This window comes from Paramacrobiotus metropolitanus, unplaced genomic scaffold, assembly GCF_019649055.1.
Source record: "Paramacrobiotus metropolitanus isolate TYO unplaced genomic scaffold, Prichtersi_v1.0 Parri_scaffold0000024, whole genome shotgun sequence".
NCBI lineage: Eukaryota > Metazoa > Tardigrada > Eutardigrada > Parachela > Macrobiotidae > Paramacrobiotus > Paramacrobiotus metropolitanus.
The window spans coordinates 195934-266643 of NW_026570244.1; the positions used below are offsets into that span (position 1 = coordinate 195934).

Below are 70710 nucleotides of genomic sequence, written 5' to 3' on the forward strand. Positions count from 1 at the left end.
TATTACATAAAAACAAATTTTATTACAGTACGGAAACGTGCCGTTAAAAAATTCCGAAGCTGATACCAGTCATGACACCACAGTGATGGGGCACTGGCGGGCAGGATCCATATATATACATACCTACATAATGAACTCATCGCAAAAGGGCAGTACATTTTTACTAAGCACTCGTACTGCACTGTACGCTTGTTGCCTACGTATTCGTACGACAGCGCTATTCCAATTCCAGTTCCTCCAATATTCCATACCCTCCTGCGGTTTTCGAAACTCTACTTCTCCTACAGTTTTAATCGTACATTTTTTTCTGAATGCATTACTGGATTCGCCGTAAAATTCTGAACCGACCGATCGATTGATACATGATACCGACTGCTCCCAGGAGAACGTTTGCCGTCGTTAATCCGTGAAAGGTCTATGGTATATGGTATATTAATACGCTTCGTCCAGTCTCCTACGGATAAAGCTCTTCCTGGACATAAGCAGCATTATCCCGCATCACAGGGCAACTGATTCTTTGGCCGGTGTCGCGTTGAACGATACTCAAAGCGACACCGGCCTTTTCTGGGTATCACGGTTAACGCCTTAACTAAATTATTTCCACGAACTTTCGCCAGCCATTTATTGATAAGGGTAATGGCGGAAAGAGCGCCTGAATACGCGGCGAACGGATGCAAGCGGTATTATGCATTAAGTAGTATGTATTATGTGTTATGTAGTATGTATTATTTATTATGTAGTAGTAGTATTATTATGTATTATGTATTATGTAGTTGAAAGAGCGCGCTGGAGATCAGATAATACGCGCATACAGTATACTTGCCTTTGTACGAAGAATCACGCAATTACGCGATTACGCGGCCAGACAGCAGCTTCCTTTTTGGCCATGCTCAAAGGTGACCTTTATCTCACCGGGCGCCCGGTTGTTGCGCGCGGCCGAAAATATAAAAAATTGCCTTCTTTGTTCCTTTTTTTGGCATAATGGTTGTCAAGCTTCTAAAACCGACTCAGGAGACGAGTATCTGCATTCTGCTATGGCGTCGTAATCACTGAAAATATGCGTTGTGGTGCTGCGGTGAAAGACTAATTTTATTGGTGAAAATAATTGAATTTCTGCGTCTTACGTGACGCTTAATTACCTCGGATCACAAAAGTCACGTTCGATGCGGACATGCTAATGTGCGCAGTGCCTACAGATGCAGTACATGTTTTATCTTAAACTGCACAAATCTTTGCCCTTCAACGACAAATTCATCGTCAGTACATGAAAAAATGTTAGCGCCAAGAAAGACACTTTGCGTGTCGGAAATAAGCGGTTCACAAACTTAGAATGTAAATAGTGCAGTTATGGGTTAAATCTTGCGGTAAACCTTAATTATCATATATAAATCACAGCTAAAATTCTGTTGTATTACAATTTACAACCAGCAGTAAAAATGCTCTCGATATGGATTGCCGTTAGGCGGTCCTCGAAAGTCAAAAACCAACACGCCCGTTCACCAGTGCAATTAAGGACAGGTCAGCATAGCAGTTACGCGCAATGCCAGTGGGCTCACAATTCATTTATTAATTTCGCACACACAATAACACAATTAATTAAATGTCCTTTTGTAAACGATTTTGGGAAAATCTAGACTTTTGTGAACCGAAATGAACATTGACTCGGCAGCCAGAACACATAAATATGCCTGGTAACACAGAAATTATTAACAAGGTTTGCGGATGCTTTACCGAGAACTGTAGTTTTACAAGGTAAAAAACGCTCCAAGGTCCGGGCCGGGCCGCGCGCACGGGTAATCAGCCCCTTGGAGATGGAAGTACAACGATCCGTGTTGCGCCGGCCACGTCTTCATCATGTTTCTTACACTGGTGGAGATAACACTAGGCACTTACTGACAGTGACAGGCTGCTGCTGTTAAATACATCGCATAACACTAGGCACTTACGGCTTACATCTGTTAAATACAAAGCATGAAAAAACTTCTGTTGACCTCAGACCTTGTGTGCGAGTTTTAGTCGCTCTAACCTCTGTTTACTTGTTTCCTTTCTGTTTGCTTTAAAAACGGCCGGTTTTCCAGCAAGAATGGAGCCGAAAGGTCTATCCGTGAAAGACAATAAGAGGCCGGATGTGATCACACTTGTACCGTGGGAACGGGGAAAACCGCTAGCAGTGGATGTGACGTGCGTCGATACACTCGCAGCTTCGTATATTGAGCGCACCTTCGCTAACGTTGGTGACCGCAGCCGAGCAAGCGGAAAGGAGGAAACTGGCAAAACACGTCTGGATGCAATCGAGATTTAATTTCACCGCTGCAGCGTTCGACATTTATGGCCCTTGGAGTGACGGGACTAAGCACCTAGTGCAAAAGGTTGGAAACGGTATCGCCACAGCCACAGGCCAGAAACGGGCGAACGAGTTTTTTAGACAGCGGTTATCTATTCAAATGCAACGGGGAAACGCGATATGTATTATGGTTACAAACTACAATCCCCGAGCAGGATAGCATCGAAGTGTTTTTGTTATAAAACTCATCTTTCTTAGTACTCAGTTTGTACTTACATGACTGATGACGATACTTATTAAAGGCTGTTACAAACTTGTTTCCTCTTATTGTTCACACAGAATTCAACTCCATACACTGGAAAACAGAAAATACTTGGTATTTTTTAAACAGATTTTCTAGAAATTTTCTTCATCAGTGTGCCCTTGGCTTCGCGAGATGGGAACAGTCAGCGAACTACTCAGGTGTAGTATGGATGCTGATGTAATAATCTTAAGATGCCGGATTACGTCTAATATACCGGATTCCGACCACCCTGTGTGGAAGGTGTTGATCATCCATTTTTTTTCGAAAGAAGGAAACTACGCAATCATTGCAACGCAATCCGCTCTCCCCCTATTGATGATTCTCGCCGGGATGGTACCCTGTGGCGGTTGGCAGCCGTGCGCCTAAGGTGCGCCGGGAAGTCGTCGTAGGACCATAACAACAAGTGCTGAGCCCGGCACTTTTTAAATACCTCGCGTTTGCAAACTATGCTGTTTGGTAATTGGGCAGATACATGAAAATTCACAGAAAACCATCCTCTGCAAACGAGGAAAAAACGCGTGATAAAAATGTTTACAGTATTCTTAAATCAAGCGCTAGTGCTATGGCCACGGTATTGCACGACCGCCTCGAAAACAACATCCGGTGGCAACGAGTCTGCACTTTGAGCAACACTAACACAGAACTGAGGCTGGGAATTTATATTTTAAAATGATTGTTTGCGTTCTCCTTATTGGAATTTTAAGGATTATTATACCCTCATTCTTCCCGAAATTTTAGTGTACGATATTATTGTAGTTGTTTCAAACGATCTCAATCTCTCGGCTGCCAGGTCTGCGAAAAAACTAATTACTTCGTGTCGCTCATCATCGCATTTGTTCTCTGGATTACAAATTATCATGCGTTGATCCCCGTAGCGCATTCCCGCCGTATCTGACAGTTTTTCCGTGAGGAATCTCCGTCCGTCAGCCAACGTCAGTGGACCGTTACCCGTTCTCTACCTGTTACATTTGGCGTAGGAGTCGACGATTCACGAAATTGATCGATCGTGTAGATGGGCCAAATGTAAACAAGCCGTTTAGTTTTGATCTGCACGCTGGCCTGCTGTGGTTTGACCGCGATTGTAGCGTCAATCTTTGCAAGAATCATTTGTCTCCTTTCTCCCTGATAATTCTACCAGCATACGTGTTTGACGGCGTTTCCGTTGATGAATGACAGGGGTGAGTGTGTGTGGAGGTATCATTAATTTTCTGCCTTGTTGCACAGTATTACGCGCTGCAGATGGCTTAAAATAATGTGGCGATGTCAGAATTTAATCCAAGTTTTTTCAACATTGCGTGTAACGACGATGAAGCGGGAAAGCAAGGAAACAGTGTGAGTGACAGGTGTGGTGTTGGCGTTGGCAGGTGGTTGTCGCTGACTTTCTTGGTGGGATGAGTATGAGCACGGAGAGTTCCGTCGTTGTCAGCAGCTGTAGCAACCGTCGGGCGGCCCTCCGCTCCAGCTTCGAGCCTCCCTTGGCCAGGACCCCCTCCAGCATGAGCGCGGCCGTCTCCAGCGTTTAATGCAGTCGAAACTTAACGTGGAGGAAGTTGTCAAAGATCGGACTTTAAAGGTAAAAGAGAGCGATTAATAGCACGGCCAGAAGCTGAAATTATGAGCGAAATTGCTGCGTGAATTGTTTTACAGTGTACAGTAACATTGAGTTTTCATGAATGGATTTTGTAGCAGGTGTTCCACGATTGCTGCAAACTGCATTACCATTCTTCCTCTCCTTGGCAGCCGCGACCAACAGGTGCGTTTATTAATTATTCTCGATGTTCTCCTGAAGCTGTTATTAACAAAAGAAAAAATCATCGACCGCTTTGTTTTTTTTCGATTTTAAAAATAAGCGAAAAAACGATTGCACAGTAACAGCGGAAGGCTCATTGTAAACTGCTTTGCTTTTTAATTTCTGTCTTTTTCAGCACTAAAAAAATAACATCAACAGAGCTGCGGGTGAGAAATAAGTATAAACTAAGAAGAATTGGTGCTGGGTCGTTTAGCGGTATCTATCTGAGTACGTACTATGTAATGTGTACTTGGCGCTATTTCTCTGCTTTACACTTTTATTAATTTCTACCGTTTTACGGATACAGAAATTACAGTGTGGCTTGTAAAATGCGTTCTATCGTTAGAATAACATGGCTTTTTTTGCAACAGGCATGCGGAATTCCTGCTAAATTGTGTTGTGTTGTCTTGCGACGTCTTGTGTTAGTGCTTGTTGGGTCGCTGGAGCTGCTGCTATGGCTAAATTTATTGAAATGTTACCATCCTCGCGAATTCAAACATTTCGGCCCACTCTAGATCAGTTTAAAGACTTCCCTGGCTACATTCATTATATGGAGTTGAACGGCGCGCACTTGGGCGGCATAGCAAAAGTACCACGCTCCTGACCCTATACATTTTTTTCGGAAATTGCAAGTTTATTGGTTTTATACTACAGATCGTTCCGCCAGCAGGATGGAATTCTCCGAGGGCAGATTTTTCGGACCTTCAGAACAGGAAAATTAAGCCTTTGTATCAAACAAGAGGCAGTTTTGTGAGGGTTGAAGATCCCAATGGTTGTTTGGAAGCGCGAGTTGCAGGATATGAGCTCACTAACACAGAAGAACCTGATATTACGCCTGAGGAGTTCCGACGATTAGCTGCGGACAGAAAGCTGGTTAGAATTCTGAAATCGGTTACACGGTCTATAGTTCTTTCTGTATGTACTCGGTGGCGAGCAATGTGAAACGATTTACTCATCTCTTGTGCAGACAGCTGAGTTCTCGGTCCTAAAAAATCGGGAGTTAGTAACTCAATGCCGCGGTTGGCTTCTTTGGGTGCCATCCGGAATCCCTTGTCTGCCATAATCGAATCACCGCTTTCCAGCAGGTCTAGTAACTGACTGTCAGATAGAATAGCTTCGTCGGATTTTGAGCCCATAAAACCTTCCGACAGAAAACTTGCTCTGGCTGATGGTGTGATACCGATCAGATATTTCACGGTCGTATGGTGCTTGTAACTGGAGTAAGCATACGAGTGGGTGCCCGGATGACTCGGTTTCTCAATGAATAGTTCAAAACAGTCAATAAGGACCCGTACATCAGCAAATCCGGAAGCCAAAAATTCAGGCGGCGCGTCTGCAAGAACCATTTGTCTGGATGGGAAAAAATTGATTCGTCTGATTACGGTCGCCATTGTACAAATCCACATTTCAAAAATCTTGGACGCGGTAGAACAGTGAATTTTAAATAATACTCCCAAAAACTCGAACGATAAGTCCATGCGCAGCTTGAACAAAATCAACAGAAACTGGTCTTCAACTGACAGTTTCCGACGTTCTGGGTGGGGAGCGCCTTTCTGGGATTCTTTGTAGCTGGCTGAAGATATTGCAACGCGAAAAATTTCGGCCAAATCGTTAAAAATTTCGGTGCTTACAACTCCGGTAAATCTCCGAAATAAATGGTCGCTTAAATTCTTGAGTTTATTTGTGCTAATCAAAGGTTCCTCAATGTCCTTATGAAGGAGGTTTTCCAATTCCATGATGCGCACGTCCCGTACTTGAACCTCTGTTTCCAGCTCTTGAATCCGTGCGCTCGCTAAACCCAGCTGTAACTCCAGTTCCGCAATCTTGTTTTCCAGTTTTTTTGAGTTTCTTCCGACACTTTCTGAAAACAGTAAACTAGTTAACAGAAGCCTGAGTCATAATTGATCTCTTCAATACCTGCACTATCGATCTCCAATAAAGAAAAGCTTTTGTTCAAATCGTCAGGATTTTCAGGGCATGTTCGCTTCTTTTCTGGTGACACAGTCGTGGAACCAGAACCTGCAAACAATTGCTAATAAATATTCGAATACAAGAACGGCAACCCATAACTTCAGGTAGCGTACCTGAGCCATAGGTTCTTGCTGGTTTTTAGCTAACAGTGAGATAGGCAACACATATTTAGCTTAGCTTTCTCTTTTAGCTTTGGTATTAACTTTTAATATGGTTTTTATATAACTTACTTTCGATTTTGCGTTTTACGGCACCTCCAAAAACGGTTGGAACACTGTCTTCTTTCAGAGACCTGCCTTTCCCATGATTCCTGTAGCAGGTGCTTTCAAAATGGTCCGAACAAACAACGGATCTTTTTCCAGGTGTGAAATCTTTTCTGTTGATTTTGTGTATCCAGAGTGCCCGGAGTGGATTTTCCGCTGGAAACCGATGAAACGAATGGGGTCCTGGAGTACTACAGTTTTTTCTATCGCTGTTATTATTACATCCAAAAGCGCAGCAGCGCACCATTTTGAGATTCAAAAAGACGCAAAAGCAACAAATGTGAAATCGGAGAGATTAAAAGAACTATAAGAAACCAGATTAAAAGAACTACAATTTAGAAAGCACTAATAATAAGGTGGTCGTTGTAAATCATTACGCAACCTGCATAGCATAAAACAAAATTTTAGCACACGAACAGAAACAGAGCGAATGCATGATTCTCCTGTTGGCGCACTGTAATATCCCTGTTTGTTAGTGACGTCAAAATGACACACTGCCAGTCGGCAGTCTCGGCGAGAATCACGAATTCAACCGGAGAAAATGTATGCACTACGGATCTATCTTATGTTACCCAGTAGCACGTTCAACCGATCCAAATTCTTACAGTAGTCCGTTTCTCCTCTTTGCGAACACACCAAAATGTGGGGAAAATGTATTTCTATAATAACCAGATGATGGCGTACTGGATTTTAAATTTAAAAGCTTGGTGCAAAAGTTCGCCATAAGCTTTCTCCTGTTGATTCTCCTGGTGATAACTACTTCTGGATTTTATGCTACGGATTATATTTGGTTCAAGCAGTTTACCCGGTAAGCGCTGTTAAAAGTTCACTGTAAAGTTACGAATTTCAGCTCCGCCCCAGTCTTTTAAATGCAGCAGCCATAAATGGCGGACTTGGAACGCTAAAACTGGGACATGGATTTGTCTACATTTGAAGGTCTTGGATTTCTCATATGTTTTCTTAGGTTTCTGTTGACATTTTTTTGTTTTCCTGATCTTCGACATCGTTATTTCTAAGGCTGCTGCTAATCAGATCGCTCCTTTAGCGGAAATATATGTGGAACCAGATGGCGTATGGGCTAAATCGTCTAATTATTTTCGAATTTTTCTGCAGGAGCCGTTAATAATGGCATCTGCTAACGGTTTAGTCAGTCTCAATTCCCCGGAATTTAGGCAAAAATTGAAATTAAGTAATACAAAACACACAATTCTAAAACGATATAATTTTAATTTTATCATAGGATTTTTACAGGTTTATTCAATACAGGACTTAGTTCATTCAATACAGTTTCAGGAGAACGGGATAATAAACGATTATTTTGAAATGATAAATAAAACAAAAAAGTTCACAAAAATAAAACGCTTAAAAAATCATAAAAATTAAAAAAAAATAACACTGAAGAATTAACTGATAAGAATTTATGAGCTGGCAGAATCGGTACTGTTTATGAATTATGCGTATGTGCAAGACTGCAAGTCCATTAAACAGGGTTTAGAGTTCTTCAAAGGGGTTAAAAACACATTCGTCCGTTGCGACTGCTTTATTTAGCTAGTTCCTTCGAAATAATATCAAGACCTAACTAAACACCTAGAAAACGACCTGGAGAATATTACGACCTACATCCGGTTCATTTCTTTTATTGACAATAGCCAGCCAATTACCGAAAAATGCATGGGCTGGTGCACTACTTACCAAAAAATGCATGCGCTAAAAATGCATTACCAAAAAATGCATGCGCTGGTGCACTACTTGTAGTTCGGGTTTATTTTAACAACATTCTCGACAGCAGAGACAGACACACGCTGAATCGCTGAAGTTTATTATTCCGCGTCAAATACCGTAATTATCGAATTTGTAGCGCCCCGGGCAATAAGGTCACCCCAAGTACTAAGCGCACCTACCCCTTTAAATCTGAGAAATCAAAAATTTCAATAGAAATGTTTGCAGCGTTCAGTTTCGATAGAACGCAATGAGCTCTTGTTTCCAAAAATAATGGCCCCTTCCGAAATTTATTGTCTGAAAAATAATGGTGACCAAAATTAGGATTCTTAGTTTTCTTTGGTTTTGGTGGCCAAAATGATTGGTGGCCGAAATGAATGGTGGCCGAAGTGAATGGAGACCAAAATGATAGAGCGCACCAGCAGCGAACGTTCGAACTTTTTGCCGCGCAGTGCCACAAATTCGATAATTACGGTACTTTGGGTCGTAACGAAATTCTTTTCCGATGCCTTCGCTTGTTATTAATAATCAATGCACAAATCAGGTGGAAGAAAAATAAACAGAGCACATTAATCACAACAGCAAAACTTCATTTAAACTATCCACTCGGTCCATCGTGCCAAGGATAGATGCTGCATTTCCGCGCTGAATTTGCAGCGATAGGCGTTGACGCAGAAATTCATGTGATCGACTCTCTCCCGTATGCTGCTGCAGTCTTTTGCCCAACTCTTTCACAATGGCGATAGCCGACGGGCCCCAGGGACCCATCGTCTCAAAGGCGATCGGAGAAAAAATATAGCGACCTTGCAGATAAGCATACAGTCGGGACTTCTTTTCTTCTGCTTGTACTGCAGCAGCACCTGCCGTACCCGACGTGGACTGATGATGGGAAAGGGCCATTGTGTCGACGCACGTCACATCCCAGGCCAGGCGCATCCTTCTCTTCCCGGCAAACGTTGTACGTTTCCGATCACTTTGGCGAGCTTCTTGACTGGTGCTCGCTACCTGCCGAATATTTCTGACAAACTCGGAAACCAAGGAACACAATCCCACCGTCCATGGCACACTTTTCCAATTCCACAAATCCAGTACTACTCGTATTTTCCAGTGGTACTGAAGCTCGCGCTCGTGCAGTGATGTGGTTAACAAGTGCAGTACGTACGTAGCGCTGACAAAAACATCCCGGTCCTGTACCAAGCGTCGTAGTCTAACAAGATTCAGAAATAAAATTAGATAATGATTTCTGCAGTCTACTGCAAGGGTAAGATGAGCTGACTGACGCCCGAATACTTGAAGAACTGAATGGTTTCTCAACCCGGACGCACCTGCAGTCCTATTGATGTCAGGAATAAAATTAGGACTAGGTTTAACTGACCTGGCTTTGTGAGAAGAATTATGTTATGCTGGTTAGCCTGCACTTTTCCTTGCTACGTAACTGTCGTGAACTAACACCTCATCGTATTTTACTCATGGCACGGAATTCAACTATTCCTAGTAGTTTACTGGTGAGTAGGATCCATCGCGAACTAGCGCATTAATGATGGATCCTGATGCAGATAGAAATAGGTATCGTTGGTTGCCAGGCGCCACCTTAACCCACATTCGTATGATACTATAACTACTATTGCTGACTTCTTTATTTTGTAATAAGGTCAACAGGCTTTAAGCGATGATAATAATAATTTAATCGAGGGAAGCAAGCGTAGTCTTAATTTAGCACCAAATGCAAAAATGTTTCTGTGTCCGTTACGAAAGGTTGTTACGAAAGGTCATTACGAAAATGTTGACGAGAAATGCACACAACACAGCACAGATTTAGTTTTATAAAGTTATTACTGGCGAGAAAAACGCAGCACTGCCTTTTCGGGTTTAGCTCACCGTTTTCTGTGCAACTCTCGTGCTTCCATTTCCGTAAGTGCGAGCAGATCCTTTAATCGCAGTCGTTCTGATGCTTTACCGGGACAGTGGTGGTAGCTTCTGGATTACGCTGGGAAGCCCCAACGGAAGCATTACCCACTCTCTTATCGCTTTTCCGGAAAAGGAACGGGGGAGCATTTTCGTTACCTTCGGTACGCAATTTTTTGTTCAGGGTTCAGAGATCTTCACAACTCTCAGAGGTTACCGCCACCGAGTTAAACGCCGCTGCCACCGCCGCCGCCCGCCATAACCTGATGAAGGTTCGGAGGTGTTCAAACTCGGAGGTTCCACTGTACCGACCATTGTGTATCTCACAGTTCGCAGCTGTGAGGTTGTCTCCTGAGATAAACGGCATTTTATTATGCACGATCGTGTCTCGCAAATGGTGCGCTTAGGCAGAAAGCGGTGCGAACAGTTGCGTCGAGAGCTTAACGGGTGGTGAAAGGTCGTTTCGGGAGACTTTGGTGGTGTCTGGAGTCGTCTTAATATTATTCTGCAAGAAAAAATTGAAGAACTTATAATAATAATTACTATCTACAAACAGTGTACAATGGACGCCAAAATTGTCTTACACTTATGTAATCACAAAACTCGCGCAACTAAGCACTTTTCTGTACTCAAACAGCCAAATTTTTGACTGGCCATCGGCCTGCTGACATTTACACTTGCACCTTGCGCATTGCCCAACCAAAACCATCGACCAATATCTCAAACGAATGAGGAAAAAATTTCAAGAATTTTGATACCAAATAAGTTGTTCTTTATAAGATCTAAGAGATAATCGAGGCATCTAAAGTTTCTCGTAGACATAGCATAGGATTTGCATCCGCGGTTTGGTTTCAGTTTTCACACAGAAATCGTGTGCTTTGTCTACGACAAACTAAAATGGCTCGATTTTCTCCTAGATCTCATGAAGGATGACATGTTTGGTATCGAAATTCTTGAAATTGTTTTATCTTTCGTTTGAGATATCGCTTGATGGTTTTCGTTGGGTAATGCGCCAGGAACAAGTGTTCGTATTCTTGCGCGTTTTCTGTTTAGTGGTCATTTGGTCCTGGCCATTTATTTTTATTGGTCATTCGGTCCCGGACCGAATGTAAGACAATTTTGGCTTCCATTGTACTTGTGCAGAATGCGAAGTGCAAAAGTACTTGCGTGTAGCAGCTTTTATTTCAGCATGCTGAACATTCAACAAACGACGGCCGTTACCGTAAAGGGTTACAGTTACCGTTACCGTAACGGGCTACCGTTACCGTAACGGTTTACGGTTACCGTAACGGGTCACCACCGTTGCCATAACGGGTTACTGTTAACGTAACTGGTTACCGTTACCGTAACGGGTCACCGCTACCGTAACAGGTCACCGTTACCGTAAAGGGTTACAGTTAGCGTTACCGTAACGGGTTTAACGGGTTACCGTTACCGTAACGGGTTACCGTATCGTAACGGGTCCCGCTACCATACCACTACCGTAATGGGTTACCGTACCGTTACCGTTAACGGGTTACAGTTACAGTAAAGGGTTACAGTTAGCGTTACCGTAACGGGTTACCGTTACCATAACGGGTTACCGTATCGTAACGGGTCCCGCTACCATACCACTACCGTAATGGGTCACCGTTACCGTACCGTTACCTTTAAGGGTTACAGTTACAGTAAAGGGTTACAGTTAGCGTTACCATAACGGGTTACCGTTACCGTAACAGCATTTTAAAAGGTGACCGATGCTATGGAAACCGAAGGCGGAGCCGAAGGCGACGCCGAGCTGCGGCGCGAGCGAGCGCAGCGAAGCGAGCGGAGCAGCAAGTGAGACGAAAGACTTTATATTTCTCTTTCTTCTAAACCTTTCTTATTCTGTCCAGTTTGATTTAAATTTAATAAAACTTTAGCAAAATAATGAAAACAAATTTACTGAAAACTTATGGAGTCAATGCGAACGGTCCAATACCTATTACAGACACCAGTATTCACCGAAGGTCAATTTCGTGGCCTCCCTCTCACGAGGCTTGCATGTAATAATAATAATAATAATAATAATAATAATAATAATAATAATAATAATAATAATAATAATAATAATAATAATAATAATAATAATAATAATAATAATAATAATAATAATAATAATAATAATAATAATAATAATAATAATAATAATAATAATAATAATAATAATAATAATAATAATAATAATAATAATAATAATAACAATAATAATAATAATAATAATAATAATAATAATAATAATAATAATAATAATAATAATAATAATAATAATAATAATAATAATAATAATAATAATAATAATAATAATAATAATAATAATAATAATAATAATAATAATAACAATAATAATAATAATAATAACAATAATTATAATAATAATAATAATATAAATATTAATTATAATAATAATAATAATAATAATAATAATAATAATAATAATAATAATAATAATAATAATAATAATAATAATAATAACAATAATAATAATAATACATAACATAATATTATTAACAACAACAACAAAAATAAAAATAATTTGCGGAATAGGTACTTTCTCTGTGTGTGCTTTCGTGCTTTCAGGTTGTGACTATTACTTGTGTGTGGAGATACTTACTTTCAGCAGTTTCCATAACAATTAGGTATTTCCACAATTCAACCGTGCACATAGTTCCAATCCGTGCGAGTTCCGCGCTCGCAGCCAACGCGAGTTCCAGAGCCGAATCCCGTCCGCATATCAAAGGTCACCGTGCACCATCCACAACGGGAAAACATTTTATTTCCTAAATAAATTAAAAGGAATGGCTCCCCAAAACACTGCATAATGTGCAGACTAATGATATTAATATGATTATATAGCCATGTACAAGCCCGTCCGGAAACCGGAGCCAAAGCGTAAACGGGAAAATTGTACGAGGCGCAAATGTACGTACATTCGCATGTGTGGCTGACTGGCTGCTTATGTACCCTGTATACCAGACCTGGGCAGTTAATTTTAACTATTTAACTTAACGCGAGTTTTTTTCGAGTTAACGAGTTATAACTTAACTCTGAAGCTTAACTCGCGAGGACGAAAACTTAACTCTAGCGCAACTCAAAAATAATATAGCGCAACTCGAGTTTAGCGTAACTCTGCAGATTTCAGTTGATGTTAAAAATGAAATTGAGTTTCAGAAATATCGGAAAGAATATTATTCTAACCGTGTATCGCATAAATTTTCGAAATTAACTGCTCGTGCCGACGAACAGTACGACCGCCCAAGGCATTGGCTAGATGAATATAAGGGGAAAACCATTACCCTCGAACCGTCTCCCTGTACTGCTGTCGTCACCTGGCTGGAGTTTCTTCGTTGTAGCTAAACACGGCACTTATTTAGTGCGCCAGATTTAATCAGATGTACTGCGGTAACGCTTCACTATTCAGGCGGGTGACAGCAGCAATAGAGGGAAACAGTCCGAGCAAAACGCTTCTCTTCTTCTACGTAAGTATTGGGGAGTGCAATCAGTGCATTCTGACTGTGATTGTAGTCGTTTACATCATCTGCGCTTAATTAACATAATGCAGTAACACGTCCAGGCTCTAGCAGCGTGCAGAGAACAGACGGGGAGTTTTTTAGGGAACAAACTTTGGTCAACGGTAGGAGGACTCAGGACACCAATATTCTGCAGCAAAACCACAAGGGAATTTGTATGTCTGTGTGTTTCTGCTACTTGTCCATTGGGAAAACAGTCCGAGCCGTGTAACCCCAATGTTTGGCAGCCATGTACATACAGTAATACACCATAGTGTAATACACCATAGTGTAAAAGTTCAGCGTTGCCGGCGCTTCCCTGGGTTCCAGACGAGCTAATTACACTGATGCGAGATTTGAAAATACTTGCTCGAAAAATGTTAATTCTGAAATGTGTTTCAAATCTGGTAATAGTGATACTGGTACGCGTAAGAGATTAGTTGAAAATGGTTAATAAAGTGCAGAATTTTTTTATTGAAAAGCGATTTTTTTATTTTAACGCGAGTTAACTCGAGTTATTGCCACTAACTCAACTCGTAACTTAACTCGCGAGCTGCGATTAACTATTAACTCTAACTATGAGTACAAATTCCATAACTGCCCAGGTCTGCTGTATACTTACACAATGCACTTGATTCCCGACCGTCGGTACAATACTGTACTGCTAACATTCACTGCATTCCTTAACTTACGTTAAACAAGTCTTTTAAAAAGCCTAGCCATCACGGTGACCCGCCATTTCGCCGACGAAAATCCCTCGACCGTCCCTTCGTCGAGCAGACACGATGTTTACCCGTCGTAACGTCGAATTAGTGTTTTGCCGAACTATCTTAGTTGGCTCATGGTTTCTTCGGTTTTCTTAGGCTTCTTCTTGGTGTGGGTGAATGTCCTGCGGTCGACGTTGTGTCAGTGGACGAACGTCGGTGCGAGAAATCATCATAACCTGCGTTAAATTTATTATTATTATTATTATCACTCTACTGTACAGTGGCCAGCTCCTTTCAAGGGAAATATCTCGCCAGGCTACTGGAAAATTTCTTTGGTTAGTTTAGAACATTTTATACTTTTTTTTGGTTTGATTTTATGAGATGAAAGTTTACCCAACTTAGGAATCGAACCCAGGACATGCAATCCTAAAGCCAGACGTACTACTCACGCAACCCGTGATTTCTTTTCATCTCACCTTCCCGGAGCAAGCCAACCAACCTGAAGCCGCTCGGCGGAAGTCTTTATCCTTCGTCAAACATCTCGAAAGGTCAGGCCGTCGGAGACGCGAGGAAGTAAATGGGCAGTTTTGAGACAACTATCCGCGACTGTTGAGGCTGCCAACGCGAATCGACTTGGAAATCCTTCGACCTGGGAAAAACCAAATCGCCGTATTATTTCAATTGGAAGTGGCTGCCTCACCACCCTGACGCCACCTTTGGTTATTGTCACGACTTTCACCATGCTGTGCCTATTCGCACTACCTTTTTTAAAAAATATTTTCGTAACCTTTTTTATTCTCACCACCTTACGGCTCTCCCTTCTGGCTATACTGTACGTACTTCTTACACACTGAATTATTTGGGAGGGCTCCCTGCATCATTTTTCACCACCACCAGGCTTCCGGAACGATTTTTTAATTATTTTTTTAAAGTTTTTTAGCAGACACCACGCGAATTCTAGGTGCACCAGCACAAGAAACGACCACACCACTGCTGCATCCAGACACCATGATGTACAAATTTTATATTTTGAGGTTATTACAGTCGGGAAAAATACAGCACCGTCTTCTCAGAGGCATGTTACTCTTTTTACGTGCCACTCTTGTGCTCCCTTTTCCATCCTTTAAGATCACTCGCTCTACTGTTCGACAGCATACGAGCCCTCCAGGTTATCCTCAAGGCAGGCTGGTACCTTTTCTGAAGAGGAGCGCGGAGCATAACAGGGCATCGGGGTCCTTGGTGTAACTGACTGGCCGTGACCTTTGCCTTTCGGAACATTACTGGTATTGGGCGAGATGCCGTTCTACGTACTTTGACGCACGTGCAGACATTTGGCGCACAGATCGTCTGCTGGTAGCTTTTGCGAGAGATGGCTTTGAAAACTGTAAAACTTTCCTTCGCGTAATTTGCCAGAGCGGTCTCAAGAACTGCATGCAAAGTGGCGGAACACATTCCCAAGTGCAGATATTCACTCTTTCGGCCGTTTTCCTCCTGGCCATCACAGTGGGAAGTACAAGAGATTTTTGAGTAAGACGAACAAACTGTTTGGCATACAGAGATAAATGCAATTTTGAAAGAATTGTTGGAAGGCAATTTAATCGCAGTCCACAGATAAGGACCTCTGCTGTGGTATACTGTAGCACTCGTTGTACTAGTTGTTTCTCCTGAAATCTGTAATGGTGCAGAACGTACTCTATCATTATTTTTCCCTGTATTTACTAGCCTTGTATATGTTATTGTTGTTGTTGCAAAAGTATACAGAGGTCCTCGATGTCAGAGCATACAGTATACGTCCTCCTCCGCCTTGTACAGAAAAACCAAAACATTGTAGCTTAGATACAACAATAATTTTGGTAAAACAGTATCCCACTGTAATTGTACTCGTACAATCATTTCATAATTATTGTACTGCCTTAAAGTACGTAAGCATAGACTATGTTTACGTACTTTAAGGCAGTACTTACTATGCTGCATAGTAAAATATTATAGAGGCAGCATAGTAGTACAGTAAGTACTAGTAATATAACCGACTTTTATTTTCGAAAATATTAGCTGGTCTCTTAAGACTAACGGTATTTTACTTTACACGGTGGTGTCTCGAAAATGGTGACCCGAAGAGAAAAAACGGGGCGGGAAGCCAGGTGTTCCAAATGAATCCCGTATTGGCTGATGACCAAAAGACGTCGATTTAAAATCTTTGACCTGACGACATTTAGCTCGCGGTCCTCTGGCATTAAAGGGCACTCCCGTTTCTCAAATATACGAGTGCAGCTTAGAACTGCGAGAAAAAAACAGTCAGGATTTGTTTCGAAGGAAGCGAGGGACCATTTTTGCGGGTACCTCGGGAGTGACGGCACGGGAAAAAAGGGAACAGGAGGGCAGGAGCCATGTTCGTTGCTCGGTGGTCCGTGCACCGGTGGAACGATCAAACGTATCATCTCCATAAGCGGGGTCTGCCATATAAATTTAAAGTACATCCGTACTTAAACACGTCCATAATTACGTCCATAATTAAGAAATTACTGTTGCTTCGCTAAGCATGTTGTGTCTGATGTCGGTTTCAAAATAAATGATTTCAAATAAGCCATATAATCACTTGACTTTTAACAAAGCTTTTAATACCTTAGATTTTCGTAAGTTTTCGCTTCGGAAATTTAGCAATGTTTACGTGCAAAGTCAGTGGCAATGCGGACGAGCGTCAGAAAATCAAAAACCGGATCTTCTATAAAAGTTGCGTTTTCACACGGTTAAAGTCCATTCATTATGTTTCGATGGAATCCAAAATGTTAATCAAGAAAATAATCTAAATCATTTCATTAAACCGGCCGAGGACCACAAGAATCGCCAAACCAAATCCAAATTAAATTATTACATGTACTAGTATCGAAGAAAATGAAAACGGGATTACAAAAAATGCGGAGGCGAAGCCGACGCCATTTCTTGTACTTATAAGTGCTCGAAGAAAGGATAGTGTTTGTGGTTGTCAGCGCCAGTGCAACCAGAGCGACCTGTCTTCACCGTTTGGAAGCTCTTTGAGCGAAAACGCGTGGCAAGTTTGAAAATGTATCGGCCGCATAAGCAAACATCATACTGCATCCGCAAAGTCCAATACGATCTTGCCGACCGCCGAATTTTGTATAATATAAGCTTATAAGATCTTTAATTACAAACTATTACTCACCGCTCAAATATGCCAGATTTTGGTGAAATACATTCTTTCCACGCGTCACAGTCCTTCCTGAGAAAGAAAATGATTTCGCGTTTGCCTCCGTCATAAATCCTGGCTTTTTCATAAACAGATCTCCCAGTTTTTCTGCTGGAACGGCAAATTCATGCATGCTGCAGCCGAAAACAAACAAATAAAAATAAGTGGTGGTCTTCAGATAAGCCGATGGTTAATAAAATGCAGAATGTACGATATTTTAACATGCTCATTTTTTGAAATTTTTAATTATGTATCATGAAACGTAAAAACTATTCTGCTGTCACAAAATTTGCAGTTGAAGAAAATTTTGACTAAATAAGGACTTTCATAAAATCGTACCAGGATTTGTGCTGTAATGTAGTCTTTGACCTTCTTCTCCTTTAGTTGGCTGCCGGATCCGCTTGTAAGCGTGTGCGCTCCTATCTTGCTCTTCAGGTATCCGGTATTTCCAGCTGATTACGCCATTGACATGAACTGATTTGTTCTGCTCGTCAGAGTTGCACGGGGAGCGATACGCTGCAAGTTCCCACAGGTCTGTATTAAACCGGAATCGGGTGGGCAAGACACAGGATAATTATGAAGAATCAGACCAGTACATTATAATTGTTATGTTAAAAACAAAAATGGATTTACAAGTTACAACGGTTTCCCCTGCAGCCGTAAAATATGACGTTCGACAAAAATGTTAGATTCGCAGAACCAATCTGTACTGTACTGATGACGGTATAATAATATTCATTAAATATTTATTATCCGCCTGCGAAAGGCGAAAGCAAGCAACTAAAAAGTCCATAGCGTAGCAACACCTGGATTGTACTTCACTCAGTCACGCCGCTGTTGCAAAACTCTCACACAGAAAGTTTCTTATCGAGACAAATCGTTTTATTCAGCCAGACACTATGTAACAGTGCGATATGCACGATAATCTAATCTGTACCGTGCAACTGTAGTGGCTGCAACTTCTACGTAATACGTGAACGCGTGCGTAAATAAACACGACATGTTCATTTTAAATAGGCGCATAAATTCTGTACAAGGTACAGCCAACAATTTTTGGGCTTAGATGGTTTAAATAATATTGGTTATAAGGGAAAAATCCGTATGGAAATGTCTTCGCAATCCGTCAAAATACTCGCAAAGCACTGACACAGACTTTTTATATACGGACCGCCTGAGATGCCAGGCACTTTAAGCTTATGCTTTAACCCTACGGCTACATCCCAACTCCGGATTTTACAACACAGGTAAATAAATTTGCGCTTTACAGAACTTTGGTCTTTGCGCTTAAATACGAGTATTTAAATTGCTTGTTATAATGTTATTGTTAAACTGAACTGTTTCGCTTGTTTAGATTTCAGACAAAATTATTTTAGTACTTCATTTTATTTCTGAGGTTGACGTATAGCGTTAATCTTGTTTAACGTTTGCTTGTCGACGTCATTTTCGTGTGTTTTCTCAAATTCTCTCGTTTAGGAAGGTATTCCCTTATGAAGCAAAGCTATTATTAAGGGATGCCCCATTTTTGCTCAAATTGCAGATTTATAGGATACTGCTGGCACTCACTGTAACAGTGGGTGAGCATCGGATGGAGCTCGTTATCCGTTGTGCTGCGTAAGCGGAGAGCGGCCGACGCGATGTTCCCGCGACGCGCTGCACACTGGCCGTCGTGCTGGTTGGGAAGGGGCGCTGCTGTGTCAATAAGGACGCTTATCCTACGGACCCCTGTGCGTCAGCTGCGCGCCCTTGGAAGGGGGCTCGTGGGTGCTGAATGGCGCGTTTCCTATCGGGTACACGACGCCGCGCGCGGACTGAGCAGCCACCCCGCCCCCGTGGGCGGTCGCCCTAGCACCAGGGGTGGACCGAATGGGGCTCCTGGGGAAGGGGCTATCCGCGCTGCACCACCGCCAGCCCGTGCTGACGCTATGGCACCCGCCCCGGAGAAGCCAAAGCCCTCGTACTGGCAGCGCTTCAAGGAGATGTACAAATCCTACTGGTACGTCCTGCTGCCCGTGTTCGCCCTTACGTCCGCCGGCTGGATGCTGCTCCTCTACTACCTAGTCAAAAGGTGGGTGTACAATTCAGCTTTATTAATTCAAAATTGTGTTTATTCATTTTATTTTACGTTTAATTTTTAATTTCATTCGTAAAACACAAGAACAATACATGTATAATGTATTTACAATTTTTAAGTTTTCTTAAGTTAATTTAAAGCAGCAGTGTCTGCTTATTGCCGTGATAATTATGAAGCGAAACAAAGATGAAGTACGAATGTACAATTATGTTTGTACTTGAATTTGTATATCTCACACTGCACACAACATCCCCTCCCGATTCGCCGTTTTGTGGTTATATTAATTTATTAATATTTGCTTCACTTCTATTATTAATTATAATGAAATATTATCGCTTTGAATTTTGATTGATTATTAATGTCATAAAATGTTATTGATTACTTTGTCTAAATTGTCATGTGCTGCAGTGGCGTGGACATCGTGTCCCTGCTGGAGAGGGTGGGCGCCAGCGAGGCGCTGCTGGAGCGCTTCCGGCTGGAGTCGTCGCGGTCGGCGACGTACGCGTACCTGGCCAGTGCGTACGCGCTGTACCACGTGGTGGCGCCGCTGCGCTACGGCCTGACGCTGGCGCTGACGACGCTGGCCATCGCCTACCTGCGCCGCTGGGGCTACATCCGGCCGGTGCCCTCCAAGGAGCGCCTGCAGCAGATGGTCAGCCAGGCGCCCACGCACGTCCGCCGGATGGTCCGCCGCCGGCTGGACGCCCGACACAAACGCCACACCGAGCACTGTGATCCCGACAATCCTCCCAAGAAGCAGTGAAGCCGCGGAAAGCGTTCACTCCATCCCGATATACGGAAGCACGTGATTATTATTATTATTACTATTATTATTACATCAGCAGCAGACAACCCGCTAAACGGGACTTCAACGTCTGCTCGGCTAATGCATAATCATCGCAATGCATCGCTCGTTGCGTGATTTCCGTGATTACCGGCGTCCAGATTTCACCGTTTAGCGCGATTTCCGGACTGGAAGGAGCGCTGCTGTCTTTACGGGAGAATGCTCCTCAGTGATTTCCAGTGGGCTGGCTGGTGGCCTTGAAATGCCAGCGCGGGCATGCCTGTGTTGTGTTTTTAACGCTTTGGGTGTCGGCCGGTTGTGGGTGAACGCGACGGCGGCCTTTCTTTACTAATCACTTCCGGTTCAGCTGAACTGCAGTGTTGGTTTATAAATAGCGTCGCTATTTATGTTCGTTCGTGCAATCAGCGTGATGCATCCTCTTTCCGGTAAAAATAACCCGTTCTGCTTTTCAGCGTTGGCTTTCCAGAAAGGTTCCAGCTCGAATTAAAACGAACTGTGAAATTTATTACACCGGCCATGAAACTGATTAAGAGATTTGGCCCGGTACATCGTACCGAACTCCTGTATGTCCATGCACGAAAACTTTCATTTTCGCGCACTCCCAAACAATTCTTTGTTGTGTTTTATAACCTTCTGTAGCCAGATTGTTTGTATACATGCACAGGCGTAAGAACCGTTTGTGCGCCCAACATCCGGTTCGGGAGTTTTGGCTACGTATTAGAAAATTCCAAAAATCTTAGCTTATTTAGGTGTACACACTACACAGTCTCGTCAGCAACCGATCATTTTGCATCGAAACGTACAAATGCATTTAAAGCGTTTTTGCACCGAACCAGAGCTGCACCAATTTTTTAAAATTTTAAAATGAATTTAAATTATTGAAATCAATGCATGAATTTGGATGAATGAATTTGAAAATGAATTCCAAAATTTTTGGAAATTTCTAACAGCCATAACTCCCGAACCGAATGCTGCGCGCACAAACGGTTTTTACGCCTATATATGTGTGATTTATACATACGTACTTTTGTATGCATACTTTTTATTAGCACAAGCCAGTTTTTTTATAAAATCGACATGCCGTAACTGGTTTGGTAATTTATTTCAAATGCCGCTCGATCTGGGCAGTGATGATTTGTGAATCATGGCGTGTGCATGCTTAGACTCACAATTAGTTTTAATTCTGCTTGCATATATTCCTCGCAGTCTCGCACGTTCCTGCAGCCCGGTGACCGGAAGGGAAATCGTAAAACTGTCTCTCACACACATTACGCACTATGGCATGCCATGCACTCGTATTAATATTACTGTAAATTAGTATTGCGCTGTTGGTATTATGCTTTCCTGCCTTTCCATGTGCTTCCGAACGGTAAATTATAAAACTCGAGCCCAGCGCTGCTTGAGCCGAGATAAAACATTTCTAGAATTCATTTTTGTTCTCAGTTTGCATCGGCTTGACCATTGATCAGCTTGTTAAACTCTGGCCCAAACCTTGTTCTCTGTGTTGCATTGTTCTTGTCATTAAACATGCCGTGTACTTCCGCTGGGCCCGCGCTCAAGCTCTGACTCTGACTCAGACTCTGACCGCTCAAACTCTGACTACTCAAAGTCTGACTCTGACTGTCCAAACTCTGACTCTGACTGAATAACCTAAGAATAACTTAAGAAACCTAAGAAACCTAAGAAAACTTAGAAACCTAAGAAACCTATTAAGAAACCTAAGAAACCTTCAGAGTCAGAGTCAGACTTTGAGCGGTCAGAGTCAGACTTTGAGTAGTCAGAGTCAGAGTTTGAGTGGTCAGAATCAGAGTCAGAGTCAGAGTTGGAGTCTAGGCCCTTCCGTTGTTACGGTCAGTAATTGTGTTACGCCAGTAAGAGCGTCCACGACCGCACCGTTGCCGGTCGTGCCAACCTTTTCATCCCAACAGCCCATACAGCCAACACGTGGTACGGCCAACACGCCAACCCACTAGAACAGCAGCCAGATCGGCTACTGTTACAGTAGTGAGGCGGCGAAACAAGTGTGAAGTAGAAGTTGGACGCAGGAAGTGGATCGAACCGATTGAACGGTGGCTAATGGTGAAATTGCGCAAACGATGCACAGTGCTTGCCACACAACGACCGTTGAATGACGTTTTATGTTTTGGTAACAGGTATCAGCCCATTTCGCCTACGAGACATTTCGCCTGTAAATTCGATTCGAATCATGAAAAGCGCTGATAATAACGCTGATACAGCGTTTTCTTATAGTTACTCATTTTTTTCTTATATTTCCAGGTTTTCTTTGGTTTCTTAGGTTTTCTTATGTTTCTTGGCTGTGTTACTTATGATTTGAATCAAACTGTTAGGCGAAATGTCCTTTAGGCGAAATGGGTGGCAGCCTGGCAGCGGCGTAACGAGCTCAAAGGTTTGGGGTGGGCCACAAGTACTGGCTTTGGGGTAGGCCGTTCCCATAGACTCTATGCTATAACTTTTCGTTTGGGGTGGGCCGTGGCCCCCAAATTATTAGGCTCGTTACGCCACTGCAGCCTGGTAACATTGGTTAGCCCGTTACTAATATAATTCTTGTGCAGTTCCAATCCACGCATTTTCCTGATTTTTTTTCTCTCGTGCACAGCGGGTTTTCTATGTCAATTTAATTTTATTTAGTTTTAAAAATTTTAAACACAACGAACTTTGGCTTTTTTTGACAAACGGTTATGCTTTTCCATGTTATAAAATATCTTCCTGTCAAATTATTAATTTGTGGCCACATCATAATTCGCAAATCTGACGGACTCGGTCATCGACGTAACAGAATTTTCTTCTGATTGGTTGTTGTTTTCAGCCGTTGTGCGGCGTGTTGCCTTGGCGCACTTCTACTATTAGTTATCGTTCAATCGGCTCGATCCACTTCCTACGTCCAACTTCTACTTCACACCTGTTTCGCCGCCTCACTACTAGTATCGCTACTGTGTTTCCGCTGCCAACCTGAATCATTATTAAATTTTGCATTGCGCGCACCTTTACTTGTACGTACTCTATAGATTCGCACCCGCCAGGCAATAAAACCGAATTAATCCAAATATTTTCATATTATTAATGCGAATAAATCCGGTAGTTCGATCATTACAGATACACGGCTCACCGCCAATAGCGTGTTGGTTAAAAAGTTTGCAAATGCGGAAATGCCGACATTCATCTTGCATGTTTTTTTGTAATAAAAAAGGAAGTGTGGCTCACCTGGAAGAAAATGAGAAGCGACGGAAGTACTCTCCACTGGAAAGTAGACACCTTTTCTATCCCTTAGTTGTTGAAACGTTCGGTGTCTTCGGCCTAGCCTTAAGTGAATTTGTACATTTTATGGGCCGTAATACTCGGGAATAAACTGGAGAAGCGCGTTCTACTGCTTTTATGAAACAACGTTTTAGTTTGGCTGTCATTAAGGGAAATGCTACTGCTGTGTTAACCCTATAGTCCCGAACATATTTCAGAGACGATTCTACCCGATGATGGGTCAATTGACCCAGGCAGACTGGTTGGTCAGTTCTCCCTGAAAGGGCAGGGCTGGCTAATCAAAATAAGAATCGCCCGTTTATTATTGCCGGGGCATAAGTAGGACATAAGCAAGGCAGCCCTGATTCCTCTAAGGAATATAGACCTCTGGTCATTCACTACGGTTAATCGAACAGCGAAACCTGCACTCAGGCCACAAATAGATATGCGCTGTACAAATGACTCAGATTTATTAGCAACGATGTTATTTGTTTATATCGTTTATAGACTTAATATCCTAATTTGAACAGCATAACAGAACACAAGCACTTAAAAGGATTCTTGTTGTTGTTGCATTAATATACAGCGCAGTCCCTCCAAGGACAAGCATAGGAAAAAAATTGAAACAACAAAAATAGTGCCATATATAAAACCCGTTAAATAATTACAACTATATATGTAAACAAAGACAGAAAATAAAAAATTAACAATACAACAAAATTGACAAATGCATGAATAAAATTTCAGTTCTTTTCGCAAGCGCCACACAGCGCGCTGTAATGATTTCCACAAACAGGTGTTTTACAACAAAAACACGTAATTAACGTTTTGTTGTCCTTTCTCTCCTCTTGACAAGGGCGGCATCGTACTCGTTTTTTAATGCTGCTTGATTCAGTAACGTTTGACAAATCTACCTGAGGAACCGGCACGCTAAGCATTTCAAGAACACCACCTATCAGACGACGATGATCACTGTGCAGTGTTTTCACCTCTTCGAACCTTCGTCCCAAATGAGCTGAAAACGTTTGGTATTTATTAATTAAATATAAATTTAAAAAAAAACATTATATAAATTCATGCTAAATTAAAAGTAAATATACCTTTGCTCATATTATAGCCGATTTCTCCTATAAATGTTCGCCGCCGCCCCTTTTCTCCTGATTTCCATGCCGGCGATAAATAATTCCATATAACCCAGGCATTTTGCACAGAAATGTCGATAATGTCGAAAAATATAACCATTGGCCAGCGACGTGTTTTGCGCTTGACGGAATTGTATCCCACATACTGGTCCAATAAATCGACCCATAACTTTCCCTCATTATATTTGAGAATGATTTCCGGTTTCAACTGCCGATCTTCAATTTATACGGCTGACTCGTCCGCTAACGCTTTATCGTGGTGCATTGTGCTAAGCAAAACCACGGCTTTATTCTGTTTGGGCACATATGAAACCAGCGTAATATTATCTCCTGAAAAACCGAACAAACTCGACAATTCGTCCCGCTTCTTAGCAGGAAGAAAGTCATCGGGAATTTCCCGTTTATTTTTCCGCAATGTGCCGACTAAGGTTAAGTTTCTGGCAAGCAACTTCCGGGCTAATGGAAAACTGGTAAAAAAATTGTCACAGACAATATTTCTACCAGAGTTGACACCCAACGGCTCCACCATATCTAACACCACGCGCTCTCCCTGATTCAGCTCTCTGATTTGTTCTGAGTTTACAGGTCTTCCAGTGTAAACTTGGAAATTTAGGCAATAAGCCGGTTTACAACAAGCCGCCCAACACTTTATGCCGTACTTTCCTCTTGGCTTGTTTGGCAAATATTGCCGGAAGCCGCATCGGACTTTGCACGGTACTAACTGTTCATCCACTGTCACGTCTTCTCCGGGGATGAACGAGTGCTGAATTATGGGAACCCAGATATTCAGTAAATTGGACACTGCAGCTAATCGGTCTGTTTTTTCTCTCTGATCTCTTGTGAAAGAGTCATCAAATCGCAGAGATAACAGAATTTGTTCGAACCGGTCACGTGACATAATGGCCTTGTAAACTGCTTTTCCTTCATATTTACTCCATAGATCACGCACACAATGACCATTTTTATTATTCGCTCCTTGAAGAAGCAATAATCCTAAATAAACAGAAAAAATATTTGACAGAAGTTACTAATATTTTAATTATATAAAACTTAATTGATTTAATAATTTAACAATTTAACAATTTAACAATTTAATAATTTAATAACTTAATAATTTAATAATTTAATAATTTAATAATTTAATAATTTAATAATTTAATAATTTAATAATTTAATAATTTAATAATTTAATAATTTAATAATTTAATAATTTAATAATTTAATAATTTAATAATTTAATAATTTAATAATTTAATAATTTAATAATTTAATAATTTAATAATTTAATAATTTAATAATTTAATAATTTAATAAATTTAATAATTTAATAATTTAATAATTTAATAATTTAATATTTTTAATTTAATAATTTAATTTTTTTGATAATTTGATAATTTGATAATTTGGTAATTTGATAATTTGATAATTTGATAATTTGATAATTTGATAATTTGATAATTTGATAATTTGATAATTTGATAATTTGATAATTTGATAATTTGATAATTTGATAATTTGATAATTTGATAATTTAATAATTCAAAATTAATTTACCACTAAATAACTTCAAAATATTCAAATAAATATCTGAATAATTTAATATTTGCTGGCGCATACCCAAAAAAGCATTAAGCTCTGTCACGTCGAGATCTACCCAGACAGCTTTAAAACGCCTGAGCCCTTCGAGATTGGTAAATATCAGCATGATGTTCTTCATATCCGCAGAAATAAATAAATCGAAAAAGGAAAAGGAAAAGCCGCAGCAAATATCCTGTTTTTGTTATTGTAACGCTTGGTATCGTCTGTTGTTGGATGCTCTTGGGTCACCACGACCCACTCCGGTTCTATAGGGTTAAGAGCGTTGCCTTATAACCCGCAGGCGGATGGACATTTTGGTTGTTTTTTTAATGTTTAAATATTAACTGTAAAATAGTGTGCCCGCGCTTGCACTTTTGTTGTTATGGCGGCTATTGCCCAATAAACCATAGAAAAGGTCTTAAAACGTTTTTTAATGCTTTTGCTTTTAATACTTTATTTTTTGTTCATAACTATTTTATTAAATTTTTAGTAACGTTTTCTATTAATTTTCAATAATTTTATTACTTTTTTAATAACTGATTAAAATTTTTTAAATATTTAGTATTTATTCTATAAAAATTTTTTTAAATTTTTAATATTTGTCTGTATTTTTAATTTTTAATAAATATTTCTAACACTTATTTTAATATAAATTTTTTAAATATTATTTTTAATACATTTTTCTAATAAATGTTTTTAATAACTTATCAACATTTTTTTAATTTTTAATGCTTATTTGTTAATATTTTTTAAATTTATTATATTTTTAGCACATTTTTAACGATTTTTAAAATTTTTGATACAATTAACGTGGTTTTCGTAGTTTGCTTTAATGAACAGTAATTCAAGTGTCGTCAACATTGTAATTGTAGCATCTTACATACTCAGTAAAACAGTCAGATTGACTAAACTTCTGAGTAAAAACTTTGCCTTTAACCCTCCAACGCTCACTACCCGAACGGGTAGGAGTTTCTTCGTGAAAACCGGGATTTCTTCATGAAAAAATTCGGTTAAGAAAGTGAATTTTTTGTGTACTTGTACTGACCATAGGTCACCGGCGGTGACATGGGTGTTTAGCAACACCATTGGGCGCAGACGGTCCTAGTCACGAAAACTTTTAATTCTATAATAATTCGGCGAACAACACCTGACCGAAACGAAAACGTTTATCGTATAGACCATAAAGAGGGCTTCAAAACAAGGGTATTGCAGTGGTCAGTAGACTGACCATTGGTCAGCAAAACTGGAAAATGTTTCTGCATAATGAAGTAATTGGTGGATAACTGGACACAACAAATGCAGCGATTACCAACAATCCAATTCTCAAAACAGCATTTCTTTTCGTACAACAAATCGCATAACAGTCTTTATGACACGCCGAGCTGCTCTTACACTGCACGCATGGTGCATGATTGCACCTTTATGGATTTAGCCGCAGCGTTTAGATCGGAAATAAGCGATGACAGTCCAGCAGCACGTGCGGTATTGATGCGCTGAAGTTCACATCAGCAGTTCTGGAAGCAGCAGCCGCCATCATGAAGTCAGCATCGGCCGAATGCTATTAATACACCTGGCGCAAAGATCACTACTCACTACCGGACATGTAATTACTAGAGTTGTTGTCATCCACGGCTCCAGGAGACCGATGTATTTTTTCCTGCTCGCCTACACCGCTGCAAGGTCTGGTTCGTGTAAAATGCAGTAGATCGTACGAGGCGCAAGGGAGGCTGCAAGGTTATCATGCCGATTACAGTGGTAATGCACTATTGCAGATTGCCAAGGAAGGTTACCACGCTCGGTTATATAGAAGGTTGGTTGTCCAGAAACGACCACCGATTCGTTCGTTTGAAGGCCGTATCCAACCGCCCAGGGTGCTGCCCAACTTAATTGTTTTTGGAAGAGTTCCGGCAAACAGAACCACGTGGGGCATATTTGAAGTCCGAACCAACAAGACCTTATCCGATTTACATAATTATAAAAGTGCCGAAATTGCGCCCGGCCGTACTTCAGGACCATACATGCCCAATGGTCTGCACGCAACACAAGTTTTCGATGGACTGTGGCCACCCACTGTTTAACTTTTAGAACCGACGCTTGTCATTTTCTTATAAAGCTTTACTGATCGTACATTTCTGAATTATCTCAGATTAACTGACTTAGTGGCTAATTAGTTAATTAGCAGGGCCTTCGGGAGATCAGAAAGTTCGAAATTGGCGGCTTTTGCGACCTCGTGGTTCTTGAGGGACTTCTGATTCCAGTTTGGTTTGTTTTTTGTTGCTGCTGTAAGGTCTCGTAACGCTAATTACGCTATCCGATATCGATTAATTGCTGTTGTTCATTAAGAAAAACCATTTGAAGACCCTGTTGCGCCCCAACACCAATGGGCGTCAGTGGGTTAAGGCCGGTGTATGACAAAGGGGCTAGGTGCCAACATGAGTAACAGACATTAGCAAGGGTTACACACATAAATTCTGACACCACTCTTCACCCAGTCAGCGGTCATTCAGTCCATGCATCCCGAGCAGTCCGGTGATGAACTTGACCTTGATCCCTCCGAGCGCCTTCGTCATCATGTCCGATGGATTTTGATCCGTTGGAATATAGCTCACCTCAATCGATCCGGCTTTCGTTTCCTATCGGATTCGATGGTAGCGAATTCCGACGTGTTTCGTCCGCTTATGGAATTCGGAATCCTTCGACAAGGCAATCGCGCCTTGATTATCCACATACATCTGGGTGGCCTTCGTGATATCCACTCCGAGCGCATCCAGAAACGGTCTGCTCCACTCGTTCTGCTCAACTGCCTCGGCCAGTGCCATATATTCGGCTTCCGTTGCGGAGAATGCAGTCACGTGTTGCAGTTGTGAATTCCATGCAACAGGTCCACCTCCCAATGTGGACACGTATCCGGATGTTGACTTCCGTTCATCCGGATCACCTCCCCAATCTGAGTCACAATATCCGACCAACTCCGTGCTTGCTGTACCAAACGTCAAAGCCATAGTTAATGTGCTTTTCAAATAGCGCATTACCCGTTTAGCAGCTGTCCAGTGCTCGGATCCAGGTTTCTTCCCACCCCATGTAAGGACACTAATAGCATCCTCCTCATCCTCCGTTTTCTCCAACTTCACGTTCGGATCCAGTGGCGATGCATACGTCTTGCTCTCCAACATTCCGAAACGCTGCAGCACACTACTAATGTATCCTTGCTGACTGATGCTGATGGTGCCGATCTTCCTGATTTGAGTAATATCCATGCCCACATGATAATCTTGCTCATGCACTGTCAACTCAAATTCTTCAGTTCTTTTAGAAAATCGTTCACCGCCTTGCGCGTTACACCACACACCAAACCATCATCCACATAAAGACACATTACCATGTATTCATTGTCTGTTCCTTTCCTCACGTACGCACACGGATCTTCTTCACATGCCGTAAATCCATGTTTAGTGAGTACCGCGTTCACACGCTCGTTCCACAATCTTGGACCTTGCTTCAAGCCGTATACTGAACGCTTCAACCGACATACACGTCTACTGCCGTCGCCGTATGTTGCCGGCTGGTCCATATAATATTATATAACTTTATCCAAGTCACCGTTCAGAAATGCAGTCCTCACATCGAACTGTACATTTCCAAGTTGCGTGCAGCAGCCACCGCTAACACACACCGTACCGATTCGTGTCGTACGACGGGGGCAAGGTTTCGCCATAGTCAATGCCCTGCGCTTGTGAGTAGCCGCATGCCACAAGATGCGCTTTCCGATTATTCAGCTCACCATCTGGAAGTAGTTTCGATTTAAAAACCCACTTACACTTCACACTGCGCTTCGAGACCAACACCTCAAGGCCGTCCACCACCTTGTTGCGTACCATGGAGCCGACCAATGCGTTGGTGACGTGTCCAAGCCGTTGATGCCAAATTCCCACAGGCTGCGCCTTCAGCGCATCTCCACTTGGCGGCACAACACGTATGAAAGGTCGGTACGATGCACCGTCACCTCGCAGTCCACCGAGGAACGCCTTGCCATCTTTGCTGATTGTCATCTTTCCTTTAACATGGAAAAACGTCGTTGCCAACCACGAACGGCTTGGGATCATCTAGCTTAACTAGAGTTTTAAACCAGGTGTTCTTGTTCGTAGTATGGCCACTTGCCCTACTATCAGCAATGACCGCATCCGTATTTCCGGCCACATGCAAAGCTAAAACCATTAAAGATTCCTTCCTGTAACCGTGACCGGACTTGTCCTGTCGCTTGTTGGTGCCTAGATCTTTTTCCTCTTTGACCAGCAATCTGCTTCATTGTGACCGACTTTCCCGCAAATACGGCAGTTCCCCGTAAACTTTTTCGCTCCACTCAGTAGCATCTTACCTTTCGTGTACAGTGACTCACCAGCTGGACTTGACCCGCTTCCTTCTCCTTGTCCCTTCATCGTCTTTTCCGCTAAAAGCAGCTTCTCCCGTAACGTGGACATTTTTGGATCAGGACCGGCCATCATGTTCCACGACGACACAAAAGAGGCGTACTGTTTGAGCAAGCAAGCAAGCGTCTTCCCGATCAACCAAGAGTCGTGACCTTCTCCCGCTTCCCGCACGCACCTATCTTGGCCGCTAGAACATTCGAAAAACTCGCTCATCGCCGACATCAAGTTGTTATCAGTCTTCGGCTCCTTCAGTTCCTAGATCCTCTTTAGAATCTCAACGGACGTCTTGCAGTCTCGACACTGATTGAAGGTGGGATCATCCACTGTAGCACGCAATATGCTTTTGGCTGTCCCATCGGCAGCTACCTACTTCAGGTGGTGCTCTTGTGCTGCTTTATCCGTTGTCAAATCCTGGAGCATCGTTAGTGTCCCATTAACAACGGACCACAAAGACTCACCAGTCAACACATCCTCCAACTGTACCCTCCGTCGCGAGTAATTGGAGTCGTTCAACTCGGTGACCTTAATACTCTTGAACTGCGCCATTGTAGTATCCACACAACAATGATAAAACAAACTTAACACTGCTTAGAGACAAGCAGGTCTCATAATCTGATACAATTAACGTGGTTTTGGTAGTTTGCTTTAATGAACAGTAATTCAAGTGTCGTTAACATTGTAATTGTAGCATCTTATATACAGCCCTGCTACGCCAAGTTCGGACACTTTTGAAAATAAATTATAAAATATTCGTTTTTCCCGTTTTGTGTAGCTCTTTCATTTTTTCTAGTACAACGTTTTATCGCGAATCTGGGAATATCAAATTCGGAATCTTCTGATCTGTCAGCGAGAAGACGGGGGCAAATCAAAGGGTTGGGGTAAGGGTCATTACCGAACTGCTTATATCGGCGGCTCCCGTAAAATCCCCAACCAATAGTTTTGTGCGAACATTAGCGAAATCTTTTCAGTGACCGACAAGGTCTCTAGTACGGGCTAACGAAACAGTACTACGCGATCGGTGCGCCAGGTGAGCTCGAAGGAAGATCTGTCACCCATAGACTTGCATGTTAAAAGGTATCTCCCGAAGAATGTGGTTGCCTAGTGCGCTGATCGCTTTTGTGAGGATGTAAGTACTTAAATAGATATTAGAAAGGGACCGTTAGTAAATCGAAATACCACTTGGAAGTTTCCAATTTTCCAGAATTTTTAAACTATTATCGACTGAACATGGTGATTTTTTCGGAAGCAGCGCGTTTTTTTAAAAAAAAGTGCAAGTAAAACTTTTGCTCCCTTTTCCGGCATTGTAGCTTTTTGCATAGAAACGTAATCCAGAAAGTTGCTGTTGATTGTAATCTATCATAAAACAATTAAATCAGAAGGTTAGATATCAACGGTCGCAGGTGAGAAATATTTGTTACTGTCCGAACTTGGCGTAGCAGGGCTGTACTCAGTAAAACAGTCAGACTGACTAAACTTCTGAGCAACAACTTCGCCTTTAAGGCCGGTGTATGACAAAGGGGCTGGGTGCCAACATGAGTAACAGACATTAGTAACGGTTACACTCATAAATTATAACAATTTTTATAATTTTTTAATAAGTAATTAAATTTTTTTAATATTTTACTTCAAGTTTGTTTTTCGACATGTTAAAAAATTAATGAATACATTTTTATCGGTATGAATACGGAATCAGCAGATCGTAGTATTATTTATTTCCGGCCATGAAGCATTGCAGTACTGTGCGACATTTTTAATTTATAAAATGTACAGACTACAGATTATACGTAACACTGTCACAATTACTCTAGAAATTGATTTGCCGCTGAATACTTTAATGGTGTCTTGTGGGGTACGAGTCATGATTAACAAGCGAGACGTTGCCTTGCATGATTATGAATTTATTAGTTTATGTAGTCCAAAGAAGCGAAATCGCTTGCAAGCTTTGCATGAAGGCTTATACCGGGAAGATTACACACTGTAAAACACTGTAAACTGCAATAGCGTACACGCCTGATGCTACCGAACTGGAAGTGATGGGGTACGGAGTTCTGGTGTATATCAGTCAATGTAAACCGCAGAATAACCAACTGCGCCAACAACAGTAATCCCGCGTTTTACTCTCAACAGCTCCAGATACCGAAAATCTTAGTGTAAGTGTTAATAGTACTACTCGAAACGCAATTTAAAAGAGTTCTGTAAGACACAGAGCCGGGAGTTCTGTAAAAGTGAATCTACCAGTGGCACAGCGCTTAATCTTACAGAGCGTTACAGAGCAACGAGATTCAAAATTTTCCAGTTTAATATGTGGTCGAAACTTTCAGCATAATGCCAGTTGCGCACTCACATCACAAATTGATTATTCACAAATAGATGGTCGATACAGGTGTTGTTTGTTTTTATTTTAGCTAGGGTAACATTTTATTGCGGATCCAGTGATGTCAAAACAGGAACAATCAGCTCTAGTAGTGAACTCAAAACAGGACGTATCACTCATAGACTTGTATGTTAAAAGGCACTATCATCCGAAGACTGTGGCTGCCTAAGCGCGGAACGCGTTGGGCCAGGCGTAAGTGATTTAAAGAAAGTTAGACTAAGACAATTAGAAATCAGGTAAAAACCAGAAAACCACTAAAAAGATGTTCGGGTTCAAGGGTAGCAAGGGAAAATAATTTGTTATTGCATACACTTGGTGAGAACGACCTGAACTTCTGGTGAGAAATGCGAGTTCTGTATCGTAACGGAGCCAGGAGAGTTCCTTTTAGATGCAGAACACTTTAACCTTGAGCTTCCAATCAGCGGTGAGGGGTGGGGTCAAAACGTTACAGAACTTCCGGCTCTGTATCTTACAGAACTCACTTAAAGTGCGTGGCGAGTGGGCCTAATGTAAGTGGGCGATGGGTTTCGCTGTCCTCCCAGTGGCAGGTAGTGGGCGTGGAGTGCGGCCGGTGGCTTTTTCTCCCTGGGTATCTCAATCTCCTTTCGAAGCTGTCGGATGTTGGCCGTTACCGGAGGTGCCCGAGGCAGTGGAGAATCCTCTTTACGACGGCAAATAAAAATGCCCCATGCCATGGCTAACACCAGTAGCACAGCAGCTACATCGCTAGCAAAGCCGCTACCGGTAGGTTTGCCATAACGAGGTTGCTCTAACGGTAGGATTTAGTACCGGTACTGAAACCCACAGTTAGAGCAATCGAGTTATGCCCTACCACGGATACCGTATCCTGCCTCGTTAATGTTCTGCCGCGGCCGGTGTGCATGTCCCGTGCAGAACTGCTTTGCGCTGCACTATCCAGAATACCAGTCAACTTGCTAGACATGCTAAATTGCTAATGCACCAGTGTAAAATAGCGTTTCTCTACACGCAGAGGTTCTTATATATCCTGTTACAGTATACAGTCACGGGCCCGCGCACGGCATAACAATGATTCACTTTTCACTGGACAACAGACAACGCGTAGTCTTCCATCTTCATTTTCCGGGTGCGGTGTAGTTTTGTCACGTACGTTTCTTAGAATGTACGTACTTAAGGTTTGAGTACCATGTCATGTTAAGCCGGTATTGGATTTCTTTGTAGCGGCGTGTACTCAGCATTCTTGCCAGAGAAGACACGGAAATCCTTCTCTACGAATCCCACTGTCAGCTGCTTAATCAGCAATTCCGCTTTCCCCTAAACGTCAATCAAAATGCCTTTTTCTCACTTGTCAGCGCCGGGAAAATGCATTTCTTTTGCCGTGTCAGGTGCTGAGTAGTGATGTACAATTATGACTCGTTTTTACACCCTTACAAACAACTGTACGCTTTTCACTACATTAAATTAATGATGTTAAAATAGCAGAATGATTTTACAAATCCTGGATACTTAGGGGGATCAACTAAGCACATAAAGAAATCTTAATTCACGCTTGAATATCCTCAGATCGGAAGAACATTTATTTAATGATAACGGGCGGATTTACTTGGGAGAGTATTATATCACATGACTGCATCAACACGAAGCAACCACACTTGAGCGCTCATTACCAACAGGCTGCCGCAATGCACAGCCAGACTATACATTCATACAAATTCAGAGACTACAGCCGAATCGAAAGTGAACCAATTTCAGGTTCATAGCACTTTCCCATAATTTTAAAATGAATTTCAAAATTTTTGAAATTCTATAAATCTGATATTGGTTCACTTTCAACTTTATGGCCATGTTTTTTTTACAGCAAAGTTTCAAGAAGATTGGGTAATAAACGTACTTTTGGTACACAACAATGCATTTAAACTTTTCACCTATTTTAGTACGCCGTAACTCGGCAACCGGATGTTACGCGCGCAAGCGTTTTTTCAACCATGTATACAAATCATTTAGCTTTAGAATGATATAAAGTATTACAAAAAAGTGATTCAGAGTGCGCGAAAGCGAAAGTTTCAGTGTATGTATCCCATTTTTGACACCATGTACCGAGCCATTTCCCTTAAGACCGTAACCGACCATTACCAGTAGCCTTACGACAACACAAGAATGCCCCCGAGTTTTCCTTTCGCCAGCTCCAGCTTCCAGGGACGAACGAACCGACCGGAAATGATTCACCGGAAGCTTTTATACCTACCTCAACCATCATCGCAGGCCGATGCTTCGCAACCGGAAGTAATGAGTGGGTTCGAGGCCCTTGGTCTACTTCCATTTCGGATATCAGACATATGGGCAACATAAGCAAGACAGAGGAACATAGGAAAGCTAAGATATCCAACAATTTATGTCGACAGCAGACTTGATATTCGTATTAACTTTGTATGCTCGCATAGTTATTCGTTGAGAACAGTAATCGTAGTAGTCTGAAAGATCCACTCATGGACGCCTTCGTGCGGCCGGAAGAAGCACTGCAGCTCAGCGCCTGCGTTAGCTTCCCGAACGGTCAGTTGCAGTGCATAGTCCAGAAACTGTCCGGGCAGATTGGGGGATAAGGTCATTTTCCGGTTGTAAGTTCCCGTCAAGACCTCTTTGGACGGAGGCAGCGCACCGTACGGCAGCTCCGTGGGTGGGCGGAAGATGCGGCCCTTGTAGCGCCAGAAATAGTGGTTCTCCTGATTGCGCAAAATAGCCTCCGGGAGCGGCAAGCGGACGCGGCAGGGGATGATGATGGGGACGCCCACGCTGGTCACGTGCGGTGTCTCCAGCTGCGGCTCGAAGACCTCGCTGGCGCGGGTAATCTGCGGGAGGAGCGTGAAGCGGCGCAGAACGCGCGGTGGGCCAGTGTAGCTCCTTGTAGTGGGCGTGGCATCCACGCAGAGGAGCGGCCCGCCCGAGTAGGCGGTGACGTTGAGGACGACCAGCTGCAGGCGGCGGTCACCCACGCGGCTGACGTTGTAGCGCTGTGCCGGGTCTTCCGGCTGGGCGTGGCCTGCTTCGAAGACGGTGCGTCCGCGGTGCAGCCAGGTCAGCGAGCGCCAGTCGCCCCCGGGCGGCGCCTCGCAGCTGAACGTCGCGTCCTCGCCCAGCTGGGGGCGCCGCAGTTCCCCCTGCTGGAGGCGCTCATCCGGGGCCAACGGCAGAGTCAGGCGCTCGTCCTGCCGGCTGGTCAGCATGGCGTCTGTGATCATACCCTCCACTGCAAATTTTTTGACTATATTCATCTATTTAAATTTTTTTTAAATTTTATTTATTTTTTCGTATATTTTATTCATCTTATTTTGTAATAAGATAAATAAAATTTTTGAAAATGAAATGACGATATGACGATAATTTGATTTGCCAGTCTCCAGTGTTGAGTTTGAACGGACCAGGGTTGATTTGCGCAGTATGCGTTAAAACGAAGTATCCACAGTCAGTGGTCACGAAATAATTATTGTGCGGCCCGCACAAAGGTTCACTCATGCTATGGTAACAATACGAGGTCTGCCTCCACGAATCACATCCACAGCCCACTTACGGTTGATCGCCGGCGGCACGCTGGACTGCGGCCCTTGAAGGGAAAAGGGGAGAGGCAGGCATCCCCAGCACACGCTGAAAACGCTCAGCTGCAGCCACGCTAAATCACGCACCACGCCCAAATGCATCGATCACAGTACTGTCAATGTTTGTTTTAATTTTTTCACTGCAAAGTACTATAAAAGTCATACGTACATACGTCACAGCAGGCTCAGTTTTCTGTACAACGCATTGGTTTTGCTGCGCTGGTTTGTCCTGCTTAACATAACGGCCACATAACATAAAGTACAAACAAGAACGACAAGAACTTATTAAATGTACATGCGATTGCAGATAGATACGTACTGTATTGTCGGCGATTACACCATCTTTCAGATTTGTATTTTCGTAGTGTCAACCGCTCGTTAGGAAAGCAGACAACCGCCAAGCATGCATAGACTGTAGTAAAAGCGGCCACAATTGTTGCCATGACAGTCGCCAAGCATTGTTGCTGCACTGTCCTGGAACAATGTTACGTTTTCAAGAAACAGTTTCGGCTTTTGCCTTCGTTTTCCTTGTGGTTTAGGGTGGCAGATCGAATTCTAATTGGATTAATACCAGGTGCATGGCTCGGTAATTGTTAAATTTTCAATGCCGGTGAAGTTTTCTACTAAAATACTTACACGAATTAAGTATTGGAGATATTTTAAAGTACACACAGCACGCCAACGGCAGCTCAACCGTTCCGCGGTGACGCCTTATTCTTAAGTTCTTAACAAATTTCAAATTTGACGGAGTGCTCCAGTCTTCCTACTATAAAAAGCCACGCCACACTGTTGACGCGATTCATGCATTCTTATTACGCCAGCCGCCAGGTATCCAGGAACGATCGTATTCGCAAATAAAAATCTCCGTAAACGACTGGTGGATTGTGGCAGCACGATAGTCGGTGCAGCAACGAAGGAGCTACATGAACTAACGAACCAATTAACGAACTAACTAGCATCCGTTTTTAATTTATGCATATACCGTAAAACCCGATATTAACGCCCCCCCGAAATTAACGCCCCGTGCGGTTTTAAACGCCCCCTCCCGAAGCTCTCGAAATAATAGAAGCCCCCCCGAAATTATCGCCCCGGGGCGCCTAATAAGTTGCGGCGCCGCGGTTTTTTAGAGCATTGTCGTTACAGTCTGAATGTTACATCTTGTTAAGTTACGTGGATTCCATTTAAGCACACCTGTTAAATCATGATTTTCTAGCAAATGTCTTGGTATCTAAATTATTCCTTTAATGTCCACACATACAAATTTCGTTAAAACTTGAATATCCTGAGCGCGATATTTCTTTGAAATATTAAACGCCCCCCCGCAATAAACGCCCCCTGCGGTTTTAAGTGCCCTCTCCGGAAGCTCTCGAAAAAATAAAAGCCCAGGGCGTTAATATCGGGTTTTACGGTAACACGTTGCATCTCAGGTGGAAAAAATGACACGTTTGGTAATTAATTTTGCCATTCTGGACACTGATGATGTGCCACTTATGGCGGGAATTTCTGCCCTGGTGAGCAGACTGACAGTTACTCCTAATTCTGGCTTCAGTATTCCGGGAACGGAAAATGTTTTTTCAGATTATAACGAGCTCGCTAGCTTGGACGATTTTCACGCTGATTACACCGATCCGTATATGCTCCGTCAGAAACCCAGCAAGCACACGATTTTGGTCTTGTACGTATGTACGTATATTCCATGTAATTATTGTACCGACCATTTAGCACTGCATAATTTATGGAGAAACACCTTTTGGCTTTTACTAATTTTTTCTTCCCGTAGTTGTACATCAACACCCCGCTCTTATTACGGCATTATACTACTGATAAAAACAAACAAAATCATCGCCATAAGGAAAACACAAGGGATATGAAGGAACTTTACCTAGAATTCTAGGAACGACCTTAATTCAGGATTTTTAACCAATTGTAAAGATTAAATTATTATTATTATTACGGCACAAGAGCAGACAACCCCGAAGGGACTTCAAGTCTGGTCGAACAAAAACAATTTTCTGCTAACGAAAACATTTAGGAGAGTTTAACAGATCTGAGTAGAAATTTGAGAAAAGGTACAGAAGCTGCTTCGAGAATTTTAGGATTAACAGCAAGAATTTTATCAAGACCCAGTGCAAATCTGTAACCCGAACAGGGGTTGTTTGGGCCTGTCAAACTCCCCTGTTCGGGACCAGAAACCAAGTCCGAGGTGCCATTGTGCGGGCCAGAGAGCTCAGGCCTACCGGCAAACGGGCGGAAGGCCTATTTGTAGACCCACTCTGAGCAAGTTCTGGTTCCGCCTGGGCCTATTTAAACACGATATGCAACAGAGTTCAGGCCCAGTCCAAACATTAAATTTACTTTGAATTTGAGTTGCTTTTTATTTTGTACTTTACTTAAATCCAACGCTTTACATGACTTAGAAGCTTTATTATTAAGTGACATAATAGGCTTTATTAATATTTATTGTAGCGCATCACATGCACTGATCACAAGTCTGCATTATCACGGCATAAACATGAAAAAAACAGGATGCACATCGGTTATATATGTAAGTACATTTATTTCTCAATATTTCGGCTCAGTAATTTCGTAATAAACATTCGCATCAGCTTGAGCTTTGCTCGAAGGCACATCCGACTCGATGGTATACAGCTTCACTCCCAAGTTCTTCTTATCGGAAATATTCGGCATGCAGCTTCAGTGGGTTCGTGCGCGTGCTGGCAGCGGGCAGGCGTTTGGGAAAAATTTTCATCGGAAAATGGAGAATTATTGCGGAAAATCCTGAAATTAAATATTATACTTATTAGCCCACTTATTAGTAATAAACTAATAATTTTATTTCCTTTAATCACAAATTTTCTGCATTTTGAAATTAACGAAATTGGACTACAAAAAAAGATTTTCTTCACAAACAGAAACTTCACACCCACGCGAAGAAAATCATCCCCAATATTAAATATAGTTCGAGAATACGTAATTAAAACAAGGGTAATAACGTGTCCCATCAGTAAAAATTTAGTAAAAATAATTCCCAATGCAAATAAAATGCTGTGTACAGTATTTTTGCTATTTGCATATTGATTTTATTTACTGTATACGAAGTACTTTAAACACACGCACGCACCTGCACGGGATCATCCTGTTTTCTAATTTTCTAATATTTCCACATGTTCGGAACTTTAAAGCTTGATCCTAAACCATGGGAGGCTTCGACAAGGTGGATCTTCAGTGGAAAAGAGGTTTTTGACAACCAGTCAACTGACGCAAGTCGAGAGCTGCCAAAACCCACTAACCGTTGCAACAGTAAAGGCTAAACTCACGCAATTACAGCGCAAAAACATCACTATTAACCATTTCCCAGGGGCAGTCGTTATTAGTTTCATATATACAAAAATGCCATCGTGAATACAACAATTATATAAAACAAAACTGGAGGTCTGATGAAATCAAATTGGTAGAAGAGCAGATTATTGTTATAAGTTTGCAATCTGCAGAAACGAACACTACCACCAGCTCTAATACGCTACAGTGATGTGCAATAAGTACAGCATGGTGCGTAACGGTAGCACCGCCTCCAAGCGCGGGAAAAGCGGACTACCCCGGCAGGCAGTTTCAAAATCGTCCAGCAAAATGTTTCAGTAAATTGTATCGTAATAATTTTTAATTACTTTTTAATAGTAATAATATTAATATTATTTTTAATAATAATAATTTTTTTAATTATATGCATGAATAATTTTGTTGATGTAGTACTGTAATTTAGCTGTTAACTTTGGATTTGTGTAATCAATGCTCATTTATACCTTTCAAGTAATGTAATATCATTATATTACGTATATCATCATCGGTATATGCAATCACTGAAGCGCGTTGTTTCAAACGTTTAAAGCAGTTGTCAATTATTACTATATTATTAATTATTATTACGGAGCTCTATTCGGACCGGATACACGTGCGTAGTACGTACATTGCATACTATAAATGTACAAATATATTGTACATACTTGCTGCCGGTTAATTATCATACCTTGTGATTCAATAGGAATTTTGTGATTGACACCGCTAAATTTTGTTGGATACTTAAATTAGAACACTCAAATAAAGAAAACTTTATTTGTGGGCCAGAACTATGATTTGTTGGGCCAGATTATTTCAGCACTACGCGGGGCAAGTTCTTCCCACGAATCTGAACCAGATCTGGCCCACAATACGTTGGCCCGGAAATGCCATTATCCTGGAACAGAAAATGCTCCGGATAGGCCAGAGTGTTTCGTGCCCCGATCGGGCTTGATTTCGTTTCTAGAAATTGCACTGGGGAGGACGCTTTATAGCCGCATTTCCATAGTCCACCCTCCGATAATTTTCTTTGCCCGCGTAACATCGATCCGGGCCGGCTTCCGCAAGTTGTAGCGCGTGGTGTTATCTTTTACTTAGATCATGTCCAGGAGGTAGGCCGGAAGCGGGAACTGATCTTTGTTCCAGAACTTGAACAGCCACACCGCATCGCTCTGACGCCATCGGTCGAATATGTGAGGAATACCCAACTTCTGATACAGTTCCGGAGTAACCGGCATCTTGTAATCAGTGATGGTTTTTAGAGCTTTACGTTGTAGTCCGGCTGAAAGCCGGACAGCTGTGAAAAGCTGTGAAAAATGTGAAAAACAGCTGCAAATAAAAGGAATAGAAACAGTTGTACAGTTTTATAAATAGCCGAAATTTTGTAAACATTGAAACTACAGTTACCATCACTTACAAATATATTGTCACTTACAAATTATCAGCGGAAAAGGAACCAAACGAGATCACTTTATGACGCAGGGCGCTTAATTTCTTTAGTAAGCCGTATTGAACTTGGGCATGTATCGGCCGATCGGGACAAGGGCTACTGCAGATAGTACCATCCTAATCTTTCTGTTTCCGTTGCTGGCTGTTCGATGTGTATCTCTTTAGCTATCATGATAGAATTCATTACAACATGCAGAACTTTGACATTTCCCGTGAACTGCATGTTCCTCGTGGTAAAATTAATAATTACTGAGCGTAAGAAAATTGTGCTGGTACATAGTACCACAATCGGGTACATATGCGAAAACATTTCATTCACAAAGCACTTCTTCGCTTCGTTTTCTGAATTCTATGGACAAATGATTTGTACACAATGGCGTGAAAATCGTTTAGGCGCGTAACATCCGGTTGGAAAGTTATCGGCGAACTAAACATCACACTAAACATGCACATGTACTCGTCTATTAAGGGAAGTGTGCCGGTGGCCCGGTACATGGTAGTAAATGTCTTAGACTCGGGTTCACGTGCTGAAACGTTCGCTTTCGCGCACTTCCAAACACTTTTCTGCACTGTTTCATGACTTTCTTTAAATAAATACGCCTAACTGACCTCTGCAGATAAAATTATTGTTTTAAGCATACCACGGTAGTCTAAACCTTTGTACAAAAAACGAGTTTCTTTTTAATTTGGAGGCGGAAACAGTGCCCTGGTTAGCAACAAAAGCAGCCAGCAACACTTTCGTAACTACCTTTCGTGACAACCTTTCGTAACGGACAGACACCAACGAAAGCATGAGTCCTGAATATGGAGGACTTCCGGTCGAATATGCGACTGCACAAGCATTGCGCATGGAGTACGTTTCTATGGGGATAACAACAACTACGAGTATTATGAATGATACCCATACTATTCTCGCTCGTTTGAAATAGCAATAACGTGCGGTTGCTTAGAGCCCGATCAGTCTGGTGCATTTCCATTTCTTTTACAGAATGCCGGCACTCACAAGTTGATCATCTATCACTTTACCTTTCGTGGAAAACTCAGAGTTGACAAGTTGCGTGTGGAGTACTACCAACCTACTCTAGTTATTTGCACTACCACTGCGGTGTTGAACTGTTTTTCTTGTTAAAAAAAGATAACTGCGTGGATAATACTTATATATGGTAGCTGCAGAGATACGTGTTAGCCGAATATTTCTAGACCATCGACATATAATGCTGCTGCAGTTGCATTGGTGCGCGGGATGTCCGTCATCACCACCACCTCCAGGAGTGCCAGGGATTGATTGTAAGTAGCTGTACGGAAAGTTCGCTCCTTTAGTATTATTCTAAAGCAGTAACTGTTCTCAGTATTCAGTGTTTTAGTCTTGCCCTTTCTTAAAGGAAAGGGCCATGGCTGTCTTTGAGCACGCTACCTTTTAACCCCAGAGAAGACTGGTTAAATTGTTTTTTTAATGGTTAAATTTTAAGTAGTGTACCGGCGGTTGCATTCATTGTTATCTTGGTGGCTGTTGCAAATTTACCAATATTTCTGTACCTTCCGCTACTCCGTGTACAGAAGTCAGTAACCGGTTCATCTGGTAGTGGAGTATATGCTGGCGGAAGGGCTACTGAACAACCGGCTGGACGACCGCATCACCCTGACCCGACTGGCCCCCGCGCCCAGTGTGGCGGACAGCGTGGTGTACCGGCCACGACTGGGGGACAACGTGACCTTTAGCTGCAGCGTCCCCGCCGGCGTCGACCCGCACCATGTGTCCTGGCTGCACCAGGACCAGCTGGTCTTCCAAGCCGGACAACCGGTGCCGCTGCCGGAAGACGACACCACGGGGCAGACCTACGCCTTCGCCCGCGACAACCACACCCTCTTCTTCACCGTCCTCAACGTCACCCTGCGCTCCGGGGGATCCGTGCACTGCGTCGCCGTCCCCTCCGCGCCCGTGTACACGCCGCATCGCCGCGTCCTGCAGCGGTACATGCTGCTGCCGCTTGTCACGCGCCGCAGCGACGTCTTCGCCAACGAACCTCCCTACCTGACTGCGACCGAGGGCGAGTGCCTTATCGTGTCGTGTAGTATCCGGCTGCCGCTGCCGGACGGCATCTTTCGCAACATGGCCAACCACTTTATGTGGCGCTATCACGGCCGCATCACCAAGGGCCCCGCGGAGGCGCCGTACGGAGCGCTGATGCCCCCCGGCGATCTCGGAAAGGTCAGTCGTCCGCCGAACCCCGATTTCAACAGCACCAACAGTCCGGGACAACTGATGCGCTATGGCTACCGCCTGCGGGAGATTACAGCGGCCGACGCCGGCCAAGTGCAGTGCTGGTTCCGCCCGCACCGGGAGATACATGAGTGGGTCTTCCAGACGACGACGCTGGTGGTGTTCGCCAAGAATAGCACGCAGTAAAGCGATACTGATCCAGTATAGAATCGACTGCAAGCATTTGCATGTCGTTGTATAGCCGATTAGCTGTTTACATGTTCGAGTAACCGCTTAAATGTACGAGTAATAAAACGCTTTGCAGTGACCTTTCCTGTTTAATTGTTCTTCGGCTTTGTTGATTTCGTGATGGCGAAAATAATCAGCATTTGCGCCCGCTTATTTGTGAATTAATTACAGAAAAACATAAATCCGCTCACCCTGTGTCGTACTTTGAAATTTCTCGACCGAGAAAGCATCTTCAGAACCGAAACAACAGAATTGAACGTATCTTGTATAGTAAATCGCGAAGCAGCTTTTGACGCTTCGAGCGCGACCTGAGCGTAAACAGAATGTATGGAAAATAATATGAACGTAGAAAGGTTTGCTAGAGCCTGTGCTTTCTAACAGCATAAATAAACACTGGTGTCGCGGTTTTTAAACACATCTCGCTCATTAACCAACTGAACATATGCGTGTAACTTATAAACTGTCGATAATACATAATTATAAAAATGAAGTCGTTTTTGCCGTTTGCTGTAATTATTGTACGAATCTTAAATATTGAGAGGCATACATTAAATTGTCCTTGTGGGTTGTGACGTAGTGCTGTGGCAATCGTTCACAGTGCAACCTTCGCGCTAAATATGGTTTAAGCAGAAGCGAAAGGATCGTTGGTATTCTGTTTAGGCTGAGAAGGAGAATCGTTGTGTACTCCAGATCCATCGAATGCAACGTACATGATTACGCTGCACTTGGTGGATGCGCAGTATACAGCGTTTATAGACAGCTATCCGCAGCAATATGAGAATTTAATGTCACATAATTACTATTATACGGGCTCAATAATGCGTATATCGAAAGAACTGGTCGTGTGACGAGTACTCATGGGTTTTATGGGCACGAATGGCTTGCGATGAATTACAGAGAAATAATATTTAGATTACTAAACGGTTGTCAAATTTGGCAGGTATCGGTCGATCAGGCCAAGGGTTACTGCAGATTATACTATGCCACTGTTTCTTTCCTGTGCGTTTCTAACTGTTTGATGTGTATCTCAGGTATCATGATGAACTGCACTGCAGCATGCACTATTTGTGCACAAACTGCATTTTCATCCTGTTGAAATTAAGTAGGTGTACAGTAATTACTGAGCCCAATGTACACGTAATTCCAACGGAAATGTCAACAATTTCACTGAGTTATGTGGCAATTGGCACCCTGCATGGTGAATCGGTGATGGTGAATGTTACCAAAATTTTTAGTAACTGAATCTATCAAATCGAGTATCGTTGTTAGAAAATGAAAAAGTTTCCGTGTGGCGAGTGTGTATCTGTTTTGTGCGCCTGCACTTTAATAGGCGAAGGTGATTCCGAGATAATTTTTCTCATTTAGGTCGACGTAATAATTAATTATAGTTGCGTATTAAGATATACGCTATAATATGCGCATGCGCATACTTTCTAACTTTGTACGTTCCCGTGTTCGATCTGCGGATCTCGTAATGGCAACCAATATTAGAGCTCAAATTGAATCATACAAAGAATCCATTGCTGTTCTTTTTTAACATTGCCCATATTTTCCCAGATGTAATACGAAGCAATCTCAAAATATCACTAGAACACCACTATTATACATGTAATCTACAGTAGTTTTCATAAATTTTATTGCTTTTTTTGGCGCCGCCCTGTTGACCTTTGCCCATGGCTGTATTACCTTAAGTGTTATAGTCATACACTATCATGCTGCAAAAGACGGAAATTTCCTGAATTACCGTATTTATCGAATTAGAAGCCCAGGGTTACAAATATTTCAAATGACCCACGGGGTGGGCTCCAATTACGGGCATGGGCTTGTATTTAGGGGAGGGCTTCAATTTTTCAAGCCAGCTTTTTGGCATTTTTTAGTATGGGCTTTACGGTATTTAATTAAGCCCATGGGCTTCTATTTCGGGGGGGGCTTATAACTTTCAAACGACCTTAGGGGTGGGCTCTAATTACGGGGGGGCTTGTATTTTGGGGGGGCTTCAAATTCGATAATTACGGTATTTTTAGTATACGGACGTTTGTAAGAGTATCTGCTTAATGTACCGGGTCAGTTCCCTTATGGAATGTATGCCAGTTCATACCAACTGATTCGCCTTCATGCACCGCTACACGAAAACTTCCGTTTTCGCGAGGTTCCAAACACGTTTTTCCCACTGCTTTGGGCCATTGAGAAACCGAATGTTCTGTGCACGTTGGCGCGCACACCGTTCGTCGGCGAAGCATCCGGTCAGGACGTTATGGGGGAAATAAAGTTTCCAAACGTTCAAGCGCACGGTGATATGAACGAGTACGTAAAGTCACATAATCAACCGAGATTATCTTCGATTTTTCACGAAAACGCACCTAACCATGAAGGTGGTTTGTTCACCGAACCAGGCTTTCAGCATTTTGTTCCAAAATTTGAAAATAATTCATTTTTGAAACGTGGTGAATTTATTTCTAAATTTCAAAAACCTGCACATGGTGTTTCACGCGTGCTGTGTGTTTCCTCTGCTCATGAATGCACAATCACTTACGGTTGCGCGCCGAAAGCAAACCGCAGTCGTTACAGCTGCACCGGTGCGCATTTCTGGTATCCATGGAGATACCGTCCGGACATACCGTATACAGTCTGTATAATGTAAGTGCTTACCCATATGTCGACAAGGACTATGTACGAAAACTCTAATGTACGTAGTGTCCTGTGTTCGTGGCACAGTGGATTGTTTTTCCCAAAAATTGCCGAACGACTGTTTTGTACGTACTGACATTAGCTGGTTTAATTTGTGCTGTGAACAGTAGCACCGGCAGCAATACTATGTTGTGAAATGTAGTGTTATTAGTTTTTTCTTTAACCGAAAAATTATTAGTTTTATTCCACGCATATTCACACATACTCCGAGAAAGTGAAATCGTACATGGATTACAGGAATGCTTAAGTTTACTGGGAAGACTGTCGATTCTCGGTGATACCGGTATCATTACAAATATGCAGTATCAAATAATTCATTTTAAAATTATGGGAAAGTGCTATGAGCCTAAAATTGGTTCACTTTTGACTTTATGGCCATGTGTCTTTTGCAGCAAAGTTTCAAGGGTGTCCATTCATTTCGGAAACCGTTCATTTCGGAAACCATTCATTTCGGAAACCATACGTTATCACAGTAGTTTAATATTAATATACTATTATAACAGTAGATTAATTATTATAACTGGTACTAGTATGTTTAGTAGCCATTGTACAGTCTGTGTACTTTGTATCTGTACAATTAAACGGGTTCCCGAAATAACTGTATTCCATGTACAAATTCTGTACAATCTTCATTTCAGCGCAACATCAACGCAACATATTGTTTTATCGGCACGTCTCACGTTAGGCTGCAACATGTAAATGCATGGTTTATAAGCACGGTTTTATGACATACTTCTACGCGCAACTGCTGTGGTTTTTTTCGTGTGTCAGAGATTATTGTTTTGGTTATGACGCCGCTTATCTGCAGCCGTGTTCGATCGTGCGCACTAATAGTCGCTAAATGCGGGTAACATTGCTGAGCTCGATTATGATGCAGTTAATTCTTGTGCTCTCATTGTAAGTTGTAACGTTGTAACCCACAACACAAGCAAATCGAACCGTCGACATGGCAGTTGTCAGTTCAGTACAGACACAGTAAATGAAAGTTTATGAAAAAGATCCCTGAAATGCTCTTTCGTTGACAATTCACAATTGTATAATTGTTTCTGTACAATAATGGCCGAAATAACGTTTTCTGTCACTAACTGTAAAGGAAAAGTGTTGAAATGCATGGTTCCCGAAATGCACGATTTCCGAAATGAATGTTTTCCGAAATGAATGATTTCCGAAATGAATGGTTTCCGAAATGAATGGTTTCCGAAACGATAGGGTGCCGTTTCAAGAAGATCGGGTAATAACCAGACTTTTGGTACAAACCGATGCATTTAAACTTTTCGGCTGTTTTAGTACAGAGTACGCCATATTTTGGCAACCGGATGTTGCGCGCGCAAACGGTTTTCAGAACAATGTAAACAAATCGTTTAGCTTTAGAATGACATAAAGTATTACAAAAAAGTGATTCGGAGTGCGCAAAAGAAAAAGTTTTAGTATATGTATCCCATTTTCGACGCTATGTACCGGGCCATTTTACTTAACGCAGGTCCGAAACCGTTGCAGCCGGGTGCACACCAGGCTGTAACCGTTTCGGACCCGCGTTAAGGTCCCGTGTGCCCGTGTGCCATATGTACATGTGCCAACGGCAATCGTTCGATTAAGTGTGACAGTAATTAAAGCATTTACGTATTACTTTCTCAGCGGTAGTCTACCGTGTCGATTATCCTACGTGCAGATCTGCTATAATTTTCTGGAACACGCTTCACGTCTGTCTCGATGTCGTCAAGTCGCCGTGGCGGATTCCGCGTTAACGGCAGCGGAAGTGGGAGAGAATGCGGCTGCCGACACCACATCACGACGTGCCGCGGCTTCCACTGCCGTCGGTAGCAGCACTGCCATTCGCACTGCCGTTAGCGTTTTTGTAGTGAGCAGTGGTGGCAGTAGCGTTGTTGTAGAATGTAGTGGCTTGAGTGTCATTAGTTTTATTCCACGTTTATACATTCCGCGGAAGTAGCTTCACTTGCAAGGGTTGCAAGAAGGTGTCGACTATACTCACGATACGTCGGGTGCCTTTAATAAAGTTATGGGCCAATTGGCCATCGTTCGAATTGGCGGTAGATCCTGCAATTAATCATGCGTATCCCAGCGCTAACGCGGTATCCCAGATGTAATCCGGATGATGGTCAACCGGGAATGACATTTAAAAAAATATGCTCGCGTACCCATTGCGCGCTTTTGGTTCTCTGAAAGTCACGCCGCCTCCACTGTCCCGAATGCTCCGGTACGTGTCCGAGCTGTCTTTCGATCGTCCTTGGAGTCCTTTCATATTCGGGACCCGGCCCCAGTGACCTCACCATTGTTGGCACGCAGGCGAGTTGTAAAGTAATGGCGTGGTCACTGCGGCAAGATATGGATTGCCAACGATACTCGTACATGTTTATGGTACTAAAGCGGACGAATCTGTGTCATCAGTTTTGGGTAATGGGTGTACTCACGTGTGCCATTTATGGGAATATGTACATATGCCAACGGCAATCCCTCATTTAACAAGGTGGTGAATTAAAGCATCTACGTAATGATGTATATATATACTTACTATCATAGCGCTGTATATGACTCTCTTCGACAGTCTCCCGTGTCGATTATCCTACGTGCAGCTCTATAATTTTCTGGAGCACGCTTCACGGCTGCCTCGATGTCGTCCAGTCGCCGTTCCCGATGGCTCGTTGACGGCAGCAGAGGTGGGAGAGAATCCGGCTGCCGATACCAAATCATAACGCTCCGTGCCGCGGCTACCACTGCCGTGTGCAGCAGCACCACTGCACCGATTAGAAGTCCGATCGTCAGAGGATAGCTGCACCCGATCCACAATACCACATCGTGGAACGTTATTCTTCTCGCGCACTCCGATAACCGTGGGGAATCCTTCGAATCTGGAGACGTATCCGTCCAGTTACAAGTCATGCTGGTAGTTTTTAACTTTGCACTAGTGTCAAAATTGAAAAGTGTTTATATGTACTCATCGGCTGCTTATATAGGCAATGGCAGTGAATGATTTTTCATTGTACCAGGGACAACGCTTAGTCTATCCCTCCCTACCTCCGATCAGGTTTGGAATAGCATGTACGAGTACCGTAAATGCACGAGTACGAAGAATAATGTGCCGGTTGGCCAACCGGTTTGTTGTAGCAGCCTAAACCGAGCACGCCGTGTCAGAACGCTCGCAGAATGCTCTTCCACTAATGTCGCTGTCAGCTGAATAATCAGCATTTCCGCTTTTTCACGGCTGCCTGGATATACAGTACTAAGAACAGCGTATCGCTTTCTGGTCCAATATTATTATTATGTCTTGTCCGTCTTGTCTCGGTGCAGCTGCCTCGATGCAGCTACGGTACGTACCGGAAGTACTTGTTCATGGCAAAAAATAGAAATGTGCAGCTCAGCACATTGTGTGCATGATCCCGGCGCCCGGTACCAAAGCACCCGGTAAAATAAAAATACCAATGCTAATATAAAATCAATCTAACAGAATTCACAGAAAATTCCAAAAGTTTCTGATTAGAAAAACCTCCGGATTATGGATGCCGGATGGCGGATGCGAATAAACCTACCCGGGTATAATTATGTATAAGCACACGCCACGGCCTTAACCTGTTTTATCGCTAAGAATTTCGCAAGCCCAGTTTGGGCCATTAGGTTGGTAATGTTAGAGAAGTTCCACACATTCTTATGTAGCAAGACGCTTTGTATAAAAGCACTTGTACAGATAATTGCGTGCTCGCACAGAGATCGCGCCAAAGCCGGTAAACCTTAGAAATGGTTTACTGGTAACTGGTAAACCGGTAAACCAAAAACCTCTCTTGAAACGCTTCGTTTGGGCATTTGCCAATGGAAAGCACACTTTTTTCAAAAGTTCTGATTTGTATACAAAAGCATGAAAACCGTTCGTGCACGTGAAAAGCGTAAAAACCGTTTGTTAATAATTACACATGAATTAGCACTTCTCTTCTCTCGCGTGAATAACAGCATCCGCACCGTTCTCGGGCGTCGTATATATTTTGAATGGCCCAAACACATTATCGCGATTTTTTCATTTAGCAGTTCATCACTCATTTTTTGACTCGAGATGCCAATACGAATAAACGCGTAAATGACTACCGAGTGCGGACTGGCCCTGCCTGTTATAGTAACACCTAGTGAATATTAAACTCATCATAATTATGATCAGACTATTTTTATTGTTCATAATTTGACTCAGAATTAAGCTTAAGTATAATTAAAATTGACGAATTTTAATTATGCTTAAGCTTAATCAAAAATGCGCAATTTTAATTATGCTCAGCATAATCAAAATTGCCATAATTTTAATTGAATTAATCATAATGTTTAATTCCCAGCAAAATTAAGAGTTTAATTATCACTAGTAACACCACGTATAGCTGTAATATCGTTCTCTTTGTGGGGTGTAATTCAGTTATAATTTTACTCAACAACAGTTTAGTTAATTCAATAAAATGCAGCGGTCTAAATGGAATCTCAAGAGCGCGTTATTCATTTGAAATATTACACACATTCCATAATAAGCACCCTTTTAAGCGCCCCCTCCCGAAGCTCTCGAAAAGATACAATCCCAGGTCGTTGAATTCAAAATTTTCGGTGTGCTGTTTCTACAGATTTGTTTAACTTGTGTATTCGTGATTTTTCTTTGTTAGCTATTTCTACAGCATGAGCCTTAATGCTGCCTACAACTACACTGCAATGTTTATAAACAAAAAAATTTTTGTATATAACCTTTTTCCGAAGAATTTCATCATGCAGATATGCAGTTATGCATTAATGCCGACGCTGGCTAATGTGCTACACAAATTAGCAAATAGCAGTTATTCATATAAGAAACCACCCTCCTCCGTATACAGCCACTTTCAGCATAAAGCGATAGACATACCCTTAACCATAAGGGCCCGCGCTCAAGCTCTGACTCTGACTCAGACTCTGACCGCTCAAAGTCTGACTCTGACTGCCCAAACTCTGACTCTGACTGAATAGCAAACCTAGAAAACCTAAGAAACCTAAGAAAACCTAAGAAAACCTAAGAAACCTAAGAAACCTAAGAAACCTAAGAAACCTAAGAAACCTAAGAAACCTAAGAAACCTAAGAAACCTATTAAGAAACCTAAGAAACCTTCAGAGTCAGAGTCAGACTTTGAGCGGTCAGAGTCAGACTTTGAGTAGTCAGAGTCAGAGTTTGAGTGGTCAGAATCAGAGTCAGAGTCAGAGTTGGAGTCTAGGCCAACCATAAGTGCGAGTTGTACTATTTGCATTCCGCACAGCGACTGCACAATTAAAACCTAACGTCTAGCCGGTGAATTTGCCACCCGATATAATTATGCCGACAAACTGTACTGCTTTATGGTTTGCATCGAACAGCTCTTTATCACATGTGCGCGTCGTGGTTGCTGTATCCTGTAATACTTCTTTAATTCAACGAGCTAGTCGAACTAGGCAATGAATAACATATCGGTAACTGCAGCCACCGTAAATCAAGGACAGACCATTGTGAACCAGGCCGCTGCAGCTTTCCTGCCGGGCATCCAATCGAGCAACGAGCGCAACTTTTTCGGTCAACGGGCTGCGTTAATTTTTAGTTTAGACTAGAGAGCAGTCTGATCGCACGACCGCATAGTGCTATGCACTGAGAATATCTAAGCGTTATTAAATATTATTGTATCGGCAATATTCCAGTTGTGTCGTGCAATCGTTAACTGCTGTTTCCATATCACTCGATCCAGCCATTTTCGCTTTTACTCTGCAACATACTGCCACTTCGTTATTTAATTTCCAATCGGCAATTATGATTTCTGTGCCGCTTTACAGTCGAGGGGATTTTTATTATACATTTCCCTTTAATTTCCCCTACAATAAAGAAGAAATTACAGGGAAGTGTGTGATAAATTATCTTGATAATTATCAAGAGAGCCACGATGTCTCCCTGCGGATCTCCACTTGCTGCCAGCATTCTCTATTCCGTCGCCGGATTGCTGTTGTGGATGCCTATGTGCTGATGGCGCGAATGTGCGCCATCATTACACAGGTCACCTACAGCCAGTCGTAAGCGATCAGCAACGTAACATCAGTTAATTTTATCTCTGCGAACTGTATGAGCATATTTACAATAAGGCTTTAGCAAGCTTTAGGTTACAAGCGTTAGCAATAATTAGAAAATAGAAGGGAAGATCAAAAATTCTTCTAAATTCTTTACCGGCATGATTTATCCATGAACCCGAAACAATTTTCGAATCACAAAGCAAATTTTCATCCGGTACCTAAAATAACATACAGAAGAACTAAGAATTTTCCCAACTATTTTCTTGTTTATTTCCAACTTTCGGAATTTAATTTTGAAAATAATTTAACGAAATGGTTACGCGCGAGAACATCTCGCGCTATGAGTTTTGGCTACGCGCGAGAGTTTTCGGGTGGAACGAAATAAAAAAAAAAATATAATTTACCTTAATACTTTGTAGATTATCATATTTGTCATGTCATGACAACCTGTAAATGCTGTAAAAGTCACCTTCGTACATGAAAGCAAGTATCATAAAGTAAGTAAGTATCGTAATATCGAACCGGCATCTCGCGCATTGCGCTGGCCGGTGTTTCTGTAATAATTAGCCCACACAATGGCACTAGTAATCAAGATCAGCCAGCCAGTGGCAGTTGGCTGTGGACAACGAGCGTGCCGATACGCTAGGGCTGTTCTTTGATAATGTGAAAAAGTCCACGACTTCCGCGACAGGCAAAGTGGAAGCAATCTTTGTGGATAGGGACTTTACCCAGATTGCTGTGCTACAAGAACGGTTTCCAGCTGTGCCGATACTTATTTGTGCGTTCCACGCAATAAAGACCTGGAAATTCCAGATTGCGAAGGAGCAGCTCAATGTGACCGAAAAGCAAAGTCTACTGACCACGTTCCGTGCTTTACTGTACTCATAAAATGAGGCCATGATCAATGAACGCGAAATTCTGTTTCTGCGGAGCTGCTCGGACAGACTTCGGAATTACTACGAAGAAACTGGGCGCCGGATGCGGCGATGTGGTCCATGTCAAAGCGGCGTGAGCTCCGGACGTTTGGCAACAACACGACAAACCGGATAGAAAGGTTTTTCCTGACGGTGAAAACAGCTTTGCGTGGATCAGGCCGAACGGTTGCCAAACGTTTTCATCTGACTGAGTGCATCGAAGTTGTCATGTCCGTTATCGATCATAAAGCCAACCTTGCGAAATACCAAGATTACATCAATATGGCTAAACGAATGATTCTTCACAATTTTCCGATACCGGAAATTGGTTCAGCAATCGAGTCAACGGTCACCGAGTTCGCCGCCCGAGTTATAAGAGGCCAGTGTCTACTGTACATGAAGGAAACGTATGAAGTGAATCCTGGGGCAGAACCGGAAGCTGGGTGGTCGCTAATACAAAAGGCGGCAGGAGCTACGAGGTGACTATCAAACACTTTCAAAACTAATAATTCCTTTATGAAACACGAAAAAATTTGCAGGTCACGGAAAGGCTTGACCAGCCGACACGGTGCTTTTTATGCAGTTGCTACATCAACTGCTCCTTTGGCCTGCTGTGTCGTCATATAATCCACGTGCGCCGGGAAGAAGACCTTAATCTGTTTTCCGTGTCTGACATGTTGCCGTGTTGGCTTCGTAATAATCCGGCGTCCGCCCAACCAACACTGCTGCGACAATTATAATGCACTATAAACAACTCCATAGCTGAAATTATGTCAAAATATGTTGATTGTATTCATAAATAGTGGCGCCGAAAAAACTCTCGCGCGTAGCCAAAACTCATAGCGCGAGAGTGTTCTCGCGCGTAGACATGACGATAATTTAATTTCGGAATTTAATTTCCGAAATTCGTATACAAAATACTATTTTCTAAATTCCTTTCTTGTTCGTAGTTAATTTCCGTTTTCTTTGTGGACCTCGAAATTATTTTTGCACGCTGTTTCCATATTCCCAAATTATTGTTCTCGAATCCGTTAACATTGCAAATTTGCGACCAAATGTATGTAGCTCCAGCTTCCCGCGATGAGCCAAATAACCGGAACCATTCACCGCAAGCCTATATTATTCCTCGGAAATCGGGAAAGGCCGGTCTGAGTCGGTGGCGTTAGCCATCATGCGAAGACGCAAAAAGAGAAAAGTAAAAATACATACAAGGCGGCAGCAATAAATAGATAGAAATCACACAGGCTACTTGTGCTTCTATAACTATTAGACAAATCTAAGAAGAAGTTATGGAAGTACAAATTTATGGTAAATATATTACAACGAGGCTCTTAAAGCATCTCAAGTACTGGAACTGCTTATACAGCGCTTCCAGGGAGCAATCGACTGTTCAGGTTGGGAAAGGATGCGAGGTCACGGAACAGCTATAGCTGATCATATATGATTACGAGTACCAGAATCGAAACACCAATTCACTGTGGGGCCACATCGCAGGCCTAACTTTATTAGCACGTCCGTAAACATATTTATGTAAAAACGTTCTTCGTGGCCAGGTTCATTTACGTGCAAAATTTGAAGAGGATCGGTCCATAACGATTCACACATATGCCAGTAAAAGAAAAACATTAAGAGCGAGCGAAAAACCCACACTATAACATCCAGAGTTCATTTAACTTTTCCGCCTTGCTCATTGTACCCATAACTGACGCCGCATTGCCCCGCTGTATCTCCAGTGAAAGTCGCTGACGTTTTCCTCCGGAGTGGTCCCGCAGACGCTTTCCTAACTCCTTGGTAAGGGCGAAATTTTGGTACATTCACACTTTAATTAACCGGAATGCATTTAGACTTTTTGGAATTTTTGTCATCCTTATAACTTCCGATTTCGCAACCGAATGTTGCACGGGAAAACGGATTCCACGCCTCTGTTTACAAATCATTAAATTCAGCTACAGAATAATGTCGTAAAGCAAGAGGAAAAAGGGTTTGGGAGTGCGTTAAAGTGAAAGATTTCGTGCATGTACACGAATTTGTACCATGTGCCGGGCCACATCCCTAAAATTACTAATTACTGACTGTCAGCTTAATATACATGTGCATGTGGTCCGCAATCCGCTATTTCATCAAGAGCAGACAACCCGCTAAGCGGGACTTGGACGTGTGGTCGCAATTTTGAATGTTACCGAAATTTTTAATGATTAATTCTATCGATACGAGTACCGCAGTTAGACAATGAAAGTGCCTCGTATGGCGAGTGTGTTTGTCTGTTTCATAGCGCCGGCACTTTAATAGCTGAAGATAATTCCTTGATGTAAGAATTACATACTTGTACTTGCACAACCGTTACATCTGTATTCTGTAAATGTGCGCATTTCTGGTGCGCATCCATGGGGATACATAGTTCTGTACATATACTGAATAATTATGTTACTGAAATTAATTATGTTACTGAAATTATGGGGATTAATAATTATGTATACTGAAACACCGCAGTACTGTTAAAATGCAGTCACACGTACTACGAATAAATTTGGCATTTACATTATGCTGATACTGGTGAATATTACCGTATAATTATTTCATGCTGCAAGTGATTATAAATTTGATGCACCTGTACAGTTACGACTTACGAGTACATATATAATATCAGGACCTGCACTTTATACAGTACGTAGGTCCTGATAATAATATAAACTGTATCGTCATAAGCGTCGCTTGGTTAGTAAGAGTTACCGCGGCCGGTGACTTTGTCAGACAGTAAATTCGGCTAGCACTCCTGCACGGCCGGGAAACCTTATGAAGCACGAAATTATTGTGCTTTTATTTATTTATCACTGTTATTTTCTGTCTGCACATTATCGTTCACATAAATTTGCTGTTTTTTTCCACCACATGTTGACGCAGAATGAAACATGTACTGGTAACGCGCAGGCAGGAAAACCGGAAATTAATACATGACCTGAAAAGACAGTTGACGACTTTCGTGTTTACTGTCGGCACATGTACGTACAGATACATGTAATGTGCGAACCACATTACAGAGTTACAGTTACATTTTATGTGTATAGTGAAATCCCAAATTGAAGATTTTGCTGCCTTTTGGGGACCCGTGGCTGCATAAATCGTCACATCAGCATATTACCACACTAATGCAGTTATTCTATCATACACTACATCAGACAGTCAGATGGTATCCTTAACGTTGCGCTTTGCGAGATTATTTCTGTATTTCGAAAAACCTCAGGAAGAAAATATTTCCGTTATATCAACGCGCAAAGGAGCCTCATACGTCAGGGTAAATTCTGGAGTTTAATTATGGTTTACCCTGTGGCTGGTTCCTTCTTATTATCATCATCTCTTTGCTATGAAGTACGTAGAAACTGCGCACTGCAAGTACTACTCTAGCGCCAATCGAACGTTTGGATGTTAGGTACGTACAATCTAGGAACACATTAAACTTTGCGACATTAATAATTTTGGATGTTTCTCAAATGTTTAAAATTTGATTATTTCAGTTCGTGTAGGGCTGGGCCAGGGTCAAAAAGAGGGAGGAATTTTGTGAGGGAGGAATTTCACTTTGGTCAAAAAGAGGGCCTCGGGCTGCTCTCAGGCGTACTGATGTGTATGTGTACAGAGTACTGCAATTGTCGAACTTCTTTATTTCGGCAGCAGCCAGTACATATGACAATTCACTCGCGTAGAGTGTGACTAAATAAAAAGGTTAAATTTTAAACGTTATGTAAAGAGAGAAGCGGCTCACGTACAGCGACAAAGTCTTTCAAAGGATTTCAACCCTTTGCGCCGGCCCGTACACGTCGAAGCGCCGAGAGAATTTTCTGCCGGTCGAACTTTTGTGTGATCAAAACGCCGGGCAAATTTTCGGTGTTCTTGGGTCAGTAATAGACAGTACGATCTAAGAGCATCGGTAATTACTAATGACACTAAACACTCAGTGAGTTCACGATGAAACCCAACATTTTGGTCAAATTAATTTCTACCACTAAAAATATGTTTTAGCAACAGTTCAATAAATATTCCCCCTTTTTCCTTTTTCCTCTACTTTAGAGCAATTAATACGCTGAAAGATGACAAAAGAAAACTTGTCATTTGCAATTTAATATTTTAAAAATTATACAAGTACAGAGTCAGGTTTTTTTAACTACTGTACAATACAGTCATACTGTCTGTATAAGTTCATTCCTCTACGCAAGAAATTCCAACAAAAAGTTACGATTTGTCATATTTTGCCTGTGCAGTGCTCTAAAATGAAGCACACAGTAAACATTTACCGACTGCTGTCAAAAAAATTTAGAAACTTACTGTAACAGAAACTACGGATTTGGAGTAAAATAAACTTCTGTACTTCAGTGTGTATACAGGCAATTTTTATTAACTACTTGTAGCACACGATAAACTGGAATTTCGTGGACTCCTATTACCACGAAAGCCTTATAGTTAAGAGCAGATGTCAATTTACTGACGGTAAGGCTTTTTCGATAAGCTGGTAGTAAATTCTAAGTAAAATGCCGAGAGAGTTTGAGTCCCAGATTTCGTCTGTCGTGAACTCCCCGTGTACTCGGTGCAGTTATCACATACCCAGAGATACCGACCGTGGTGAGTGTACCAACTACCAACTACTCATAACATTTATTTCTCAATATATGTATACCAGGCGAGCTTGGCTCAACAAATATGATCAAATGAAGAATTTGTCCCAATTAACATGAGAAGGGACTGTGCACAACACACTCATAGCATTACCGCGCATAATCTCCAAACTTAAACGTTGAAACAAAAAACAAGTAGAGCGACTCTCGCCCGTCCTTAAAAACAACTTCTTACCGATCTCCTTTAACGTTTACCAACTACTGATTACGAACACCACAACTGCCCGATGATCGGCCACTATGCATTCGCATCATCGGCCAGTAGGTGTTCAGTAAATAACCAAAGACGGCCGGAAATTCTGCCGGCGTTTTGGCATTGGCCGACGACATGTACTGGCAATCGTTCATAGTGCAGCTTTCGCCCTAAATACCTGTACCTTTACGATAGAAACTGCTGGACAAGCTTGTACACCTGCGCATCCATGGGGTTACCGTCCGGATATGTGCAGTCTGTAGTATGTCATGTACAGTATGTACTCAAAGGCCACAACGATCGACAAGGCGAATTTATTGGGTTATTCAAATTAACAATAATTGTCAAACAAAAAATCACGCGTTACATCATTTCAACACATAATACACTTCATCCAGCCTCTTACCGATACAAAACGTTTCCTGAACACAAGCAGCATTACCCCGCATCAGAGCAATACTAATTCCCTGCTTCAGGAACTGGGTGGACCTTTTCTCGTGTGTCCGCTCAAAAACCATCTTACCAAGTACATTGATCTTGGACTTTGATTCTTTACTCCATACGCCCATTGTTTCGAAAACCATAGCGGAAAAAATAAAACGGTCATGTAAAAACACGCCGTGCTTGTTGTTTTTCTTTGCCTCTGCCATGGCGGCGGCTGCGCCGGCTTCCTGGGATGTCTTCGCGATGTAGCTGGTGGCCATGGTATCTGGGCAGGTGACGTCCGACACCCAGGATTTTCCTTGACTGAAAGGAACCGTGGTCATCGACAAGTATAAATTGGGAAACTTTGTGTAATTAGTGTCCTGTGCCATGGCACAGTTGTACTGTTGGAGTGTTGCTTCAGCACAAAACTGATCAGACTGATCTGAGCAGTACACAAAAAAAATTTTTATTTATCACAACCGTAAAAGTCGAAAGTGAACCGATTTCAGGTTCATAGCATTTTCCCATCATTTTAAAATGAATTTTAAAATTTTTGAAATTCATTTTAAAAGCGTTTAAAAAAGCTATGAATCTGATATTGGTTCACTTTTGACTTTATGGCTATGTGTCTTTTCCAGCAAAGTTTCAAGAAGATCGGGTAATAACCAGATTTTTGGTACACAAAAATGCATTTTAACTTTTCACCCTTTTTACTGCGTCATATCTTGGCGATCAAAAGTTGCGCACGCATACGGTTGTCTGAACAAATCACTTAGCTTTAGAATGACCTAAAGTATTGCAAAATAGTGATTCGGAGAGCGCGCAAGCGAAAGTTTTAGTGTATGTATCCAAATTTCGACGCTATGTACCGGGCCATTTTCCTTAATCAGTTTCATGGCCGGTGTAATATAGTTTTCACGGTCTTTTTAATTCGAGCTTGAATCCTCGACACCGAACGGTGAAAAGTAGAACGAGTGCTTTAGACAATGCATCACGCTGATTGCACCAACACCGTCACCATTTAGTGACCGACAATCCCGTTCAGCCGAACCGGAAGTGATTAGTAAAGAAAGACCGCCGTCAAGTTCGCCCACAAATACCACCCAACGCGTTACAACATGACACAGGCATCGCAGCGTTGGTAGTTCTTAGGCCTGCATTCCCAAGCCACAAGCCAACAAATTAAAATCACTGAGGAACATTATCCCGGATAACAAGCAGTGCTACTTTCGGTCCGCAAATGGCGCTACGATGCACTGCGCACCACTGTCAGCACGCTGAATTCTGGATACCGGAAGTCAAATCACACACGGTACTTCACGTGCATTCGTACAACGGGCTGACTTGGAACTCTTCTGCTGCTTCACTGCTGCTTGGGAGAATTGTTTTTATCACAGTGTTCGGCGCGGGCCTTGTGTCGGGCGTCCAGCCGGCGGCGGACCATCCGGCGGACGTGCGTGGGCGCCTGGCTGACCATCTGTTGCAGGCGCTCCTTGGAGGGCAGCGGCCGGATGTAGCCCCAGCGGCGCAGGTAGGCGATGGCCAGCGTCGTCAGCGCCAGCGTCAGGGCGTAGCGCAGCGGCGCCACCACGTGGTACAGCGCGTACGCACTGGCCAGGTACGCGTACGTCGCCGACCGCGACGACTCCAGCCGGAAGCGCTCCAGCAGTTGTTCACTGGCGCCCACTTTCTCCAGCAGTGCCACGATGTCCACGCCGCTACAGCACACAACAAATAATTACTGTTAACTTGTTAACTGTTAAGTGAGTGCTATTATTATTTCAATATTTTCTAACAACCGTAGCCAAACTCCACTTGGGAGACTTTTAAAGCTATTGAAAAAAGCTTTTGGTATTTCGAAAATTTTATACTTTTTTTTGGTTTGATTTTATGAGATAAAAGTTACTCATCTGGGAAATCAGTCACCTTTTTGTGACAATAATAAATAATAAAATTCAAAGAAAAAATAGTTCTGTAAAACTCTAACTGCTCTATTATTATAATAACACGAAGTAACAAAATAAATTAATAAAAAATGCAACAAATACTGTATGTACAAATTATCATACAAATAAACGGTTTAACGGCGCATTTAAGTAAAGGGAACTTGGCGTGAGATCTACCAATTAAATATGTAAATAAATTACTGAGCTCTCAAACTGTTTAGTATGCTTTTTTTATTACGGACAAAAAGTAGATAATAACACTGCAATTAATGACTTAATGACAACAGCAACAAAATATTACACGCGAAATAATACAGTTAACATTTTTTTTAACAAATTAATAACGCACGCCGTATCTAAACTTAAAGTGGATGCTGTGTAAATATTAAATTATTTTATTAATATTCTGTATTATATTGTTATAATATAAATTTGTTTAATATTATATAGTTTAATATGGATGATATTAATAACACTGTAAATAATGGTAACGAGTATTGACCGCAAAATAATCACGCAAAATAAAAAAAGGAAATTAATTTAATTGATTTAAAATAAATCCAATGAACTTAAAAAATCAAGCTAATTGCACACTGCACACGCACCTTTTGACCAGGTAGTAGAGGAGCAGCATCCAGCCGGCGGAGGTGAGGGCGTGCACGGGCAGCAGGACGTACCAGTAGGATTTGTACATCTCCTTGAAGCGCTGCCAGTACGATGGCTTGGGGAGCTCGGGGGCGGGTGCCATAGCGTCAGCACGGACAGACGGCGGAGCAGCGCGGATATCCCCTTCCGCAGGGGCGCCATTCGGTCCACCCCTGACGCTGGGGCTGCCGCCCGCGGGGGCGGGGTGGCTGCTCAGTCCGCGCGCTGCGTGCGGCCAACAGGGAGCCTGCCATTCAGTGCCCACGAGCCCCCGTCCCAGGGCGCGCAGCGGACGCACAGGGGTCCGTAGCATAAGGGTCTTTGTTGGCACAGCAGCACCCATTCCGAGCCAGCACGACGGCCAGGGTACAGGGCGTCGCGGGATCATCGCGGCAAGCACTCAGGCGCGGCGTCCCTCGCGCACTCCACTCCGCTTTCGAAGCAGAACGAACTTCATCCGATGCTCGCCCACTGTTACAGCTAGTGCTACCCGTATCCTATAAATGGGCAATAGGAGGAAACATGGGCTGTCCCTCAGGAGTGTCGCTCAATAATAGCTTTTATTCATAAAGCGGATACGGGATGCAATCCTGAACGAGAGAAAACACATGAAAATGGATAATTCCGGATCAGACTGATCAGAGAGATTGTTGTAGTGTTGCTTCAGCACAAAACTTGAATAGCAGCTGAGCTCCAGAATACAGCTTTAAATTTTGTCTGACATCTAAACATGCGAAACCGTTCAAACTGACAATACGTCACAATAGGTTTATCACTGATAAAATTATCATAGACAATTAGTTTTCTTAGAGAATTATAAATTACTTACTAACTTACAAGCAATTTAAGCGCAATTCGCAAAAAGTGCTGTAAAATTTAAAAAAGGTAAAAAAGCAAATATAAATAATAATTTCATTTATATTGCACAATTCGTAGCTAGCAATGTAGACTTAAAGTGACTCACGTCTCAGGCGGTCCGTATAATAAGTGCATCAGTGCTTTGTCAGTTATCCTAAGGGCTCAAGGAATCAGTTACATACGCAATTTTCGTTCAAGTTTATACTACGTAGTACTCGTATTATTAATTAAGTCGACTTACCACAAAAACGTCGGATGTACCGTACTCGTACTAAAACTATACAATATGAACATATTTACGGACGCGTTCACTAATGCGGTTCGTACCTGGCCGATTTATTTAACAGCGCTGCCTCCCACCGATCTGTGCTGAAACATGTCACAGGCATCGATGTGCTGCGGATACACAAGTTCCGCCAGTTGCATCATAGTCGACCGGAGTGTAGCGAAGTTGCTCTAAATTCAGCACCAATGCAAAAATATATGTGTGTCCGTTACGGAAGTTTATTACGGAAGTAACAGCAATTAACAGTTAAATCACCAAGAAAAATTGTTTGTCCCAACACCAAGCGGGCACAGAATAGGCAAGAGGCGGAGTCGGCTTTTCTACCCGGGTTCAACAATACGGATAATCTAGTTAACTAGCATAAATCACTGTGCAACATCACCTAGGTACAATTCTAGCAACAATCATTCGAACAGAACGATGCTGAAGTGCGTTAAAATTTAAGTCATTAGAACAAAGTGAGATGATTTTCATGATTTTCAATTTTAAAATATTTCTTAGATCGCTATCTTAAGATTCACTCTGACTTTTTTGCTTGGACTGGGTCGACCCATTTATCGTTGCTGAAAGCGTGGATTGCTTGCTGCCTGACTCCTTGTTGTTTCGTTACTACGAATTCTCTTTGACATGCATGAAGAATTGGGGAATCTCTTTTCCTCCGTTGGGTAAGAACTGTGAAGCACTTGAGCGGAAAATTTTGGGACTCGTCTCCATCCTATCTACTAAATTGTAGATTAAATTCGCCAACGTGGTTGGGAAATATCGTGGACAGTGTACTGCGGGAGCGTCTACAGTAACTGGCAAGACTGCCAGGCATTCAGTCTATCGGCAGATATGGACGAAAATCAAGGTAAAAAACCAACTAAGATGTTTTAAAATTAATCGGCATTTTTCGTAAACAACAAGCGAGATTTAAGCAGAAATTTCAGCCTTGAGTCATTGTACTGTTTCGGGTCGACCCATCGTATCTAAGGTAGTGCGATAAATATTTCGTTTTTTCTATGTTGCAGAATTCCAAACGTGTGGCGCTGCCCAAATCGGTCGTTTATCCCAAGGAACTCGTGCAGTGTATGAATGCAATTTTTCCTGGAGAAGAACATCACAAAGACGTATGTGTATTGTTTTGCTTTGGAGTCGACTCCGATTTACTCGTTTGCTTGCAATTTTGACCGCCTTCCATCACCCTTTACCAAATTTCTGTATTGTGAACGTTGTCCGTAACTAGCAGGAACGCAATGCGAAATAAATTGACATTTTATTCACCGACTGTTTTATACACACAGTTAACACAAATATTATAAGTATGCTCACCACAAGCAGGAACTCTGCACAAAACACAGTATTTAGTTGTCTTTCGATCCGTACCTTTCGCGCACACTTTACAGCGCTTCTGGCCAGTAAAGGGAGGCGCAAGAATTTGCTGCATGGGTCGACCCGTTTCCTCTGGAATCTTGAGTAATGCCTTGATAGTACCGCGCACCGTGGCGCTAATGTGTTTCAGTTCCAGGCGTCGACGCATAGGGTATTCTAGCAGCTCTTCTGCTAGCGATTCTAAAAACAGTCGTCTACGGTGTTTTGCTCGGCTCCAAGCAGGGTTTAATTCGATCCACACCACAAACGCATTTAACGCAGATATGTCAACCATATCGTAGAACAGAATTACCTGCCAACGACGCGTGCGACGCTTCACGCTGTACATGGTAACCATTTGGTCCAGGGAGTCGACTCCAGCTTTCGTTTCGTTGTATGTGGTGATGATGACAGGTTTCTTGTCACTGGTCGTTTCAACCGCAGCATCACGGTGGTGGGTGCTGAGAAGTATAACTGCTTTGCCAATCTTTGGAACATACGAAACAAGTGCGGCTTCCTTTGTGAAACCAAAAAGACTGGAAAATTCGGCACGTTCTCTGGATGGTAAAAAAGCTGCGGGTATATCTGGCTTATTCTTGCGCATCGTGCCAACCAGAGTAATATTTCGTTTGAGCAGCTCAAGACCTGCAAATATTGATATCAGGGTCGACCCAATTCAAATACGAATGTCCATAAAAAATCTCAGGCATTTTTAAAAGTAGTTATACAAACTAAAAACGATTTACCTAATTCGAGATCTGTGAAGAAGTTGTCTGTCGTAACATTTCTTCCGGAGTCGACTCCTAGGTACTGCACAAGATCCAAAACAACACGGCGCCCTTGATTTCTTTCTGGAGGGGCGCCCGGAGATTTTCCCGTGTACACTTGTATGTTGCAGCAGTACTTCGAGGCAGAATCAGCTAAGATAAAATTCTTCAGCCCGTACTTTGAGGGTTTCTTCGGAATATACTGCTTGAATTTGCAGTGGCCGTGGAACGAGTACAGCTGCTCGTCTATAGTGAGATAAGGACCAGGTAGATAGGAATTTCGCAACGTTGGTACCCACAATTCAAACAACTCCCGAATATGTGCCAGTTTATCAGTAAGTTCGCGTAGGTATCGTGACTTTTTATTGTCAAAACGGAGTGCACTAGATATTTCGCTAAAACGGTTTCGAGACATGGTGGCGTTGTAAATGGGTCGACCCTTCGCTTCGTTCCACAGCTGGCACAATGGCTTTTTGCTTTCATGATTCACGCCGTGTAGAATCAACAAGCCCAGAAACGCGTCTAGTTCGATTGCATCCAACTCCGTCCACGACTTCGGAAACATAAGCTTTCCTTTCACGTTGGTATGGATAAGAATTATGGCTTTCATGTCTTTTGTGAAAAAAACATTGAAAGCATCAACCAGTTTGGCTACCGTTCCTCGCACATGAGGCCGCACGCCTGGTACTCCAGTCATTTTGTCCGCAGTTCTGGTCTTTCCGGTATCACCACTCGCGGTCGACCACTCCACGTTATTTTTCGCTCTGAAGGTGTACGAATAAACAAAGTCTTCGTCCTCCGACACCGTATCTGACTCATAATCGGCCTCCTCTGGTTCAGCATCGGATATGTCGCTGTCTGTGTCGACACATTCACTATCACTTGAATACGCTTCGCTACCAGACTCAATTTCATCTATTGCACGTTTCGTACGAATAACGTTAGGCATTTTAAAAAAAGGTTCGACCTTACTGAGAGATGAGAAATTATCAGTTTGAAGATTGGACAGAATCGACGTGGTCCGTGAATAACGAAATGTGACGCAAATCGATCTAGAAGTTGAACAGTGCGCAGCAGGTGATGTTCGTTGTAGTGATTGTAACAGTGTTGGTTTTAGTGGGAGAAGTTGCATGCTACTTCCCATTGATTTAATGATCACTAAACACAGACCAGTTGCTCAGTTTTCCAGTACACAATCTTGGTTTGTAGCCCATACTTTTTAGTACAGAACGATTTTTGGGATTTTTTTTTACTGCTGTGGTTGTCGAGTTATCCGCACTCGAAGGAAACCGGTAGAAAAGAGACTAAATTTTGCCCACCCGTTTTCTCGAAAACCATCCTTTTGATCGTTTTCGACATTAAGTATAAAAAATAAAGCGGGAAAAGTTAGGATCAAACGTCCAGGTTTAAAGGACATACAAATAATGAAAACTTTCTTAGGGATTTAAGAAAGAGCCTTTGCCTATTTGGCACCCGCCTGGTGTGTTGACTGTTAATGCCGCAAATTACGCCTTACAATGTTACCTTACTGTTACGCCTTACACTGGTCTGCCATAGCACGGCCAACGTGCATTTTTCTAGTTTAATTTAACTGCAGTCGGAGCAGGTAGCCCATTTCCGGCTCGGTTGACAATCTAGCGTGGAATTTTAAACCTGTCCTCTCTCCAAACATCAAGAATTAATGTCAGATGATTAACATCCAGTGTCCAAGAAATACGGCGCCATTTCGGGTGGATTCATTTTCCGCTCTAGATCTGCTACATTCGGTACGACAAGCCAGTTCGATTCGTAAAACTGGATTCGGTGAATAATGACGCGGCAAACATAAATCCCTGGTTTTTATTGCAGTTTATTAGGTGTTATCAGAAGTCTATTTACATATCTAAATAAGCGAAATAACTGTCGAACAGCTCAGCCATCTGCTAAAGGAAGGTCCTTTAGAATAAAGCGCAAAGGTCAGACGGAAACTGGCCGATACACTAATGCAGTGCCCCGTCACCTCCTGAAATTTTTTTTGCTTCGCTTTCTACCGCCGCTGAAAATAAGCTGCGGTTTAACGTATATCCAAGTTTCCGGTCACCTATTCCGGTTTTAAATTATCAACTTCGATTTCGGGAAAAATATTTGCAAGTCAAGCGTTTTTAGAATTATTCGCGTTACTATAGACAGTTGTGTTAGGCATGGAACATGCGGTACAGGGAGGAATAGGAGAGGGATGATACACGTTTCTGTTTCAGTGTAGAATTTCGTATGTAAAAATTAAAAATGCGCAGTGCAGCACAGCCACATGTATAACGATTTAGCTCGTTGCCAGTGCACACAGCAAACAGTTGTAATTAAATACTCACGGGAAAATGTAATTGCCGCTGAAAGGGGAATCAGTCCCCACTACATTTTCCAGTGTGTAGGAGTTCCCACTCCGCGGGAAGAGCCACAATACGGCGTCTTTGCGCTCCCCCAGCCGGTGACATCGGCAGCACGTCGCGCCGTGACCGGCGGGAAGGTGTAGGGCGCGCTTCATGCAAGCTCTTGACGACGTGTTCCGAGGAGCCTGCATCAAGCACGCGCTGCATCTTGCGTTTCAGTCCTGCCGCCACTTCGGTAATAATAAGGGTAACAGTCCAGGTGGACGCACCGTTCGCCAGCTGCGCTATCTTCATCCCACTTGGATTTCGATGCCCCCCGATCTCCCGGTAGAACGGCAGCGCGCCGTTCTACCTGGAGGACGATGCATGCTGCCCCTTTGTAAAGTGAACCGTAACCTTTGTGGGGTCCATGTGGAGACCCCAACCGTATTGGCTGCATCACACCAAGCGTGACTACTAGTAGACAATTGTCTTTTTAATTCGACCGCTTAGTCAATTAACTGAGAATTTTTAACGCTGATGCTCGAACGAAATGCTGACACTGCACGGATATATATACACCTTGCAAATGCTTCGTCTTCCTTTCAATTTGCGAAGCACTGCAGACGCTGTACCACTGACCTACATACTGAGCAGGTCATTAGAACATTTTGAAATAGAATAACGGATAAGGCTGACATCGCAAACAATAGCCGCGTCCCAGAAAAGACGCGCCTCTTATTCAGTCTGGGTTGTTCTGCCGGATAAAGCAAAACAAAGTTGTTCTCTCTACGTACGGCAGCAGGTTGGATCGTTTCTACTTGCGAGATCTTATACTGCACTGCTGTCAGTCCGAAAAAGAAATTGTAATTCGTTTTGGAATATCTCGACTGCTTCAACAACAACGAAGAATCCCACACACTGCCACGATAACCCCACGGCGTTGTAGCGAGATAATTGTTGCGGGGATCAATTTATCTCCATAATAACAGCCCATTAAGTTCGGCTTCGGCATTTATTGCTTTTCGTGTGGGACGGCGGCGGACTACCGGCAACTCCTCGAAAGCAAAACAATAAAATTATTATTTGCTCTTTGTTAGTAGTGACTTAGTGCCAAGCCTGATTTACTGAGTGCTCGTGTTGTAACATCGATGTGCGGCGAGGTCTTAAGATACTGTACTAACCATAAGTACACATGTTGAGTAGGGCACACCGACAAGTCGCTGACGAATATCCGGCTGCTTTGCGCAGATCTCTGTTTTCTACCAAAATAAGTTTGTTGGTTTGTGTGTGCATGTGACGGATGCGAGTACTGTTTTTGCAGATTAGTTTTTCCTCTTATCGCTAACTGGTAATACTTCCAATATTGACATGCTATGCGGAAGTCGCACCGCGACAACCGCACTAGGTGACCAAACCTACTCAATCGGTAGAGTGGGAATATGCTCTGGACTCCGTAAGTGGTACTACTGCCTACTTCCGCTAGGTACGAGCGGATTGCTGTGCCTAACGAAAGTTACCGAAACCAAAACACTCAGGAACTTCCCAAATGTTTAATCACCAAACCGAACGAACAAGCAAACAGAACAGAACAGAACGAGATATGAACTTCCTTCTAACCTAGAGTCACACGACCTTTCAGCTAGAAACAAGCTCACAGATTTAGTTGAAGTTAGAAACTTCAGACTGATCCATTAACCAGAATCGTGGATCGAATTAGCGATCAAATGCGTTAGATAAGAACAGCAAGTCATACGTAACGGTACAGACAACACGTACGTCATAACACGTACGTAATATGCGCAAGCTACGCATAGCGCGTTAATATGCTGGCTTGATCAACCAAACCGGCCCATTGCCGGATGGAGTGCCTACTCGTACACCTTCTTATGTGAATGCGAGAATTAATCATGTCAGATCGTCAAAACATCCTTTGTGAAAATTTTCTAATAGAAAAGGGGTGCTTATAGTAAAACAGGTTGCAAAAGGGGGTGAAAGGGGTGCCTGTAGTCTCACCCTTATAAATAAGGTTAATTCGACTGATGGATTCGTTGATGGTAAGATATGGATGTTCAAGAAAACGGGACTGTTGCCGTGATTGCTGAAATAACTGTACAAATAATATAAACAAAGTAAATATTAAAAGTAATATAAAGATAAATAATATTGCATAAAATTAATAATTTACCTAACTACTGTAGTAAATTTAACACCGGGAAACGGGTATTTCAAGCCACCAATTGAACACGTGGTAAAAAGCAATTACGAACACAGAAGCTCCTTAGACATTTCAGCTTTCTCGACGGTGTCCATAACAGGCACGGAACTGAAGAAGACTGAAAAGGATGCGGTGCCCATAAGGCGAGTCTTTGTCTCGTGTTGCGTGCACGGTGCACTCATTGTCCAGCTGGTTAGGCTGGCCAGTCGCTGAGAATGGGCAACTCTGGCTTTGCTATTAATTACAGTACCACATGGATTAATACAGATTTGAAAGGGGAATGCCAGTTATGCAACGGCCGGTAAATATTGGACGGCTTATCTGGCGAACATTCGGAGAATATTACCGTATCATCCAAAACATTCACAGAAAGCGGATAACGGATACGCTGTATTAGACAGGCATCTTCTCAGGTTGTCTAATAGATTAGTCAAATTCTTAAGTGCTTACCGGCAGTGTTTCGCCATCATTTCGGCAAGCATTTTAATCTGACTTTGCGTTTATACTTCATGAATTCTATTACCAGTACGGTACTGCAGCGCAAATTGAACCGTCTAAAAAACAGTGTGTATCTGTAGATGGAAACCACGTCTCTGCAAATTAAAATGTTTTACAGTAAAATAACCTATATTATGTAATATATATAAATAGCCCGGCCAGCTTGAAAGACTGTCTTCTGCATCCCATCCCATGATGCAACCAGCCGAAAGCCAGTGGTAACCTTTCGCTCACAATTGCTTGTAAACCGTAAGTTCTATTTCCCCCGCGCCCAACCATCTGTTTGTTGGCTATAGCGGCTCATTTTATAAAAATGTGCACTTTTTCGTAACGAATGCAGAATAGCTGCAAACGGCAGTCACCCGGATATTTTTGCCGATAAGAAATGCAGAAGCACTGAGTTTTGCCGTTGCAAAATGAAATCAGTCTATTTTAGCGCTGATGTATCTCTCTAACCTAATAATTTCGTGCTCTAAATCTTGACACATGCCTGCTGTATAAAATTCGCGATACAGAAGCAATTCTTTGAAAGTTCACGTAAATCAAAATAATTATTATTAAAGAAATGGCATGACAGCGTTGCACAGCGACATGTATAATAGCGGCGGTCGAATAACGGGGAGGTTTTATCTAATTCGCCGGCGGTGTTGCCGATGAGGGAAACATGCTATACGCGCTATAAATAATTACAGATTTACAGTGCATCAATTTCTTGAAATGAAATAACGAATTCGCGTATTTTTGTGC

The 70710-nt window shown here is 42.4% G+C and overlaps 7 protein-coding genes and 1 long non-coding RNA gene across 18 annotated transcripts; 3 read left to right on the forward strand and 5 right to left on the reverse strand.

The window, feature by feature from the left end:
- Positions 1–3003: 3003 nt before the first annotated feature.
- On the reverse strand, positions 3004–7633 carry LOC129587227 (uncharacterized). 2 transcript variants are annotated; one of them, XM_055480857.1, is made up of 4 exons: positions 6579–7633; positions 6295–6396; positions 5330–6238; positions 3004–5233 (listed from the first exon to the last, which is right to left on the reverse strand). In XM_055480857.1, exons 1-4 carry the CDS (start codon positions 6856–6858, stop codon positions 5109–5111), a joined length of 1416 nt encoding a protein of 471 aa, XP_055336832.1. In that variant the 5' UTR covers positions 6859–7633; the 3' UTR covers positions 3004–5108. The 2 variants fall into 2 exon arrangements, with proteins under 2 accessions (XP_055336832.1, XP_055336831.1); XM_055480856.1 differs by having other exon boundaries at positions 3005–6238.
- A 320-nt stretch (positions 7634–7953) lies between these two features.
- On the reverse strand, positions 7954–18434 carry LOC129587228 (uncharacterized). Of its 8 annotated transcripts, none has more exons than XR_008690296.1 (7): positions 18014–18434; positions 17651–17808; positions 14969–15118; positions 14455–14705; positions 12868–13033; positions 9706–10740; positions 7954–9537 (listed from the first exon to the last, which is right to left on the reverse strand). XR_008690296.1 is itself a non-coding variant. In XM_055480859.1 (2 exons), the coding sequence occupies exons 1-2, from the start codon at positions 10235–10237 to the stop codon at positions 8904–8906; spliced, it is 663 nt and encodes a 220-aa protein (XP_055336834.1). In that variant the 5' UTR covers positions 10238–11331; the 3' UTR covers positions 7954–8903. The 8 variants fall into 8 exon arrangements, 1 of the variants encoding a protein (XP_055336834.1); XR_008690294.1 differs by having other exon boundaries at positions 14946–15118; XR_008690295.1 differs by having other exon boundaries at positions 9656–10740; positions 14946–15118.
- A 161-nt stretch (positions 18435–18595) lies between these two features.
- LOC129587326 (uncharacterized protein C18orf19 homolog A-like) lies at positions 18596–22265 on the forward strand. Of its 3 annotated transcripts, XR_008690350.1 has the most exons (4): positions 18596–18918; positions 19212–19739; positions 20154–21113; positions 21757–22257. XR_008690350.1 is itself a non-coding variant. In XM_055481024.1 (3 exons), the coding sequence occupies exons 2-3, from the start codon at positions 19309–19311 to the stop codon at positions 20506–20508; spliced, it is 786 nt and encodes a 261-aa protein (XP_055336999.1). In that variant the 5' UTR covers positions 18596–18918; positions 19212–19308; the 3' UTR covers positions 20509–22265. The 3 variants fall into 3 exon arrangements, 2 of the variants coding, with proteins under 2 accessions (XP_055336999.1, XP_055337000.1); XM_055481024.1 differs by having other exon boundaries at positions 20154–22265; XM_055481025.1 differs by having other exon boundaries at positions 19220–19739; positions 20154–22265.
- Positions 22266–35377: 13112 nt separating this feature from the next.
- Positions 35378–37045, reverse strand: LOC129587362 (uncharacterized). Its single transcript, XM_055481074.1, has 2 exons — positions 36871–37045; positions 35378–36549 (listed from the first exon to the last, which is right to left on the reverse strand). The coding sequence occupies exons 1-2, from the start codon at positions 36995–36997 to the stop codon at positions 35747–35749; spliced, it is 930 nt and encodes a 309-aa protein (XP_055337049.1). The 5' UTR covers positions 36998–37045; the 3' UTR covers positions 35378–35746.
- A 546-nt stretch (positions 37046–37591) lies between these two features.
- LOC129587370 (uncharacterized) lies at positions 37592–42855 on the forward strand. The gene is made up of 3 exons (XR_008690355.1): positions 37592–37723; positions 38323–38570; positions 42666–42855. It is a non-coding gene; the product is annotated as an uncharacterized LOC129587370 (long non-coding RNA).
- Positions 42856–42894: 39 nt separating this feature from the next.
- Positions 42895–44295, forward strand: LOC129587360 (uncharacterized). The gene is made up of 2 exons (XM_055481071.1): positions 42895–42964; positions 43261–44295. Exon 2 carries the CDS (start codon positions 43269–43271, stop codon positions 44082–44084), a length of 816 nt encoding a protein of 271 aa, XP_055337046.1. The 5' UTR covers positions 42895–42964; positions 43261–43268; the 3' UTR covers positions 44085–44295.
- A 15713-nt stretch (positions 44296–60008) lies between these two features.
- On the reverse strand, positions 60009–62495 carry LOC129587358 (uncharacterized protein C18orf19 homolog A-like). Its single transcript, XM_055481068.1, has 2 exons — positions 61602–62495; positions 60009–60768 (listed from the first exon to the last, which is right to left on the reverse strand). The coding sequence occupies exons 1-2, from the start codon at positions 62027–62029 to the stop codon at positions 60414–60416; spliced, it is 783 nt and encodes a 260-aa protein (XP_055337043.1). The 5' UTR covers positions 62030–62495; the 3' UTR covers positions 60009–60413.
- Positions 62496–64040: 1545 nt separating this feature from the next.
- LOC129587243 (piggyBac transposable element-derived protein 1-like) lies at positions 64041–65851 on the reverse strand. The gene is made up of 3 exons (XM_055480882.1): positions 64882–65851; positions 64151–64780; positions 64041–64051 (listed from the first exon to the last, which is right to left on the reverse strand). Exons 1-3 carry the CDS (start codon positions 65849–65851, stop codon positions 64041–64043), a joined length of 1611 nt encoding a protein of 536 aa, XP_055336857.1.
- Positions 65852–70710: the final 4859 nt, after the last annotated feature.

Coding starts and splice junctions, on each gene's coding strand:
- LOC129587358 (XM_055481068.1), bottom strand. CDS start 62,029: ATGATCCCGCGACGCCCTGTACCCTGGCCGTCGTGCTGGCTCGGAATG. Junction 60,769..61,601: donor CTCTACTACCTGGTCAAAAG/GTGCGTGTGCAG, acceptor TGTGTGCTGTAG/CGGCGTGGACATCGTGGCAC.
- LOC129587362 (XM_055481074.1), bottom strand. CDS start 36,997: ATGCATTTGGGCGTGGTGCGTGATTTAGCGTGGCTGCAGCTGAGCGTT. Junction 36,550..36,870: donor CGTGCCGCCGGCGATCAACC/GTAAGTGGGCTG, acceptor AAAAATTTGCAG/TGGAGGGTATGATCACAGAC.
- LOC129587326 (XM_055481024.1), top strand. CDS start 19,309: ATGTTCCCGCGACGCGCTGCACACTGGCCGTCGTGCTGGTTGGGAAGG. Junction 19,740..20,153: donor CTCTACTACCTAGTCAAAAG/GTGGGTGTACAA, acceptor CATGTGCTGCAG/TGGCGTGGACATCGTGTCCC.
- LOC129587360 (XM_055481071.1), top strand. CDS start 43,269: ATGCTGGCGGAAGGGCTACTGAACAACCGGCTGGACGACCGCATCACC.
- LOC129587243 (XM_055480882.1), bottom strand. CDS start 65,851: ATGCCTAACGTTATTCGTACGAAACGTGCAATAGATGAAATTGAGTCT. Junction 64,781..64,881: donor CTTCACAGATCTCGAATTAG/GTAAATCGTTTT, acceptor CAATATTTGCAG/GTCTTGAGCTGCTCAAACGA.
- LOC129587227 (XM_055480856.1), bottom strand. CDS start 6,858: ATGGTGCGCTGCTGCGCTTTTGGATGTAATAATAACAGCGATAGAAAA. Junction 6,397..6,578: donor CGTAAAACGCAAAATCGAAA/GTAAGTTATATA, acceptor AATTGTTTGCAG/GTTCTGGTTCCACGACTGTG. Junction 6,239..6,294: donor ATTGGAGATCGATAGTGCAG/GTATTGAAGAGA, acceptor TACTGTTTTCAG/AAAGTGTCGGAAGAAACTCA.
- LOC129587228 (XM_055480859.1), bottom strand. CDS start 10,237: ATGGAAGCACGAGAGTTGCACAGAAAACG. Junction 9,538..10,208: donor CGAGAGTTGCACAGAAAACG/GTGAGCTAAACC, acceptor GAATCTTGTTAG/ACTACGACGCTTGGTACAGG.